This window comes from Paroedura picta, chromosome 1 (genome assembly GCF_049243985.1).
Source record: "Paroedura picta isolate Pp20150507F chromosome 1, Ppicta_v3.0, whole genome shotgun sequence".
Lineage (NCBI taxonomy): Eukaryota > Metazoa > Chordata > Lepidosauria > Squamata > Gekkonidae > Paroedura > Paroedura picta.
The window spans coordinates 82,808,319-82,880,407 of record NC_135369.1 but is presented as its reverse complement, the minus strand read 5'-3'; the positions used below and the strand labels follow the sequence as shown (position 1 = coordinate 82,880,407).

At 43.3% G+C, this 72,089-nt stretch overlaps 1 long non-coding RNA gene across 1 annotated transcript; it reads left to right on the top strand.

Moving 5' to 3' along the window:
* Positions 1-24,013: 24,013 nt before the first annotated feature.
* Positions 24,014-67,858, top strand: LOC143839641 (uncharacterized). Its single transcript, XR_013231813.1, has 3 exons — positions 24,014-24,059; positions 66,622-66,685; positions 67,842-67,858. It is a non-coding gene; the product is annotated as an uncharacterized LOC143839641 (long non-coding RNA).
* The last annotated feature ends 4,231 nt before the right edge of the window (positions 67,859-72,089 follow it).

Sequence of the window (72,089 nt, the reverse complement as noted above, 5' to 3'; positions counted from 1 at the left end):
TATTTTGTATTATTTTGAATAACTTTTCATCACAATTGGATGCTCTATAGGACATAAAAATCAGGCCGCTCCAGTGCCTGGGAGAAGGCTGCCGCTAACTAGCCGTCGCCGCCGGGGCCCACCGCCTTGGCCGCCACTCCCGTGACACGCCATGTGGCCGGCCGCCTCAGGCCCACCCGCAACCAGAGTCCCATGAGGACATGACGCCGCCGGAGACAGGTAGGCCGCTTCCCCCCAATCCAGCGCTTCAGCCTTCTGTCATTCGCTGGGGGCGGGAGCATTAAGGCTTCTGCGGCCCCACGGACCCAGTCCAGGCCTACGCAGAAGCCTTTGGGAGTCGGGCCCGGGTCCTATGGCATCTAGCGCCCATTTTATTTTCAATTAAAATGGGCTTTAAATCTAGTGTGTAAATAAATACAAAATGAATTGTTACAATATGAATATGTACTAGGGGCAAAGCCCGTTGTCTCCAAGAACACAACGGGTGCTAGAGTTGGCAGTGTGAAGAGGAAGGGGAGGAGTTGTCCAGTCTGTAAGGGCATGGGGTTGTCATGTGTGTTGTGTGGGAGGTTGTGGTGGCATGGTGGCAAATGAGGCCATGGGTGCGGAGATATGGGTGTCAAGAACCTGTGGTGTGGAATGTTCGTTGACTGTGGGAGAGGAATTGTGGGAATTGTGGCATAGTGGTTACAGATGAGCTTTCCAGAGCCATGTCATCAGATATGTAAAGAGGAAATCAGACTGGAGACTCTTCTTAGGGGAAGATTACATGGCAACCAATTCCCCCCAGTTCTGCGTCATTTCCCTTCTTGTGTGAATTAGGCCACATTCACCAAAATGCCCCTCTGCCCTAATACACATAGGGTAGTCACAGTACACAGGTGTCCACCCTGTTCCTTCTGTCTCCCATATTTTCACTGTTGGTAAAATGTTATGTGCCCACATGCTTCTTTCATGGTTGCTCCTTAGAAGAACGGATTTTTGTACCCTATTGCTTACTACCCAAAGGAGTCTCAAAGTGGTTGACAAACACCTTTTCCATTTGTCTCTCCACAATAGTCAACCTGTGAGGTATGTAGGGTTGTGAGAGATCTGAGAGAACTGGGAATGGGCCGCAGTGACCTAGCAGGCCTCAGGTGTCTCAAAGCATTTTCCAATCATCTTCCCCTTCTCTCCCCATAGCAGACTCCCCATGAGGGAGGTGGGGTAGCGAGCCTCACAGGGAAGCTGGCAACCCTAAGAGGAAGACTGTCTGTGCACAGCAGTCTTGACCTTAGTAAGGTTTTTAATACTGTTTTTTTATTTGCCAGGCCAAGGTTATTTGGCAGTTACTATTTCAGTTACGATGTGTCTCCAGACATTTACTTGTTCTCTATTTAGTTTCAGGCTGTAAATATTTATTTAGATCTTCCTGCACTTTCCAGACTCACAGGACTGATGCTGGTCTGCCTGTCTGCGCCCCAGAATACAAACAGTTGATGATAAGGGCTGGCCATAACCCATAGGCCAGGAGGGACACTCCTGCACCACTCCCTACCAACTGCAGGCAAAAATGGCTCATTTGAAGGCTGGACTCTGAGACATTGTACTATTTTGAAGTCCCACCTCCAAACCTCCAGGAATATTTCCAACCCAGGGGTAGCCAACCTACAGGTGTGGCCTGGAGAGCTCCTGGAATTACAGCTCACCTGCAGAGTATAAAGATCAGCTCCCCAGGCAGAAAGGGCTACTTTGGACAGGGTTGTGGTAGAGAAGAAACATTTAAGGCTTCCCACACAGGTTGTTGTTGAATTGAAAGACTTGAGGCCTACTGCACAGGGTTGTTGTGCAGATGAAACAGGAGACAAAAGAGCCAGCTTCCTCTGCAGAATAACGCTGTGCAGTGGCCTCAAATCTGCAGAGAAGAAGAAAGACACATGGCTTGGCTGTGTCTAACCTCCAGGCAGAGCAGTATTTTAAGTGAGAAGGGCCTCCCTGTTTTCCCTCCTTTTCTGTGGCCTCCCTGTCAGGCAACTGTTTGGCAGAAGGGAAAAGTCCCCCCCCAAAAGGAAGGCCCTCAGGCTCCCCTGCGTTGCTCTTGGAAAGGCCTCCCTCCCCTCAGTCAGGGCCTGTCAGAGGCTCCTTCGCAGCAGGCCTGAAGTGGGGAGGGGGAGCACTCTGCAGCCTCCTGCCAGCTCTGTCAGGGTTCTGAGGCCATTTGCAGTTGGACTTGACAGTTAGGACAGCCTTGGGGCGAAAAGGGCTGGCGCAGCCTCTGTTCTCATCCCCCTTGGCAGCCCTATTGACCTCCTCTCCCTTTGGTGGTCAGGAGCAGACTGGCAGCTGGACTGGGCTGGGTGAATGGAATTTTGGTCTGTCCTGGTGAGGGGCCAATAGAAGGCACTTTGCGCGCCTCCCCATTGGCTGCTTGGCCCTGGATGGACACTCGGAGGGCCCAATCAGGAGCCGCTTTGCGGCTCCTGATTGGGCCCACTGAGTTTTTATCCTGGACAGGGCCCGCCCTAACTCCTCCCCAGGTGGCCTTACTCTTTTATTTAATAGGACCCTGTCCTATTTAAAGATAGGACCCTGTCCTATTTAAAGATAGTGATATAACACTCTACATACAATCAAATAATCAAAATTACCTCTAGATATCAATTGGCTGCTGTCTCACATTTGTTCTGGAGAATCATGTAAAAGTTGTCACCCAGAATGGGATTCTCAAAAGAGTCACAAGTGCATGCCCAGACAAAGGATGCTGCACTGCAGCAGATGCATCATAGGTGTTTGCAATCAAATCACATTTAAAGGGTCCTTTCATTCTGTAATAAAAATATATACACAAAGCATTTCATTAAAAACAAGATAGATTCCAGTTGGTCCATAGGGTTCTTTGGTATTCATAGAAAATGCTTCCTTTTGCAATAACCTTTGATTTATATCCATTCTTTGGTATAATTTTGGTATCATAAATTCAATACCAAAGAATGAGAAGTCTTCCAGTGAATGTCCAGCAGTGATTCAGTTCTGTTAACAGGTCTTCTCTAATTTCATTTTTTATCCTGCTTAGGTACTCCTTGATTCATATCTTCAGTAGTCTCATAGATATGTTGATGTATAATATTTTGTACAAACTTATTCCATAAACAACATTCTTTGATAAACAGTTTATGAAAGTAGTGATCTCAGTTTTGAAGCCATTATGAGAATGTATGTATTCAGAAATTTTCCACATATGCTTACACACTGTATGATGTATACACTGAAAAATTCTCACAGGTAAATCCTTATTATTTCTCCCCCCCCCCATGCTGGATTGCAGTTAGTTTGCCTATATTGTTACCATGTTTGATTATAAGAAGCATCTCTCAGATGGTGGTAATCTAATCACACCCTGGTTGTTCCTGCGAGATCTGGGTGTAAACTGCACGGAGCTTTTATTCCAACCCCAGATCGATTCAGTCCCTGCCCTCTGTCAGGATCAGTGCCTGTTCTCTGCCATGTTTTTATGTTAACCTGAGTTTCTCCATGTTTGCTTAATTGGTTTATTGCTGCTGGGCCTCTATGTAACCCTGGCCCATTATATTAGCTGTCTGCCTGAAATCGAAATCTGTCTGCTGTGTATTTGTTATCATGATTTGCTGTGAACTATTTGTTTTTTGAACCCTGCCGGCAAGGCCTGCTCTATGTAACAATAATTGTTATCTTGTCAGTGGGCGCCAAGCGGTCCAAAGATCCGCCAGAAGTAACACTCCCTGGCTAATTGCCCAGCCGGGCACCTGGAGCTCTTCCGCCTCCCCCCTGGGAACCTTCAAGTTTTGGGTGGGAGAATTCTCTTGAAAGGGGCTTGCTTTTGTATTGTCAGGCAGATTTGACTTCACTAGTTATAGTGACAGAAGTAAACTTCCAATAAAGCTTTCTTTTTACAGAGGTACGTTGTGAGTTCTTCTAGCACTTGACACCCTCTACACAGAATGAGATTTCCGTTTGGATTTGGGGTGATTTAAAATTTCCTTCTGCAGCAAGAAGGATTGATCCGGAGTGACCCCACCTTTATTGTGTGATATCTTAGAGTGCTTTTAAAACTCAATATTTAAAGGCTGTTTTGAATCTGGGCTCTCCTCCGTGGTAGAGGACCCGTGATTGGCCACATGTGGTCATGTGACAAACTTGCCTTAAAGGAGAAGCCCCTAATTTCTCTCAAATTCAGTCGGTCCTGGATTTTTTCTCCCTTCTCTGCCTTCTTCAGTCATCTCCCCCCCCTCCAAGAAAAGAAAGAAAGAGGCTTGGCTTCCCCCCCCTTCTGAACTACCCTAACCACGTGCAGAAGACTTTCCTGTTTCAATGGGGATGGGGGGGGAGAGGAAGATCCAAGTACAAAGTGATCTGAATTCAACAGGATTGACAATGGAATAAAGAAAGTAAGTGCAGACTCTGCCCTGGTCTCAGTAAGCCCAAATGAGAGCTAATATAGTGTAGAGATTAAGAGTGGAGAACTCTAATCTGGAGAAAACAGTTTACTCCCCTACTTATACACATGAAGCCTGCGGAGTTATCTTCAGTGAGCCACAGTTCTTTAAGAATTCTCTCAGCTGCACCTGCCTCAAAAGGGCAGAGAAATATGGAGTATAAAAAACAACTCTTATTCTTTTTTCCTCAAAGACCAAAACAACACTAGAAAGGTTCTCCCCTTGCCTTTTACTGACAGAAACAAAGGCTTGAGTGCTGGTAACACTTGAGGTTGGACATGGAGGGCATCCATGTCTTAAAGCTACCTTTATGTAAACTGGTTAACTGACTTTTTTTACTTCAGATTTTTCACGTTTGTAGAAAGAGTTGTATTGTCTCTTATAACTCTTTAGATTTAAGTATCCTCAAATTTGGCCACAAATAAAAATTAGATACATTGACAAGTGAGAACCAACAAGGATTTGCAGGAGGCATTTAGTTTCCTCTGTCCCTATTTCCTCTGCTCCATGCCATCTAACTCCCTGCTTTCTGCTCCTCATGAAGACTGTTTACCCACTGGAGGTTTCATGTCAGGCTGCAGACTAGAGTTTTAATCGTGGCAAGTTGCCCCACCTCTTCCTGCACCCACATGGGAGAGCATTTGGCCTGGTGCACCTCATCCACCCCCAATCTGTGCTCCTGCACGGGAGCTGGGTCAGTGAAGTTCCCAATGCATAAACGTTCAAAAAGTGGCAGGGAACAGAAAGCAGGGGGTGAAATGGCTCCAAACCATTTAAACTGAACAGCTGAGCAGCAGGGAACAGAAAACAGGGGTTTAAATAGCTTGTAAACATTTAAACTCCTGCTTTCTTCTCTTCACAAGCCATGACAAACTGGCTTAAAATTCATGGAAGTTCACGGCAGCTTTTTGGGTTGTGATCTGGTTTGTGCCCATCTCTAGCTTTAACTGCTACACCACACTGGTTTTTATAGGTTTGTTGCTGTTGAAAAGTAGCAAGCAGCCAGGCTTAGTTGACTCAGTCAGGCAAGTGGTATCAAGTCTCCCAGAATTACCACTGAAATTCAGATAACAGAGGAAATGCCCACTTTGGAGAGTGGACACTGGCATTATATTCAGCTAACGCCCCTTTCCACCACCAATTGTGCATGTTTGTTTGTTTTTTGAGATTTATATTGTTTCAGCAAACCTGGTGGCCCTTTACAGGTTTGTAGGAAGATCTGTCTTGCCTGTTCACAGCTCTAATCACCAGAGTTACTTAAAAGAAGAAAAGTTGCTTTTTATATGTCACTTTTTCATTGCCAGGAGTCTCAAAGCAGTTTACAATTGCCTTCCCGTTCCTCTCTCCACAACAAACATCCTACGAGGTAGGTGAGGCTGAGAGAGCCCTGATATCACTGCTCAGTCAGAACTGCCATGACAAACCCAAGGTCACTTAGCTGACTGCATGTGGAGGAGAGGGGAATCAAACCTGGATTGTCAGATTAGAAGCCAGTGCTCCTAAACACTACACCAGCTTTCAGTTATCCTAAGACTAGCCAACTTCACTATCTTTAAACACAGCCCCGCAGCGCCATGGCGCCGCGGACTAAATAAAGGAGTAAGGGCCCCTGTCTGGGATGAGGAAGGGTGCCGATAGGCCCCTTCCCCTGGACTGACCAGCGGAGGGCCCAATCGGGAGGCGCGAAGCACCTCCCGATTGTCCCCTCTGCTGGTCAGTCCACCCCCAAGCTGCCAATCAGCAGCTGCGGGCAGCACGGCTGCTGATTGGCTGCTTGCCCGGCCAACAACCAATTGGGAGGCGCAAAGCCGCCCCACCCCCCACCAGAGCTTTCCTTCGCTCCATGGCGGCCATTACTTTGCTGGCCGCCGAGAGCGAAGGTAGGCTCCCTGGCCCCCGCCCCGACAACGGCTCCCCCGACCCCGGGGAGCCCGCTGGCCAGCTCGCTGAGCCACCCAGCGCCTTCCCCGGGGCTTGGGGAGCATTTTAAAACCTGCACGCCGCCTTAAAGGGGAGGGGGGGAGATCGAGGCACACACAGACTCCAAACAGACACTGACAGCCCACAAGGAACGTTGGAAGGAAGGATCCCATGAAGGACAAGGGGGGGGGGGATCGAGGCACACACAGACTCCAAACAGACTCACTGACATCCAACAATGAGCCTGTTCCTGGCCATGCCTTACAGCCCTGCCTGCTAGCACCCGCTGTATTTCTCTTACAGCGGGCTTAAATTCTAGTTAGAATATAAAATAATGGGAATCATTTTTTCAGATAGTGTATTACTTTTCATTCATCAATCCATAATTTCATTTGCCATTTTCTTGTCATAAGGCTTTTCCAAGCCTTTCTACCAAGCTTTTAATCCCACTGCTATGTTGGAAATTGGAAATGAGTAAAAAATGGCACACAATTATTGTTATTTCTCTTTTTTCTGTTGCTGGTATAAAATCCCACATCTTGCCTGTGGCTAAATGAGAGACTGAATATTTTGTAGTATTCTTTCATGATGTTAGTAGCTAATAGTGAAGTCAAAAAGCTGCTTGCAATACTGCAAAATTTAGTGCACTTTTCTGTTCTATAATAGCATGGGATAGCCAAGGTGAAAAATGCATTTTAAAAAATCACATTCTTCTGCTTTCTGTTAAAGTGTCAGTGCATACTTTACTCAACGCTGGACTAATTACTTCCAGGCTTGCCTCTCTTCTTTATTCCATGGAAATGTTCCTTTGTAATATTATAATGTAGTGCTTCTTTCCATGTTAATAAGGGACACAATTTGTTATTTTTGATATGGCAATCAATAATAGTACACAGCATAGAAAGAGAAAGGAGGGTGGATAAACATACACACAATGGCTTGGATCCCACTGATGGAAGGACTTCAGTAAGTGAAATATGCCTTTTAAAATCCCCCATTAGGTTTGCCAGCTTCCAGGTGGGGCCTGGAGATCTCTCAGAATCACAACTAATCTCCAGATTACAGTGATCAGTTCTACTTGACAAGATGGCTGATATGGAGCGTCTATGGCGTGAGATGGCTTGCTGGAAGTGGCAGGATATAAATTCAATAAATAAATAATACCCCACTGAGGTCCATACCCTTGTCAAACCCTACTGTCCCCTGAACTCCACTCCCAAAAACTCCAGGAATTTCTCAACTGAGGTTTGGGAACTCTACAACCCCTATATCTCCAAATAGCTTTCTTCATTAAACAAATCATAGAATCATAGAATCATAGAGTTGGAAGGGGCTATACAGGCCATCTAGTCCAACCCCCTGCTCAACGCAGGATCAGCCCTAAGCATCCTAAAGCATCCAAGAAACGTGTGTATCCAACCTTTGCTTGAAGACTGCCAGTGAGGGGGAGCTCACCACCTCCTTAGGCAGCCTATTCCACTGCTGAACTACTCTGACTGTGAAAATTTTTTTTCCTGATATCTAGCATATATCATTGTACTTGTAGTTTAAACCCATTACTGTATGTCCTTTCCTCTGCAGCCAACGGAAACAGCATCCTGCCCTATCATGTCCCATCTCAACCTCCTTTTCTCCAGGCTGAACATTCCCAAGTCCCTCAACCTATCTTCATAGGGCTTGGTCCCTTGGCCCCAGATCATCTTCATCGCTCTCCTCTGTACCCTTTCAGTTTTATCTATGTCCTTCTTGAACTGGAGGAAATCAAGTCTGTCATCTCCAGACATTGCAAGCTGTGCATTGAACTACCTTTTCTACTCATCCTTTGGAAAACAGAGCTTTTTCTTGGATGCTTTAGGATGCTTTGGGATGATCCTGCGTTGAGCAGGGGGTTGGACTAGATGGCCTGTATGGCCCCTTCCAACTCTATAATTCTGTGATTCTGTGATTCTGTGATTTTCCTGGGATCTTGCAAGCCATATTTAATTCACGAACTTGTTGATCTGTATCTCAGATGATTTCAGTGAGCCTACGTTTCCCAAGAGAGAAGAAAAATGCCAAATGCTTCTGTACCACAATCTCAAAAATCTATGAATACCACTCTTGGAATGGAATTTGATGCATATTCAATATCACTGTCTACTAATACATAACCGGACACAGCCATAGATGCCTCTAGGTGAAAATCCAGTTCTGCTTATGGTGATTCAACTTTTGAAAGTTTAATATAATATGCTTATATATAATCTACCTCTGTCCTTACTTTAAGCATAGGAAACAGGAAGTGTTTGCAGCAATTTCGTGGGAAGATGGATGCCTTTTTTTTGTAAGCTAAAACAGCAGTGATGGAGAATGCCTCAAGATATGGCTGTCTGTTTAAAAATTATTTCTGACATGAAAACCAATAATGTGCTATTGCTCCTAACTTATTCAAGCCCATAATCATCTATTTCATTGCACGCACCTCAAATGAACACACAAATGCTATTATTCTTCCAAGCAGAAATAATATCTTGTTTACATGGTTCAGCTGTTGGACTTACATTTAACTTGCCAAGACTGTTTACCATAAAAAAGAAAGAAAAGAACAGAGAGAAAGATTGAGATTAATCTGCTAGAAACTGGAAAGTAAAAGTGGGCACTGTAAATTAAGGAAATGTTCTCATGCTTACCATAACGTGAAGTATTCACTTTGCTTCAGGGGACAGAATGAGTGTCATTATTCAGTTAATTAGACTAATTATTTACTTTTGTTTGTTGTGGAAAGCTGGCAGAGATAATCAAGGTTTAGTAATAGTGCACTGGGTAGCAGACACCAGTAGTTATGGTACCAAAACATGGAAATATATTTCAATAAACAAATTTATCCAACCTGTTATATTTGGATATATTAATAACACTCATCCACACAAGTTTTGGTCTTGCACAAAATATTAAGTTTTAGTGTATCTATGATCAGCCTTTTGCAGATTAGGTGCTCAAAGCAAGTTCATGTACAAAAGTTTGGGTTTTTTAAATGTCTACTCGTTCTCCTTGTACTCATGATGAGTATAACCAGGTCATGTGTCCAAGGAGTCATACATGCCCATGCAATTTTAAATCAAGATGAGGACCATCACCCAAAACTAGTAGTAAAAGGTATGTATATGAAAGTCAATTCCTTTCCCCTCTCCCAACTATGACTTGCTTATGGCTTTTATGAAGCAGAATTCTATTTTCCTCTCAGGTCCTATATGGGATTTCGTTGTTATCTTTTATTTATGAGCACTCTTTGTCAGTGTATGCAGTGACGTCATTCAGTAGTCAATGTGTTTTCCTATTGGGAAGCAGTAAGTTGTTGAAGCTACTAGAATCTCATGAATTAGATATAGAGAAGGACAAAGGGCTGTACTGAAATCAGGGGACAGAAGAAATAAACATACTCACATCTTGAAAACCCATTTAGCATTTTAATACATCTATTTTTTCCAGTTATTGGGGTCATATGGGTTCTTTCCTGCAACTGAAAGAATTATGTGAAGGAACCAAATGGGTGAATTTTATGCCCCCTTTCCAAGGTTCCAAACGCAACAACTTTATATCCCATTTATTGTCCACAGCCAGCCTGCAGGGAAGCTGATAGCATGCCTTCATATGGGATTATATGGAAGTAAGGAATCAAATGGGTAGCCATGTTGGTCTGAAGTAGCACAATAAAATCAGAGTCCAGTAGTACCTTTAAGACCAACAAAGATTTATTCAAGGCATGAGCTTTCGAGTGCAAGCACTCTTCCTCGGACTAAGAACTCCCTACATGACAGTGGGAATATATAGCAAAAATTAATTTTGTTAAATTAGTAAACTGTGTCATACATCCAAATACAGCCTGTCATGTAGGGAGTTCTTAGTCCGAGGAAGAGTGCTTGCACTCGAAAGCTCACGCCTTGAATAAATCTTTGTTGGTCTTAAAGGTGCTACTGCACTCTGATTTTATTTGGAAGTAAATACCCTTATATTTGGCCTATCACTTATTTAGATAATATTAACATCAATTTGCATGTTTATGCTATACAAGAAGGGCAAGTTTTCTTCTTAATTATTCTACTTGTGAAGGCTGTTTCGCTCATTACCTTTTCTTCAGTCAAGCACCCCTAATGAGCTATGGGGTGATTCATGGCTTTGTTCATAATCAGAAGATCTTTAGAACTGTAGAGTTGTAGTTGCAGAATTAAAGTACATGAAGCAGCCCTCAGCAATCCCCCCAACACTGGAAGATAACAAGCTGAAAATAAATGGAAAAATAAAGACACTCAAGTAATTAAATAGTAAGAATACACAATATAAAAAGAGATGTAATTAACTACAAATTACAAGGCAATATAGTTGCAGTGAGACGTTTAATAAGGATTAACTTGAGTAAAACAAACAGTGAGGATCCTAGTAGTTGCATTTTGCACTAGCTACAATTTCTGGATCAAGGACAAGGGTGCGCCAGCATAGAGTTACAGAAGTCAATCCTGGAGGTGACCATTGCATGGATCATCATGGCCAGATGTTCTGAGGACAGGTAGAATGCTAGTAGCTTTGCCTGGCAAGGGTGTAAAAATTCCAGCTGCACTACTTTGGTGACCTGTAGTAGTAAGGGAAGCGTCCAGGATCACCCCCAAATTTCTGGTGCTGGTGAGATGTGAAATTGCACCCCAGCCAGCTTAAACAATCATACTTCCTGCCCTGCCCTTTTTCTTCCTAGCCACAGGACCTCCATCTTGAAAGGGTTGAGTTTCAGGTGACTCTGCCTGAGCCATCCAGCTATGGCTTCCAAAAAACTGCCAAATGTATATGGGGTGGGGGGAGTCTGAGTGGCCATCCATGAGGAGATAGAGCTGGGTGTCATCAGCATACTGATGACAACCCAGTCTGAAATTCCAGACCAGCTGGACCAGAGGGTGAATAAAGATGTTAAAAAACATGGGGGAGAGGACCGCTCCATGAGGAACTCCACATGGGAGCTGAAAAGGCCGTGACATCTCTTTCCCCACTGCAATCCTCTGTGTTCTGTAGGAAGGAGAGCAGCCAGTGAAGGGCTGTTCCACATACCCCATTCTCAGTGAGATGGTGGGCCAAGAGCTTGTGGTCAACCTCATCAACTGCAGCTGACAGATCTAACATGATGAGAATGATGGCTCAACTGCTTTCTCAACCACCTTGCCTAGAAACGCAAGATGCGAGACTGGACAATAGCTGGTCGGGTCCCACAGATCAAGTAATGGTTTCTTGAGCAATGGACAAACTACTGCCCCCTTCAGCACCTCAGGGAATTCCCCAGTAGACAGGGAGAGATTGATAACATCCCTGAGTAGGCCTCCTTCTGAGTAGCATCCAATTCTAGGCATGCTGAGTAAAGCCAAACAAATAATGGTAAATGACTTCAATTAATTAGTTACTGGAAAGAATGGTTTAGGACCTCCATGCACTGCTTCATAACAATTCTCTGGTTCATAACTGGTATCACCTCTCTTTCTACTCTCTGACATGCGCAGCTGATCTCTGATATGAAATAGCTATTTTATCAACACCAAGGCTTTAGCTAGATGCCAGAATAGATGTCAAAGGTGCTGTTCTACACTGGTCTTTATATTGGTACCTTCTCATCCAGTTAGATGAAATCATTCTGCTGTCCAACAGATCTTCTGAAGTTCACCTAAGAGTTAAGTTTTGGGTTTTCTTAAGCAAGCATATATTCCAAATAATCATATCATATATCTTCCAGTAGCTACTCATCCTGCCCTATTTTGATTCACAAAATAGCTACAGACATAGGCAGAAATTGTGGACTTCAAAGCAATGATGATACATTTAGAAATGTATAATTAGAAACCTATAATTGTAGGCAGAGAGTTTTTTTTTACAGAAAGAGAAATAATATGACACCATGAAAGTATGTGTTGAGGAAAGCACATTCCTTTCTCTGTACAGTAACACTTGTGAAAGTTTGATGAGTTTCAGAATTAGAATATCAAAGTCTAGAAAACAAAGGAGGACTTTATATTATTGCATCAGTTCAAACAGTTCTTCAGGTATCATTTTGTTTGAGATGGAAACCAGAATTCCACAGTTGGGTGTTGTAATTTATTCATGGTTCCTGTAGCTTTAAAGGCTGGTTCCTATATATATCTCAGCACTGCAATAAAATCTGTGTGCACCATCATATTTTAAATTTTGTTTAATGTATTTTCTTTTTTGCTGATACTCAGGAAAGATAACAAAATGTAAAAAATCAGTCAGTTTGCATGGGTGCTGATGAACAATGCAGTAGGCCACAGATCTCCAAACTGGAAAACAATTTAAAAAACAACCAAAAAACAAACCAATCATTCAATTTAAGGCATAGGGTTGCCAACTTCCAGATGAAGCCTGGAAACCTCTCAGGATTACAACTGATCTCCAGACTAGGGAGATCACTTGCTCTGGAGGAAATAGCTGCTTATGGCAATACCCAGATGAGGTCTCTCCTCTGACCCTGGTTGGATGATGGGTTTATTCTGCTTGCGAAGACTTATGGAATCTGAGGGATTCCTGAATGCTCTATGGAAGGGGTAGTCAATCTGTGGTCCTCCCGATGTTCATAGACTACAAATCCCATGAGCCCCTGCCAACAAATGCTGGCAGGGGCTCATGGGAATTGTAGTCCATGAACATTGGGAGGACCACAGGTTGACTACCCCTGCTCTATGGGACCCTATGCCCTCTGGTGACTCATTGGTGGTCTTGGTGGAGGACTGGCAGTCCTACCTAATGGCTGCTATTGATGAGATCACTCCTCAGCACCCTCTCCACCCCCACCCCAAGCAGGCTCCTTGGTACTCCCAGGAGCTTCGTGAGAAGAAGAGGGATGTGAGGCGGCTAGAGTGAGTGTGGTGGAAAACTCATGATGAGGTGACAAGAACATAAAATCATAGAATCATAGATAGAATCATAGAATAATAGAGTTGGAAGTGACCTCATGGGTCATCTAGTCCAACCCCCTGCACTATGCAGGACACTCACATCCCTATCGCTCATCCACTGTAACCTGCCACCCCCTTGAGCCTTCAAAGAATCAACCTTTATTTAGGGTAGTTTGATCTCTTTCCACCCTCAAGGTAAGGCACCTTACCTTAGTAAATTTAGTAGTGAATTGGATTTGAGCTGTGAGGCATTAGTGAGCTTTTTTTGCAAATAAAGTCTTGTTGCTCCAACAGGACCTTCCTGCCATATTTGATACAAAATCTGAACTGGAATCTCTGTGGCTGTCACAGGAGGTGATGTTTGGTGGTTTCAGATGGTTCTTTTTTGAGGAAAGTGGACAAGTTTCTGGGGTCGGTGAGGGCAACCACTTTATTATTATTATTATTATTATTATTATTATTATTATTATTATTATTATTATTATTATTATTATTATTATTATTATTATTATTAAACTTTTATACCGCTGTTCCCTTAGGCTCACGGTGGTTTACAAGATAAAAATTACAATAAAACCCATAGTTAAAACCATTAAGACCAATCCACACTATCAATGTTAGGCAACAGGCGAGCACTAACTAACCTGACTAACCCCTCCAAACCGCTCCACGTTAGCCGAGGGACATCAGGTTGCTAATATGGGAGTGAGGCAATCAAATCATTCAGAGGAACCCAGGGAGCCCAGATCTAATGTCGGGACTGCCCGCCCTGGCCTCAACCATATGCCTGGTGGAAGAGCTCTGTCTTGCAGGCCCTGAGGAAAGCTGTTAACTCCGACAGGGCCCTTAGCTCTTCCGGGAGCTCATTCCACCAGGTTGGGGCTAGGGCTGAAAAAGCCCTGGCCTGGGTCGAGGTCAGGCGAACATCCCAGGGGCCTGGAACCACCAGTAGGTTTGTTTGCACCCGCAGAGCGAAGGGCCCTGCAGGTGGCATAAGCAACCAAGCGGTCCCGTAGGTAGGCAGGAACCTGGATCCCTGTCCATCGTGGATGCTTAAACCAGTCAGCTGACAGATAGGAGGCCCCTTGAGGGATATCATTAACCTCTCTCTGACATTGGGAGAGTTCCCTGAAAGACTGAAGGAGGCAGTGGTTCACCCTCTCATGAAAAAAACATCACTGGATCCATGGGACCTCACCAGCTACCGCCCAGTCTCGCAGCTTGCATTCCTAGGCAAAGTAGTTGAATGGGCCATTGCAGACCAGTTCCTGGCTTTCTTGGAGGAAACTTTAGCCTATGAACCATACCAGTTGGGCTTCCATCCTGTTCACAGGTTGGTTGTGTCAAGTGGCTGTGGTCCTAATGTATATGTTTCCATCATTTCCCCTTCTCCCTCAGTCTGCGCATGGTTCCCACTGTGGGGCTTTGCTGGGGAACTGCTTTTGTATTGTAAATCATGATGGTACTTATTGAAACACTGGTCTGTAAGAACTGTGAAATCTCCAGTTCTCACCTGGAGATCCCTGGGTCTGGACAAAGTCTAATAGTTTCTGTTTCATCTACATGCCTATGTTATTTAGTTTGTTATAGTGAGATAACTCTAGGGAGTTATGGCCCTTCTTGCTTGTTATATCCTAACCTCCCATGTTATCTGTCCTTGGGTCTCACAGAGAGAGTTCTCAGCTGCCTGACTTGTTTTTCCCTTGAAGCTTCCTGCGTTAATTGGATCTCACAAGGGGGTCCTGCATGTATTTTGGCCATGATATGTTATATTGATTTAGTAGGCTTTCTTAGACATCAGTGCTTGTCTTGGTGATACCTAGATGCTTTTGTTTTACAGGGTGATTTCCTGTTGAGCATTTTATGCCTGCCATACTCCCCAAACATTTCTTCACTCCTCCTCCTCCTCCTCCTCCTCCTCCTCCTCCTCTACCACCACCCTCCTATGTCATCTTACCCATTTGGTCCTTTAGTTCCCAGGATTGTCCACTCTCTTGATGTCCAGCTGATTATCTACATATTTACATATTATGGCTTCTTTAGAACTGTGTCTGATTTGGATTCCCAGGGAAGGGGGAGCCCCATGAAGACTCTATAATCTGTACCCCATGCCTAGTGAGTCAGTTCTGACTATGATTTCATGGAGTTACTTTAACTTCTAATAAAGAAATTTTGTTTCAAAACAACTTTGCTTATTCAGAGTCAAAGAACCTCACAACTCCCCTATGGTGTATCACTGGGGGCAATACTCTCCCCCACACTTTTAAAAATCTATATGCACCCTTTGGCCCAGCTGGTCTGGGGCTTCGAGCTGGGTTGTCATCAGTATGCTGATGACACCCAGCTCTGTCTCCTGATGGATAGCCAACTGGACTCCACCCCAGAAACATTTGCTAGTTGTTTGGAAGCAGTGTCTGGATGGCTCAAGCAGAGTCACCTGAAACTCATCCCCTCTAAGACAGAGGTCCTGTGGCTGGGTAGGAAGGGGCAGGATCAGGAAGCACAACCTCTCCTGCCTGGATGGGAAGCAGCTTATGGCTTTATCAGTAATTTATTCCTCCACCAGGAATTTGGAAGTGATCTTCAATGCCTCCTTATCTTTGGGGGCTCAGATCATGAAGGTAGCCCAAACAGCATTTTACCATCCTCTTGATCCATGCAACAGTCACTTCCAGATTAGACTTCTATAATTTGATCTATGCAGGCCTTCCCTTGTCTCTGACTTAGAAATTACAGTTGGTGCAAAATGTAGCTGCTAGGTACCTCACAAGGTAATCTTGAAGGATCCACATCTAGCATATGCTGAGGCAGCTGCAGTGTTTACCAATTGGCTTCTGGATCAGGTTCAAGGGTTTGGTTTTTACTTTTTAGGCCATGTGCATCCTGGGCCCTGCTTATCTGGAGGTCACCTTATGACGCATGTAGGGTTCTTCGCTCTGCGGGTATGAATCTGCTGGTGGTCCCTGGCCCCCAGGAGGCTTGACTGGCCTCGGCCAGGGCCTTTTTGTTCCTGGCCCCGAATTGGTGGAATGAGGTCTTAGAAGAGCTGAAGTCCCAGATGGAGCTGTCATTGGTGCACAGGTCCTGTAATATGGAGTTCTTCCACCAGGCCAAGCCAGGAAGATCAGGTCCTTCCCTATATAGGCCCTGTGGGGCCACCGCCTTTGATATCCAGGCATAGTCTCTCTCCTGAGGATGACAGTGGCTATTGGGGATGGTTTGGGGAGGGGCTGGGTTTTTAGATTGTTTTCCCACCATCTTGGTTATTGTAATTGTTGAGGGGTCATATTGTAGTTTTATTATGTTATGTTGTATTTTATTATCCTACTGTAAACCGCCATGAGCTGGATTGGTTTTGGGAGTAGTGGGGATAAATTGAAATATAAACAAATAAACTCTCCAGGAATTTGCGGCCCGACTTAAGCCGGGGCCGCCATTGTGGCGGCGGGTGGGGCGGGCGGGAAAAATACGCGGGAGGGGGGAGGAGAGTGCGCACGCGCCTCTAGAGGTGGCGTGTTGCGCAGGGATTGGTTGGAGAGGGCCAGCGCAGGCGCAGAGGAGCGCCTTGTGCTGTTCTGGCCGTCTTCAGCGGGGGGAAGCGCCGGATTCCCCACTCTCCCTCCCATGGTTATTCGGTTAGGTGTTTTAGCTATTCTCGCAGTTTGAAAGAATACAGCTGGGCATTTTTGTTGTATTGGTTTGGTCACCGGTGGTTGCATTGTTCAAATTAACATTTGTCACAACTTTGGGTTGGCAGAGGACGGAGCCGGTTTTGGGGGGAGTACGCCCTGCGTGGCCCACTCCCCAGGAAAGGGACCTCCTTAAAGAGGTGGCGGGATGTGAGCGGGTGCCAAGCCCGGCTGGGCTTGGTATGGATCTTCACAGAGCCAAGTGGCCCTGGATGGATGCTGAAGAGGTTTGCGCCTCCTCCGGCGTCCAGGGTGGCACACTTCCCGGATAGTGAGGGGCAATGGCTTAGGGAATCTGCATTCCCGGACAGGAACAGGCAGGAAGGGTAAAGCCATTGCCCAGGTAAAATGAGGCAGTCGGCTGACTGCTCCGGTTCCTAATCCTCTGCCATGCCAACCCTCGCTGGGGTTGAGGTGGAATAAAGTTGTGGCCTTTCATGCCAATACGTGTGAGCGTATTTTTTGGAGCCCGGACCTCCCACCCTGCAAGGCAATTTCCAAAGCCAGAGTTGGCAAGTCATGATTATCTTGTAATGCAGAAAATGGATTACAAATGGAGTAAAAGGAAGGTGATACATGCAATAATCACTGCAATAGAGCCAGTTTGGTGTAGTGGTTAGGAGTGCGGACTTCTAATCTGGCATGCCAGGTGGGTGACCTTGGGCTCGCCACGGCACTGATAAAACTGTTCTGACTGGGCAGTGATATCAGTGCTCTCTCAGCCTCACCCACCTCACAGGGTGTCTGTTGTGGGGAGAGGAATGGGAAGGTAACTGTAAGCCGCTTTGAGCCTCCTTCGTGTAGGGAAAAGCGGCATATAAGAACCAACTCTTCTTCTTCTTCTTCTTCAATAGACTATAATCATTTCCTTCATAAAAGTGACCTCCTGAGACATTCCATTATAATCCCTTCATAAAAATCCCCCCCTCAATATTTCTGTTTTGCCCACTCTGGAAAAGGATAGAAGTGTGGAGGCCTTCCTGACAGATTATTCTACAAGGTGGAAGGCAATACAAATAACGTTCAGGAGCATAGACTTGATAATCTTATCAATGTGCAGGCCTATGTCATAAACTGTCTTGGCTTTGGACAAGTGCTCTTGCAGGTATGTTAGTCCAAGGTCATTTAGGGCTTCATACATGATAACCAAAACCTTGAGCTTAATTTGATATGAAAGCAAAAAGCACACAAAAAACAAACCAAACAAATAACAGCAACTCATGACCATAGTGAAGTGCTTTGAAGTGTGCTTAGCTGCTCTTTGGAGCCCATCAACTATGATTTCATCCTAGGTGTTGCCCCCTTTTACCTGAAATCTATCTTAGGTCATGATAAGGAAGAAAAGTAAATATCATGAGCTCTGAAATGGCATGTTAACTAGCAATTGTTGAAGGCTACTAGACCTGAGATTCTAGATGAAATGTAAACCATTCTGCTGAATTCAAACTAATATAACATTGTTTACAATCAAGTACTGGATATCATGCTAATCTTAGGTCTCAGATATTAATTGACCAGGCAGCTTTCTTCTACACCTTATGTTTTTAAAGAGTTGACCCAAAACAAATTTTAGTTCCCTGAAACCACTCAATAATAATTATTTTATTTTTATAGCCATGAACAGGTATTATGGCACTGATATGCACTGGTCTGGAAACCCCATTGTAGGAACTATTCTATTCTGGTTCCCCAAGGTGTGAGAGCACAAAAGAAATAGCAATTGGTCTTTTATAATTTTACTAGAGGCAAAGCCCATTGCACCCAGAGAAACAATGAGCGCTAGGATACACACCTGCATTGCGGCCTTCCTGGGGGCTGGCTACAGGGCAAAAGCATGAATCATGGGAGGGAGAAAGAAGAAAGGAAGGCAGGCAGGCAGAATGCTGAGGCCAAGCTAGATCCCATGGGGCTGGCGGACAACCTTTACTTCTTCTCCTGCCCCCCTCCAACCCTTGAGGTCCTGCAAGCCTCAAGAAACATTCCTAACCCAGAGGTCACCAACCTCAAGATGTGGCCTGGAAATCTCCTGGAATTGGAGGTCATCTGCAAAATATATTTGCAGCTCCCAAGGGAAAAATGGCTGTTTTGATGGGAGGATTCTGCAAGGTCCTGGAGATGAAAGGACTACTTGAGAAGGGGGAACTCTGTGGCACTGTGCCCCAGAGAGGTTGTGGGATGCCAATATCCAATAGGGACCTGGGGATTTGCTGGAATTGCAGGTCATTTCCTGGTTGCAGAGATCAGTCGCCCTGGAAAAATGGACTATTTGGGGGGCAGTATTTGCTAATAACAATAAACATAAAATTCATAAACTTGTCACAGTTTCTTCCTTCAATGAAAATATTTAATTTATAGCAAAATTTGCTTGAAGAAATGAAAGCCTTTCAGTTCCATATAACATCAAAAATAGGTATGTTTCAAAAAGTATGAAAACACTGATTGGCAAAGAACTTACAGTGGGTTTCTCAATTACTGCCTCTATGTCTGCTCCACTCAACTTTTTTACCATTGAGAAACCTCTGAAACATTATTCAGGCTTCCAGATACCCAAGGAGTAGGATCTCTAGGTCTCATCTGGAGGCTGGCATCCCTGCCACTGTTCAGGGATGCCAGCCTCCAGGTAGGACCTGGAAAATGCCCAGATCGAAAGCTCCTCTCCAGACTGCAGAAATCAGTTCCCCTGGAAGAAAGGGCTGTGTGGGACAAGGATAGAGGCAGTGTGGCACTCTCCTCTACACACACACACACACACACACACACAGAGCGAGAGTGAGAGGAAGACAAAAGTATTCCTTTCTTCTGAAATCACAAACCTTATTAACCACACAATCACCTCTCCATGTAGGCAATAAAAGGTAAAGGTAAAGGTATCCCCTGTGCAAGCACCGAGTCATGTCTGACCCTTGGGGTGACGCCCTCTAGCGTTTTCATGGCAGACTCAATACGGGGTGGTTTGCCAGTGCCTTCCCCAGTCATGACCGTTTACCCCCCAGCAAGCTGGGTACTCATTTTACCGACCTCGGAAGGATGGAAGGCTGAGTCAACCTTGAGCCGGCTGCTGGGATTGAACTCCCAGCCTCATGGGCAAAGCTTTCAGACAGCTGCCTTACCACTCTGCGCCACAAGAGGCTCCATGTAGGCAATACCTGATTGTAAAGGAAAAGAATCCCATAACAGTCAATGAGCAAGTCAAAAAAAACTCAGACCATCAGCTTCTTCTGTCTGTGCTTTAGCTCCAACTCTTTCAGGCAATGGCAATTTGTACAGCTTGGTGTAGCTTACTTTAGGATGCTTTGGGCTGATCCTGCGTTGAGCAGGTGGTTGGACTAGATGGCCTGTATGGCCCCTTCCAACTCTATGATTCTGTGATTCTGTAGTGGTTAAGAGCAGCAGCCTCTAATATGGTGAGCTGAATTTGATTCCCTGCTCCTCCACATGTGCGGGGTGACCTTCGGCTAGTTACAGTTTTGTTAGAAACTGTTCTGTGAGAACAGTTTATCTCATAGCTCTGTCACTCTCACCTACCTCACAGGGCGTCTGTTGTGGGGAGAGGAAGGGAAGACAATTATAAGCCATTCTGAGAGTCCTTTGGGCAGTGAAAAGTAGGGTATAAAACCAACTTCTTCTACTGGGAAGGTGCTATTGGGAAGTTGCTATGGGGAAACAGTGTCTTCCCTCTCCACATGTCCCCTGGTGCTTCTGTTCCCCCTCTACAGTTTCCCCATCTTTCATTACATTTCTCTCAAATTTGCTTTGTTGAGATGGTCTTGGGAAGATTGCAGCAAGACCAAGGTGGGATCCATATGGAAAGGAAAAATCTACATCTTCCCAGCCCCACCCACATCAGCATTATTTCCCTGCTGCAATTGCCTGTGATGATTACCCCCAAAGCATTCCTCCCTTCTCAGATTGCACATTGCAAACCTGTCATGACTTACTCATGAGTAAAAATTTCCAGGGCAGAGGATTTTCCTGTGCACCCTGGGTCCCAGAGGGCCAGCAGGGGGGCATTTATGGGCCTTCTGCAGCCCTTACCTCCAGAAGGCATGCAGAGACTACCCCAGCTTCTCCCCCATGTCCTTCAAGATGAAAGAGACAAGGAAACCAGGGCAACTTACTGGCAGCAGGGCATGCTCTGAGGATGGCTCCTCTTCCACCCAGCAAACATCTGAAACTGGCAGGAAGTTGGAGATAGAGAGATGACCCTTATTCAGCCCTTCCTGCCTGAGGGCTGCCTCCTGATTGGATCTAAACCAGTGGTCCCCAACCTTTTTATCACTGGGAACCGGTCAACGCTTGACAATTTTACTGAGGCCAGGGGGGGGTGGTCTTTTGCTGAGAGACGTTGCTGCCGCCTGAGTCCCTGATCTGCTTGCTTTCCTGTCGGTGCCCCTGACTTCCCGCCGCCCATTGGGGGGTGCTGCCAGCAGCAGCTCTGCAGTGCCATGCCGAGGGGGAACCCCGCCCACGCATCAGAAAGGTTGGGGACCACTGCCTCAAAAGAACTTAAAATCTAAAGATCAAGACCTTCTCAAGATCTCTGACCCCAAAGATGTCAAATTGGCCTCAACAAGGTCTGTGATTTTTCAGCTCTGGCCGTGGCCTTGTGGTTTGCTCTCCCTGGTGATATCAGAGCCCTGCAGGACCCTGGACAGTTCCTCAGGGTCTTCAAGCCATAACTGTTCCGTCAGACCTATGGTCCAGGCCTAAAATTGTATCAAAATCTTGGACTCCTTGTTTGGAATATCAGTCAAATTTACATCAGTACCTTAAGACCCATATCAACCATCTTGCTTTAAGAAGGAGGTGGTTTGGAATTGTTTTAGGGACCTATTATAGATTTTAATCATAGCTTTTTGATTAACAAATATATTGTTACCCACCCTGAGCTCTGGGGAACAGCAGTTCATAAATAATATTTTATTACTAATATTATGTGCACCCCTCCATTACAGCTTCACTACAGACAAAGAGGACAACTTATATCTCACCCTTTTAATACCAGCAGTGTTTCAAGGGCCTCTGGGTGAGCCCTTCTTTCCTGAAGTGAGGGAAACCTTTAGGAGACAGCAGTGCATAACTATACTTGATGGCTTCCTCTGTATATATTTTAAATGATGTTCTTTTCTTTTGGGAATGCAGCAGCAATGATTGACTTATCAACAAGGAAATTGGCATGGGGAAAGCAAGGGAGAAGGAAATTCTGACCCATTCCTGGCCTTCCTGGTTTCTTATGGGTAAATGCTATTTGTATGTTATTCTTGTGAAAATAAAAGTAGCTTGAAAGTAGCATATTCTTGCAAAAAAAGTGTACAATTTTCTTCTTTACAAGGCAATTGTTGCTGGTACAAAAATATTGACTAATATATATGAAAGGAGACATATACAATGAAGAGCCCTCCTAAGTTACCTGTGGATAATACTCTGGTTTTGGTCCAGATACTCATACTGGTATGTATCCAACTGCACAGTTCCAAAGACTTTAGGACAGCAGTCCCCAACCCCCAGTCTGGGGACCGGGACCGGTCCATGGATCAGTTGGTACCGGGCCACGGCTCCTCCTCCTCCTCCTCCCTGGTTGCTGCCTCAGGGGCGGCCCTGCCACTCTGCCGCCTGCTCACCTTTGGTGCTCTCTGGCGGCCTCCATGGCTGGGGCTCTCCCTCGGCATGGCACTGTGCAGGTGCTGCTGGCAGCACCCCCCAGTGGGGGGAGGGAAGTCAGGGGTGCTGGTGGGAAAGCAAGTGGAGCAGGGGCTCAGGTGGCAGGCCTCAGTAAAACTGTCAAGCGTTGACCGGTCTCCGGTGATAAAAAGGTTGGGGACCACTGCTTTAGGAAACACATTTTCTTAAGATGGACAATTCCCCTTTCCATTGTAGTTGATTGAGTACATTCACCAAAATTTCTTGCTAGGGTCAGTGTACCCTCCAAAAGAGCATGATAGAAGTCTACTGAGGCAGGGAGAAATCAATGGAAATTGCTGTTTCCTCTTAAGAAAACTCCCTTATGTTTTGGGAATATAATCTGATACAGGCCACTTAAGGGAGGTTTTTATGCTTTTGCTTTTTTGACATATGATTCTGAGTGGCACAACTCTCATTAATGCAGCTTGTAAGCTATTTCCAAGTACTTCTAGCTCATAAGATTCATTGCCTATCTATGAAATAGATCTTATTTTCAGTTTAAGCTTCCATAAGCAAGTCACCGGAATTAGAAAACTGGCAAGCCCTCATATCCTATTCTATTGGAGCATCTTAAGTGCTCATATTATTTTCGCTAGAGAGAACACTTGAAAACAGAATTGTTAAAGACAAAAGTCAAGGGCTGATAAAAGATAAGAAGAGATTTTGTGCCTCCAATAGAACAGCTTCTAAAGATGAAAGGAACAGAGAGAGCTGCTGTCCCAGTAGTCCTCCAATGTGTCAGATTAAGGAGACCAGCTGTAGCTTGAAAATTTTTATTTCTTTAAGAGATGCTGAGGTGAGTACATTCAAAGTCTCTAACAATAGCAGTGCTGTAACTATGTTATCATCCACTAATACATACATACATATATATGTACATAACTGTATTGCTGCTCTTTTGTATTGGATAATACATTCTAAATGTTTTGCACACTCAGTAAGTATTCTGAGTACATCTATTGGGTCTCCCCTGCAGTGCCATTCTCATCCCTTTTAGGTTGTCTTTTTCCTTTTCTCCACAAGCCATTTCCCACTGCTGCTGTGTGCTTGTGAGGAACCTGAATTGGGGCTAGGGAACCCAGCACTTTAAAAACAGTAAAGCATAGTTTGGCCCTAAATTTTCCTCCCTTTTAGGGCACAAGGGACTGCGTTTCCCTTTTCCCTTTTGCCATGCCTAGAGCTACAATTCAGTCAACTGAAGACGATTTTAAACTAAAAGACAGAGATGGTCCCAAATGTTTCTCAGCTCAAGCTGCATTCAGGATCTGAGCTGTCAGCCAGAAATGGCAGAAAATATAAACCTTTATCTATTTATGTATATTTGAACTTCTCTGACAATGAATTAATACAGACACACCAAAAAGGGAAAAAGGGAAGAAGTATATTGAAATCAGGTAAGTGAAATCAATACTTTCATAGTTAGCTATTGTAAGAAACTAGCAATCCTATTAGATATGCATCACCAGTGTTGTTTTTGTAATGATTTCTTCACTGTGGGAAATAAAACTATGAATACATTCTCATTTCTGTAATGGCGTAAGCAACAAATACCCATTTCCATTTGACTGAAGGTGTCTTTATTAACAGTGAATGTGAGGCAGGTAACTTGGCTACTGGAAGGAGTAAAAATGATACTTCACTAAACAGTTTCTAGAGCTCGAGGTCAGAGTTGTCCTGACCTGCTTCTGCACATTCTGGTAAGCCTAGCACTCCAGCAGCCTACTAGCAGTGAGATGGAGAACAAAAGTCTGAGTCCCTCCTGCTCGCTCTGAGACCTACTGGGATGGCCTCTTAAAGAGGTAGTACGCAACACTCCTCTCCCTCCTTGGTAGAATATTCAGTCATCCAAACAAAACATTTTTGCTGCTGATATCGTCTTCCTTTTTGGCTTGATTCAGTTGCAGTCTCAGCAGAGTAAAAGTAAAAGTAAAAGATCACCACTTCCTTGTGATGAAGGTGGGTGAACCTTATTGGCAGAATTGGGAAGGTTTCCTCCAAATAATTCTGAACCTGATGTTGATGGATTGGTTTCCTTGGAAGATTCCATTGGTGAATTAGGAGTGTGGACCACACATTTGGTCTACATAACATTTCAATAATAATCTATCCATGATCTGCTGTCTACATAGACAGGCCCTGTGACTTATGCTATTTTTGATGGAACCCACTGAGAACCGTTTAACATAGTTCTGAACCCATACTGGTTCCTGAGGAGAGAAGATATACAGATTCCTAGATGTCAAAGTAGAATTCTTCTCCTGTTCTTTTTTTAGACTGTGAATTGTTTGCAATATCAGGGTGGACATGATCTAGGCATGTCCTGTGGTAATGTTTCATAAGCATCTCAGCTGGGCTGGACCCAACTGAAGGGCAGGGTGTGACATGTTTTGCTAACAGGAATCTTGCCAATCTGGTTGCACAGTCCCCAGAAATTATCCTTTTCAGTGCATCTTTTGTAGTCTATATCATTTACCTGGTTTGTTCATGGTGCCACTATTCCTAATAGGAATAGATTCCTATTAGCAAAGTCTTAGAAAACTGCAGAGGTGAAAGCAGCACCATTGTCTGAAACAAGAAGTTGCAAAAAGTTGATGGAGAACTGTGATGGCAGTACTCAAAGTTACAGCAGAGACAACAGCTACTTCAAGCCATTTTGAAAATGAATCCACAATAAGGTTTAGGAAGGTTTTGCCCTGGAAGGTGGTCAACAAAGGAGGAGATGAGACCAAGGGAAAACTAGAGCTTCCCAAGGGAAAACTGAAGCTTTTGGTGGATTGTGGAGGGTAACTGAACATATGTTACATTCACTCATTGCCTTTTCACTATCAGTGCCTAGTCCAATCCATTCTGGCCAGTGTCATACCATACCTGGGTGCAGGAGTGGTTTAAAGATTCATGGGGCCCATAACTCCAGAGCCAGCTTAAGGATTTGTGGGGCCCTAGTTCTTAGTATGAAATAGCATCTGACATCTGACTGCCATGTTTCTCCATAATGCACAACCCTTATGAGCTGACAGTTCATACTGACAGTATAAAAGTGACCTGAATACTTCAGTCAGTTTTTCTGTGAGCCAACCCCTCCATACCCAGTTGAAAGAAAACATGCCATGATGGGAAGCCTGAAAAGGGGGGGGGGAGTTCTGGTATGGATTCCAACTTAAGTACTACATAAGTACTTCCATTGGTGGAGGAATGGTACAGTCAAGTATCTGCAGAGATAGATGGCTTATGGCTTCAATGCAATGTCTTTCCTTGGTCTATAAGTGAGATTATAATCATAATGTGGTACTGGGAACTAACAGCTGGTATTTCTCTTTCTTAACTGTGATGACTGAAAGATCAAACTTCTACAGAAACTTTTTGAGTCAATTCATGAGTTGCTTCTTAGAGAAGGTCATAATCAACACATCATCAAAAGTTAAGCACAACTTCAGAAGAATGAGCTAATAAAGTTTCCATAGAGTGCTGAAAGATTCCTGGTGTCACTGAAATTCCAAATTTCACCCACAAAAAACCCTACAGTGTGTAATAATGGTTTGGATATCTGCAGCCTTGTCATTCACTGCCAGTTGGTCATAGGCTTGAGCATAGTCCACTTTAGCAAGAACCTTTTGTAAGTAAGGACAGTCAACTGGTTTATCGCTGGCATGGGATACGGGTCTATGTCTTATTTATGGTATATTTGTAAGTCCCAGAAATACATACATTGCTGCTTCGTTTGAAGACAGGAACAATAGGGGTGACCCAAGTTGTGTGAGTTGCTGCTCTATAACTCCTTGTGCAATAAGCCAATCAAGTTCTTCATCGATCTTTGGTCTCAGAGCACAAGGAACATCCTGGGCTTTCAAGCAAATAGGTGTTATGGTAGGGCCCATTCGGAAAGTCACTGGTGGATTTTTGTATGCTCCTAATGCCTCAATGAGTACATCTGGGGACTCAGATGTCCATTCTTCCAGTTTTGGTAGACACTGTGTTCTCTCAGCATTTGCACAAAAAAACTAAATTTGTACCATTTTTGATTCAACCCAAACTGATTCAGGCCAAACCAAAATTACACAAATTACCCTTCACTTTTTTTGATCTAGCCAAATCCATTTGGATGAATCCAAAAACCTTTGAGATTTTCCCCACATGCATATGCTCCCCCCCCCCTTCCCAGGCAGTGTATAATGTGGGGGAAGGCAGTTAAATGGCATGCAAAGCCAGGTTAGGGGAGAGCTGGGACAGGATGGACTTTTCCACCCCACCTTTGCTCTCCCCAATCCCTGCTGGCAGCTGGCTCCTGAAGGCTCAGGGAGAGTTGACATGAGAGTAGACATGTTCTTCCCATGCCTTCAGGAGCTGGCTGTCCCCCCCCCTCTCAGGCACTGCCTGAGAAAGCAGAGAGAGGTGTTTAAAGGGTTCAATAAGCAGCAGATGTGACAGCCCTTTAAACGGCTTTCTCAGTGTTCTCATCAGCTGCTCGTCAGGCTCTCCCTCTCTCTACCTTCTCAGGCACTGCCTGAGAAAGTAGGGGAGATGCATGTAAACTGGCTGAATCGTGACCAAATCATGCTTCAGCTGCTGCTGATTTGGCCTGTTTAAATTGCAGGGATGGGCAGTTCAGGTTGGATAGGTCCAAAAAGTACCTGAATCAGCATTGATTTGGGTACGTTTCAGCAAATCTGAACCAAATTGCCCATCTCTATATTCTCCTTGAACACTGATTCCCAAGGGTGTGAGCCAATTTCTTCTTAGCTGGCATTTATGAATCCCTTTTGTAACTAGCAAGGATAATGTCTGACAGGTCCATTGTGAGCATTTATCTGTGTAATAGCAATTGTTTTGAACATTGCCCCTCAACAACTTCTGTTGAATGGTGTACAGTGTTTGTATTTCTTCTTCGGGGATACCCTCCAAGCTATGGGCAGTTTGAAGCCAGGACTCTCCCCCAACTATTTCCCCCCCTGGGATCAGCCTTTGACTGACAAGCTCTTTCTATGTGATACCTCTTTTCTGGGCAAATCAGGCACTCAGCATTCCTGAATCTGCATTCACTTATGTTGCCCTACAAATCTTAAACATATAGATGCATTACTTGATTAACATAATCACAGGGCTGTAGTGAGATTAAAATGTTGTAAACCACTTTGAGTTCCCACTGAGGATATAAGAATAGTAGAAATATCTAAAATAAACAAAAACTATGACACATGAATTCTCCTTACTTAGAAGAGTTTCTTGATGCATTAACACACACACAAGTACGCATACTGAAAGGTGCAAGAAATGCTTTCCTATGATATGACCCTAAAGTGTATTTTTAAAAAACAGCTCATGGCAATCAGGCAGCTTTTTTCTAGCTCAGTGATTATCAGGAATGAAAGAAAGACCTATGCAGTAGACCCCATCATACAGTGCTGGTATTACAAAACATACTGCAAAGCTATAAAATAATTCTGTGAGTACTTGCTTCCCTCGCTGCTACGTATGTGGTTCAATGGAGCCTTTCAGTAGCAATCACAAATAGTAAATACTGTCTGAATTGCTTTCTAGTATCATAGAATCATAGAATAATAGAATAATAGAGTTGGAAGGTACCTCATGGGTCATCTAGTCCAACCCCCTGCACTATACAGGACACTCACATCCCAATCACTGTAATCTGCCACTCCCTTGAACCTTCACAGAATTAGCCTCTCGGTCAGATGGCTATCCATCCTCCATCCAAAGATGGAGAACCCACCACCTCCTGAGAAAGCCTATTCCACTGAGAAACTGCTTCATAAGAAGGTGACATTACTCATAAGAAGGTGACATTACTCTCGCTTCATTTTCACTCCCTGATGTCCACGTAGTGTTGGCTACATGATGGCATCACTGTTAGTATGGACAAGGTCTGCTTTCTCCCAGTCCAATGCAACTTCCGGCACCTTCCCACTCTGGGCACAAGTTCAACTCCCAGGTTTAGGCTGGGGTACCTATTGTGCTTGGGTAGAAGAAAAGGAATTTCAGGATAAGTCTAGACATCTGTGCTCAGCATCTCTCTCATGCAGCTTTCTGCAGCCCTGCACTGCTTTGTGCCAATTATCTGGCAATGGGGGACATGCTGGCAGACCTGAAGTTTGGCAGCTCAGGCTTGGTCTCCACTGGTGGGGGCTGCTGGCAGGCTGGGTATGGGGAGTGTTCTGCCATTGTAACCCACCCTTCTTCCTCATGTCGCTAGCCATCTTTGCCATGTCTACAGGGGAGGCCTTGGTTAACTTGCTGCCTGAAACAATAACAGACTGGTACCAAGGACGTTATCTAATTTGAAGGGTCTTTTGGTAAATATTTTTAGCTCTGTGAAAGCTACCTCTTCCTGTCACAAATATTTGCTCCCCAACAAACTGTTCAGCCATTCTTATAGTAGCCACTGTCTGTGCTCATCCTATCCTGGAAAAGACAAAGATGTAAGTTCTTCCTCAGAAAGGTTTCAAATTAGCTTGTTACAGAAATTAGGAAGAGAAAACCAGAGGCACTAACTTCCACACTGTGAGTGAAAACACAGAGATGACAGATAATTAAGAAGTTAAGACTATTATTCCCTCTAGAATGAGAGTGATTCTTTCAGTTCATAAATCTCTAAATATGGAAGCTAATGAGCTATCTACAACCAGAAGAGTGTTGAAAAACAAAATCCCTGAACACTTATACACAAATCTAAGAAACAGCTCTAAAATCAGCTTGGAGCCAAAAAGGAATCCATAGAAATGGAAGAAAAGCCTCAAATAAAGGGAGTTAATGATATTGTTCTGCAGTTATAAGAGGGAAAAATGAGCCTTGAGTGGCAATAAGATCAATGGCCCTTCCTCAGTTTAGCCAGGATGTCAGGCTCTCCTCCCATTAGTGAGTACAACACAGGTCCTCACCCAGAATAATGGCTTAAAGCCATATTAATACCCCCACCCCACCTCTTTGGGGTTGGCTCTCAAATTTTCCTCTAAAATGTGGCTGAGCTTATTTACTTGAGCCCTCTCTATTTTGTAGCCTTACAAAAAAGAGAGATTATTCCTGTATTAATTTCTCTCTTGTCTTGAAAGGCTTCTTTTAGACTGCAGAGCTGTGAATGGGCCTTTGCTCATCTTTCATGCAGAGACAGAGAGAAATAAAACTTCAGACTGATGTGGTGGCAGCTGGTCTCTGACATTATCTCTTAGACTGAATGTGTAACAAGCTTGTTGTTCCCTATGTTAAAGAGAATTTCCCCAGGATTCTAAAGAACTACTGTGGGGAGGAAAAATCAGGAACACCTGCCAGCTATTAACACCTTCGACCTCAGGATAACCCACATCACACAGTCAGGCTTCAAGAGTGAATAAGAGAAATTGTGAGTCAGAAATGATGGGGCTGTACTGTACTGTACTGTAAAAGCCCACATAGGCCCTCACTCTTTACGCCAATGCCTGGAGTTTACAGTTCTGAAAACCTTCAGATACAGCTGTGTAGGCTGATCTGTATGAGGCTGGTGCATGGATTGTCTTCTTTTGCAATCCAAATCAGCATTTGATCCTTTCCCAAATAATGAATCCGCTGGTTTTTTTCCCCCTCAGTTCAGTGGTCAGGATAAGGTTTGTGCCCAGATTTACTCAGATTATGTCAGAAGAAAATATGCAATAAATGAAATCCCAGAAAGAGACTGGCTTTATTGATGGCAACTTTGTTAGTACAATAAACAGGCCTTTTGAAAGAACCACAATAGGGAAATGAATTTAATAACATAGAAATCTCATAAGTAATTGTCCCCTGTGGTTTTAGCTATGTCTAGTCCAAATCAAGGCTTTTCCCAAATTGCACCCAAAGAGTAAACAAAGGAAGAATTTAATCAAATGCATTGATTACCCAGTTTGAAGCAGACTGTTTATTCTTCTTTGAGAAGTATTTCAGAATGAAGTGTTCAATATCAGAGCAATGCTCAAGAGATTTTGACATTGCCTTGGCCTTAATTACAATGAACATCATTAACAGAAGCCATCCCTTTGCATGATGGAGTATGCAACATTAAGGTTTACAAATAAATAAGCAAATTAATCTCTCCTCTAGCTGGGGTACTTGCCTGGCAAGTCATAATTTTCTTTTAGTAAGGGTTAGAGGTGGTAACCAACCTGGAAAATGGAGGTTTGTGGGGGCGGCAGGTTGGGAGACATCACGAACCTCAAACCCCGAACTTGCATGGATCCTTCCCCTGTGTCCACAAACTTTTGGGTTTGCTTGAGTTTCTTAACTGTTTAGCAGTTTTCTGGGGTGCTATAGATGTGAAATTCACTGTAGAGCCCACTGACTGTGTTGCCTCATTGTGGACATAGTTTCTGGGTCTAGTCCTGTGTCCACCCTTCTCCCATTTAGCCCTGGGAGGTGGTTATCCACCTATCTACCTTCCCATGTCATAGTTTTAGAGAGGAACATGGTTTCCTATGGACTTAATGGACTTGCTTGTACAGACACTTCTTGCTGAGGGGACCAAAAATGGCAACTGGGGGGGCCCAGATGTGGTGTAGCTCCCTGGGTCCTGGGTCAGGTGCTGTGACTACCCACCTGTCTACCTACCAACCTTAACAACTTTTTACCTGCCTACCTACCCAACTATCTAGCTACCTACCTAACCAATTGTATACTTGCCTACCTAACTAATAATCTACCTACCTAACTAACCAACTATCTGCCCATCTACATCACTATCTACCCATCTAGCGAACACCTATGGAGCACAACTACCTACAAACACTGAACCCAGGATCGAGGTAGTATGGTGGCAGTGACACCACATCCAGACCTTGGCAAACATAATAACTTGAGACTGGCCTTGAACTCAAAGTCTGAGAACTTCTAAATGTATCATGCATATCGTATCCTGCCACAATCTAGGTCTGTTTGCATCAGCCTTAGGGATGGTCACAGGCAGGAGGGGTAGCTTGGTGTTGGAGCACTTGGTCCCTTGTGTGAGGCAACCTTCCAAGGATGTTGGGAGACATAGACATATGTAGAATTCCATTGGGTGGGCCTGGAGGAGCTTGTGTTCTGGAGTTCCCATCTCTGCCTGCTTGACAGGGTGCTGTGGGGGAAGTATGTGGTGAGCCACCGACAAGTATCCAAAAGTGACCACGTCTCCAAAATGGCATCGTCCCATGTGGACCTTACTTACAAGAGTGTCCCTGACTACAAGATGCAAAGTGTGATCCCCACACACAGTGCTTCCCATCCTGATATTCTGGACAGCAGACAACATGTTTGCGCCTGTATCTGTGATGATGTAGTCCCAGTTCACCTCCCCAATGCCCAGCCACTCTTTGAAGCTGTCCTCAGTAACCACAGCAATGTTTCGCAAGGCGTGTGCCTTGTCCATCCCCTGAGTGTGCAAGAGGAACATCTTGTATCTAAGAATGAAGGGCACAGATAGTCCTCGAGGATGGGCCCAAGGTTGTGTTTGAGGCAGATGCAGACACAGTGCATTGTGATGTGGAAGGGCAGAATGACTGTAATAAGCTGCTGCTGTTTGGGCAGTGCAAGCGAATGCTCCTCTTTGGAGTCTGGATAAAGATGGGAGTCTGTGATAAGGAGCATCTCTCTGCATCCTCACCTGCCACACCACTCAAATTGGTACTCACAGGACTGATGGGGGGGGAGAATACTTAACTGCAAGGGTTTGGCTGATGGGAGAGAGAGCAGTCACTCGCCAACTCTAAAATCAGACCTGGCAGATAGGTGCATGTTGGCGTGAAATCTATAAATCATTTGGGGATCAGGGAGGTGGGTAAACACAGTAGGACTCCTCTTATGAGTCACAAACTACCACTAGTGGGAAAGCAACAAAGGGATACCTCAAGTGTCATTGAATGTAAAACAAGGAATAGCCCAAAGGCAAAGGAAAACTAAAAAGTGTGATTACTCAGGTAAATGACCCTGGAATGGAAGGGAAAGTGGCAAATGAGATCTTCTTCCAAACACCTCCCAAATTACCCCTTGACACCTATGACTGGATTTACTGTTGGACTATGGAATGGATTTCCTCCTAAGGCAGGACCACAGCCACAGCCCAAGACATAACTTGGCCGGAGGGTGGGGTGGAGAGGATCGCAAAAGGGGATCCCAAACTGATCGCACCCTGACATGGCAAAAGCAGTGATGTATAACTGGTTTCAAAGTGTGTCAACGGGATGTAAACAGGGGAAAGAGGGTGGAGAGGAACAGAAATCATGCTCCAAGAGAAAAGCACAGAAATTGAAAGGTAGTCCCGTGTGTGATCTGGGGGAAAGAAGGGAGGAAAAAAGGTGTGGAAACCAAGATACTGATTTGGCTATATAGTCATAGCCACCCGAGATACCAGGAAGAGATGCTGGGTTTGGAGCCAAAGCCCCCCACTACACATGCACCTAAGTGATGGTGATCTTGAGGTAAAACTGCACCTCACACACAGAATGTTGGGAAATAGAAACAAGGATTTATTGGCGATCTTCCATCCCACTCCCAGGAAGAAAGTTACAAAAGTGAACCGAACAAGGGGATCAAATAAAACACCCCGAAAGAACACCACCTAAAAATAAGCCATGTCTCTTTAATGGGACTCTAAGTGGATTTGAGATTATGCTGTCTGCTGAAATGCTGAAAGCTTACATGCTGATTTGGCTGTGCAGCAAAAATCAGTCTCAAATACAGAGAACAGTTGCAGAGGACCTCCTGCCCTCCAAATATATCTCAAGGAAAAGTCAAAATAAAATTTGTCCCCAAAGCACTTTGTAGAAAAGTAATGTAGAAATCAGGATTTATTTGTGATCTTTCACCCAACTTCCAGAAAGAAAATTAGAAGAGTTAACCCAGAAAATGTTTCCAGGAAAAACCCACCAAGAATACCCCTCCCCCCCCACTCCCAGAATGAACAAAAATAAAAGACAAAAATAAAAGACATCTATCTGCACTCAGTGAGGGGGGTGATTTTTTGAATGAGCAGCCGAAGACCCACAGCCAGAAATGAGCAGCCGAAGACCCACAGGTAATGCTGAAGGTGCTCCTTCTCTTCGAACCCTCCAATTGAGCCATTCTATCCCACAAAATTCCCTCCCTCCAAATAGCTATGTATGTCTCCATCACTCCTTCACTCCAAACCAAAAGAACGCAATAAGCTCTCTTGTGGCCCCAGGGAGTACATATGCCATGCCCATCTTTAGAGAAGGTCTGTTGAATCATTGATTGAGCTACACTAAGATTGACAACTCTGGTTTGGCAAACTCTTGGAGATTTAGGGACAGTGTCTGGGGCAGGTGGAACTTGGAGAGAGGAAGGAGGTAATCAGAGATGTAATTTCCAGGAGTCCGTCTGCTAAACTTGCCATTTCCTCCACAGGAGCTCATCTCATCTGGAGATCAGTGGTAATTCCAGGCCCGACCCAGAGATTGGAAATCTTAATGCAGACAGAGCTGCCATGTTTCTAGCTGTAGTAGATTCTGATGAAGTCACCACATGCTGATTGTGGTTGTTTGGTTGTGTACTTTGGCCCTTGAGTTATTTTGTAGGTGAGGGGCAAAACAGGGAACAGCAGGAAGGTATGCAGAAAAGAGAATCAGGTTACAGAGATTTCATTAAGTTTCTAGACTTCGAAGAGATTATCCTTACTGGATCTCATATACCCTTCTTCATTCTTTTGCTGGTCTTGTAATTGCTGTGCCAAAGTATTTTATTATGTACTCAGCTTCTGTTACCCAATGAGAAATATGTATGATTCTAAATTAAGGAGGGTTCCTTTTGATGAATGTTTGTTACAAAAATGTACTATAGTACAGGGCCACAAATGAAGCGATCTCCAATTTCACCGTTGTTTCTTGTTCTTTTAAATTATTTCATTTCTAGAGCCAATTCTGTCCCTTTTTTAAAGGCTGGCATTTAATCAAAGGGCTTGATATTCATGCAACATTTCAGAGCAGAAAGGATTATAATTAAAAGGCTTAAAACAGCAGACCAATATTCCTTCCCAGGCTAGACACAAAAGGAATGAAGAAAGAACTCTATTTAAAAATGAACAGGATAAAAGAGTACACATCTCCTCGTATCAGCTAAGTAACATTTTGGGATTCTTAGGAGCCTTCTCTCAATGCTGTGTCTTATGCATTCTGCACATGTGCAGAACAACAGCAGCTCTAAGAAGGGAAAGAAACCAGTGCAGTGGGGCTGAGGGTGTCATTGTCACTGGGCTACTCCCCCCCCCATCAGTTGTCCTTCATAGCTGGTGAAGAGTTGGAATAATCAGAAAACTGCCTTGTGTATACTGTGTTCCCACTTTGATTTAGTCTGCATTTTTTCCGTACTGGGAATAAGAACTTTATGGAGAATCAGCTGTGTGAAAGAAGCTTTTTCTACATTTACTGGTGCCTCCATGGGGTATCACATAAAGTTCCAGAAAAGGGTTCCATTTCAATAACTCTGCTATTAGAAACCATAATAAGTTGTACAGACAGAATCATATAGTACTCTAGGAGCAAACACAAAAAGGAAAACATTACATTTTATAGAATTATAATTTAGTTCTTATTGAATATTTATTTTCTTGGAAGTTGTTTCACTAGATAGTATTAAACTTGTGTGTAGTAATGTAAGGACTGCTGAAAGTGAGCAATAGTAAATGTCAGAAAGAGAGACGTCATGGTTTGCCTTTACCAGAGCAAACCTTGCTTCATTCTGAAAGCTTGGCAGGGCTGCCAACTGCTTCTCACAAACAGCTGAGAGAACTTTGTCAAGTAAGAACCATCTGGTGCTTGCTTGTTCTCACAAATGTGTTCAGTTCTCAAGAATTTCTACCATTTTGTCAATTATGCTGAACAGCAGTAGATACAAACCGTTCTACCACATTCTTTATAGACATCAGAAGTTTTGTCATCCCATGCATATGTTAAGCCATCCAGGAACAGAGTTTGGGTACATTATTCTGTGAAAAAAAATATCGTATGCTGGAATTGCAAAAAGTAAGATATTCCATGCTGTTTTGCCATTTATATTCCTTGTATTTGAGTTTAAGCGTTGATTTAAAATTATTTTAACTTGAACAATGTGAATTTAGCTTTGCAGTTATTCATGAGGCTGGGTAGGCCAAGAGATAATGATTTAAGTGTCATTCATGGAACACAGAAGCTGAATATAGAACTACACCTAGGTTCCCACATCCGAGAAAACATCCTAGCCACTGCCCTGCACTGGTTGTAGCACTGACTTCCTGTTATGATTCCACATTTTGAACATATGGAATTCCTGGGTGAATGTGGCAGAGATCCTAAGAGATACAACACCATGAAGAGGAGGTGGTGGTACATAGCAGGGGAATGTTTACATTTCTGTGTATGCACATATACAAAGTTTCCTGTTCAATCAGTTTCCTATTTTTCACATGCAAGCCAAGCAGCATTGCAAGTGTCCAACTTCCATGAGAGCAGTGCATAATCATGAAGTGAACTTAATGGGTAGATGTTGGAACATATCTAATGTAAGTAGCCTCAGTACTATGATGGAAGGAGAGCAGGATGTAAATGAACTTAATACAAGTGAAATTATTTGGTCCATTGTTCAATTTGTGTTGGGAAGTGATATCTCAGAACACAGATTACAGGCTGGATTTTCAAAGGTACCTAGAATTAGCTCAATTCTGTCCCCATTGAAGTTGTCTTCAGTTTACAATTGGTTGTAAAAGAAAGACACTTAGATTTTCCTAAATGGCTAGTAGACTTGATTACTTGGAATGACTGCAGGTTTTAAATAAGGCACATAAGAAGCATCATTCAGTGGTGGTTAAGGGTAGTAGTAGTTCAGCACAATTAGAGCTCCTCCTAGGCCTATAACTATTTTCACTTTAATTAAAAAAAACCCTAAACACTATGGGTTGTACTAGAAAGGAAATTCTTTCTATACACATCTCCATCCAAACAATGTCAATTGCACAGTGACTGTTGCCCTTTTAGCTTTCCCCACTTGGACTGCACCACTACCATTTAATGGCTGCAAATCTATTAAATTGCAAAACAAATGTAAGCACTGTCCTTGCCAAGGAGTAAATTGAGTGTAGATGAGCTTTTTGAGCTCATTTAACAGGTGACCTTGCAGCTGCCTCCCAAACATAAGTCAGTTATGACCTTAGTGTAATTTAAATGGAACAAACACAATCATAGTATTCTTTAGAGTTCCTGCTTTTTGTTCAGATCTAAATGTGGAAGACAAAATATATATCTCAAGCATAGATTTGGGATAAATCAATGACAGAGAAAAATGCTGTATTTTTTAAACAGCACTGCACTGAAAGATCAGGCTATAATAGACTCCATTATATTTTGATCCACGTAGAACTAGATTGGGCTGCCTCAACCAGAGTTTCATGAAAACCTGGGGTTTCCTGATGGCCTGGGGAGGGGTTCCTGAATGGGTGGGACTTAATTATTTTTAGATATTTTTAAAATGTGCTAAATATTTATCAGGTGATATGGCCATATATTGTCATGCTGACCCTCCCAAAAGGGCCAATGATGGGCCTGGAGGGGGTAGGAAGGGGAGGGATCCCAGGTGAGCACATACACAGCTCTACTTCCCAATCATATTCTACATGATTGCATCACTTCTGGGGGTTCTCAAAGCCTGAAGAATGTTTCAGGGGGTTCTCAACAATAAGAAGTTGAGAAAGGCTGCACTAGATATCACCCAAATTGGAGGTCTACTAAGTTTAGAAAGTGTGTCTATGTGGGGGGGGGGCGGATTAGTGAGTGTAATTGGAAACTGTGCAAAAAGGTGGGTAACTATGGGATCTTTACCTATGTATACCAGGATATTCCCTGAAGAAACACTTAAGTAACTGGAAAGTTGTTTTATTAAGAAGAATCAAAAGGCAACTTACAACTGTACACACTAAAGCTCTTGTACTATACACACGAGAAATTAACTAAGGAAAAGGAGGGTTGAATGGGAAACGCTGTTAGGAAGAGAGGAAGTTTAGTTACTGTCACAACCAGCATTTCATGGAAAGAGAGAAGAAGCCTACACACAAGCTGCTGGTGTACACAGAATGTCTAAAGTATACACAGACTAGATGCTCTACTTTTATGGGGAAATTGTATACTCAGGCTAAGTCTGATGTGATATTGCCCTAAAACAATGTACTGTTGACTTTTTTTTTAATATGACAATACAACTAGAAAGCATGTAATGGGTTTTTCTGTAGTGAGGACAATACCCAGAGTGAATGCACGGTGAGTTCCCAGGTGGCAGATGACACCTGTGATTGCTCCACCAGTATAGAACTAAAGATGTTGATGTTTCTTGAATACATCTAGATTGGAAACTGCTTTGGTGGGGCAGATTGTGAGTGATTGTTAGTTGAGTTCTGTGGGTATGAGGGGAAAGTAGCACCTTTCTCAGAGAGCCTATTGTCCCAAAGATAAGTATCCTTGCTTTGAGTGGGGAAAGAATCGGACCCTGTGATCTTACCGATAAAGCACAGGAAAGTCCTGGAGACCTGACATTTAACTGGTGTCTATGTCTGCTACTTGGGAGTAGACCAATCCAATATCTATTCCTGCCAGTCAGTGCCCTATAACATTTTTGGGATATTATGGAAGGGTGTTATATTTATGTTGCCTATGAACTTCTCCTCAAAGTGAGGAAAGGTCCCACTATTAATATAGAGGCTGGGGAAAAAAATTGTTCTGGGAAGGTTTAAAAGACAGCTGTCTGAATTAAAGACAATCACTGTAATCTCATATTTAAAAATAGGGAAGAGAGTTACTGAAAAACTGAGGAAAATATTTTAAGCGATAAAGTCCCCTATGAAGACACCTTCTACTTGTGGAGGAGGGCAGGATGCTGTTCCCATTGGTTGCAGAGGAAAGGACACGCAGTAATGGGTTTAAACTACAAGTACAACAATATAGGATAGATATCAGGAAAAAAACATTTTCACAGCCAGAGAGTAGTCCAGCAGTGGAATAGGCTGCCTAAGGAGGTGGTGAGCTCCCCCTCACTGGCACTCTTCAAGCAAAGGTTGGATACACACTTTTCTTGGATGCTTTAGGATGCTTTGGGCTGATCCTGCGTTGAACAGGGGATTGGACTAGATGGCCTGTATGGCCCCTTCCAATTCTATGATTCTATTATTCTACTTTTAAAGTATTTAATATATGAATTATGTGGTACAGTGTTTGATTCACTCATAATTACAATTACTCCTCAACTGACATATAGTGAAATGAGTCTGCTCTAGAGCCCACAAAATGAATTAAAAAAATCATAAGAGCCTGACTGGATCAGACTAAGGTTCTTCTTTTTCACATTCACCAACTAAATGATCTCAAGAAGCCCACAACTAGGGCAAGGAGGCAATTGTCTACTGTTCTGGAACTCCTCCTGCAATTGCTATTTTGTGTATGACTTCCAGTATTACTGCAGAGGGAGTTCTCTGTCTACTTACCCACACCAGGCATAATTTTACCAGATTATTCTCTGTGTCAGTCAATGAGGCTATGATGTCTAAAGGAGGGAGCATGGACGAAGACTTTCTTGGTTAGATCCCTGTTTGAAACTTTCTTAGTCATCATGCTATTACCACTCCAATGAGGCTAGAAAGGTGTGTTCTGACATTGCCTTTCTGTGGAAACTTTAGTCAATTGTTATGTATGGCTGGTCCCTGCTCGATAGACTGGCATACTGTCCCCCAACAACCAGTTGCACCCCTCAACCATCCAGGCTTATGTTAAAGCCAGACACAGATTGAGTTACTGAACTCCACCCCCCTTCTTTTTACTCTTTGAACCTCCTCTGGCCTTTTGGGCAAACTTTATGACCCAGGGAGGCTCTCCCTCTTCTGTGAGAACTCTGAGAACCTTCCCTTATCACCCCTTTTGTCCTTGGTTTGTTTGTGAGACACTTGAAATTTACTGCCAAGAATTGGTTTGTTTGGGGGATGCTGGAAATTTACTGCCAAGAACAACTGTAAGGGCAGATGTCTCCATGCTCTTTGTGCCTTTTTATATCAATAGTCTCTTCCTGTGTGAACCCATCTTCCTGCCTATAAATACCCCTATGGGGGCAACGTATCCCTGTCTCAGTCAATGCTCCCCTGCACCTACTATGCTGTGTTTTTGCATCATCTAATGGGACCTTTCAATAAAGACTAGCACCACGTGTGTCTGGAGCAGTTCTGATCGAGTGGGATCAGCCATGGTTCATGACATAAAGTCTGTCAAGACCCAGCTGGGCCAGACTACATCTTCTCTCCAGTTTGTTCCAAGCCACAGATTCGACATGACAGCTGCAGTCTGAAACATGTCCCGTCTTCCTCTCCCACCCCACTGTATTGCTGATCAAAAGGTCAGCAGAGTCAAGTTTTCTTAGAGGCTTCCAGCAAGTTCCTTTGTCTCTCACCTTTAACTGACTTTAAGCCAGAGGAAATTGCTTCCCCATCCCAAAAGCTAGACCTATGAAGACATGATGGTTCCCTTTCAGAATCCATTTATGGACCCAGCCAGGCCATTTCTCAACTTCTCACCCTTTGGATATGCCATCATGTGCTCAGCTTGTGCCTTTCATGCCTCCATCATGAGCCAAGCACAACCCCCTCATCTCAAAAAATATTAAAAACTCTGGCTTTGCTAATCCAAAATGTGCATCTGATGTGGGATCCATTCAGGTTACCCTTCACGCTGCTGGCTGGCTATGTCATACCTCTGCCTCTCTGCTCTCCAGGATGGGTTAATATACTTATTGCAACCCTTTCCCCCTCTTTGAATTCCATTCCAATTGACTTTTAATGTGTCTGATAGGTGTTTGTCTATTTCTTTTTATTATTTTCTTGAGTTCGAAAGCAGTGGTCCCCAACCTTTTTATCACTGGGGACCGGTCAATGTTTGACAATTTTACTGATGCCCGGGGGGGGGGTAGTCTTTTGCCAAGGTATGCCACTGCTGCCTAAGCCCCTTGCTTTCCCGCCGGCGCCCCTGACTTCCCACCACCCACTGGGGGGTGCTGCCAGCAGCAGCTGCACAGTGCCACGCTGAGGGGGAACCCCAGCCATGGCAGCCGCCGGAGAGCACCAAAAGTGAGCCAGCAGCAGAGTGGCAGGGCAGCCCCCGAGGCAGCAGCCGGGGAGGAGGACGAGGAAGAGCCGCGGCCCAGTACTGACTGATCCACGGACTGGTACCGGTCCCCGGACCGGGGGTTGGGGACCACTGTTCTAAAGGATCCAATTACCTCATAAATGATGGCAAATCATCTTTTTGCTATGTTACCAACCTCTCACAAAGCAATTCCCCACTGCACACAAATGTTTTGGTAACACAATACATTGTTGATGTGAAATACCATCATGGTTCCATGGGCCAGATAATGACAGTATGTTATTTTACTGTGGACTGAATGTTTTTAAATTGATTAAGCCAGAACTGCAAAATTATGTTCTAATCACAGACTGGATAATTTGTGGTAAGGATTACTTTTTCCTGGTGCACTGATTTAAGACTGGATGCCTAAAGTCAAAATTTTTGTTGTAGTGCTTCTTTATATTTTAGGAGATTAGGATGTATAACTATTACTTGTTAATTTTTTTTTTTTTGGGGGGGGCGGAATTCTGTATACATTTTCTGAGTCTTCATTCTCCTGTCAGAAATAGCCCATGCATGAATATTTGTCTGGACAGCACAGGCAATTATATTCCTATTTCTCTTTTGTTCTGAATTTTAGTGGGACTGAAAACAAAAACCTATCTCAGTTTTCCTCCTGACTATCCATATTTTTATTTGTTTGCTGGTCATCAACCTCTCCCTGCCTTTCCAAATACTAGGCATTTTGTGGGATAAAATTATAAAATGAACTGAGAGCAGCAGCTGAATAAGTTATCCACTGTTTGCACTGTCTGAAAAGAAATCAAGTGATTCAGCCTTCCATATGTTGCATAAATGATGATGATAAATAATAATGCAGCAAGACAGATGTAACTCAGATGTTGCATAAATGGTACTAGTGATGATAAATAATGCAACAAGATGGGCTGAGTTCAGATGAATAGTTTATGTGGTATGAGCCCCCAGTCTGAACTGCCAAGAAGATTCCTATTGCCCCTTTACACTTCACACAGAAGTACGAGAACAAATACAACATAAAATCTCAAATGTAGAATAAAACATATTATTACAAAAGTAGAATAACACAATATATTCATTTACTTATACAAGTAAAATCAATTCATTATACACATATAAAAATACATTAGAATACTCAAACAAGAAAAAAGGAAATGAAAGTTTAGATGGTTAAGGAAGGATATGTTCAAAGTTTGTGGCTCAGTTCAGATATCAACTGACCTATGATTTCATGAAATGACCGATATAATATGAGATATTGTGGTAACTATGATTCCTTGGGCTCTGACTTGAATGTAGGGTTTGAAAGTGGTTATTTAAACCACAGTTAGTTTTAATTATGTTATTATATGATAGATGAATGCAGACAACTTGGATTGATCCTCAGTGCCAAAAACGTTGGTTTGGCCAGAGCAGCTCAAAATTGAAAATAATATTGTTTTATCTGCCTGTCTACTTCATTAATTTCCCCACCATTTTTCTCATTAGGGAAAAATGTAATTAGCTCACATAGTTCCCTCACCTCTATTTTAATATCATAATAGTGCTGTGAGGTAGGTTTACACTGAGAGTGTGTCACCCAGTGGCCTTCCAGAGCAGAATGGGGATTCAAACCTGGGACAAACCAGATCCTAGTCTGTCACTCTCCATCATACTGGATCCAAGTCTTAATAACCTCTTACAAATAACATACCATTTGTAGAGGTAAATCAGGATGGAATGAGTCTCTTAATAACTGAACCCTATTTTCACAAATGCTGTATGTGTGTGGTACCATCCATTATCCATTAATGGATAATGTCCTCATGGTAGCTTTGATCAGGTCTTGCAAACTAAGGAGTATGGTTTCCTTTATAGATAATCTATCTCATGTTGTGTCTTCAATTTCTCCAGCTGCCTTCAACTTTTCCTAGTATTATTGTATTTTCCACTGACAACATCATTTTAGTTACTTTAGCTCAAAGCGGCTGCATGTGGGGGAGTGCAGAATCGAACCCAGCATGCCAGATTAGAAGTCCGCACTCCTAACCATTACACCAAACTCTAATAGCAGCCTATGGTATCTGTAAAATCCCCTCCAACACCAAATTTCAAATGAATCACCTTTCTTCCTGTCAGCTATCTTCATTGCCCAGATTTCAAACTCATACTTAGTATTAGAGAGCCAGCTTGGTGTAGTGGTTAGGAATGAGGAGTTCTAAACTGGCAAGCCGGGTTTGATTCCATGCTCTCCCACATGCACCCAGTTGGGTGACCTTGGGCTCACCACAGCACTGATAAAGCTGTTCTGACCAAGCAGTACTATCAGGACTCTCTCAGCCTCACCCACCTCACAGGGTGTCTGTTGTGGGGAGAAGAAAGGGAAAGCGAATGTTAGCCCCTTTCTATTCTGGTAGAGAAAAGCAGCATATAAGAATCACCTCTTCTTCTTCTTCTTATAGGGAATACTATAGCATGAATTAACTTGATCTTGGTCCTCAGCGACACATCCTTACACTTAATCTCTTCTAGTTCCTGGATGGCTGCCCTCCCCAAGTCTCAATTTCATTCTAATTTCTTGGGTGCAGCTTCTCTTTTTGTTGCTAATGGAGCCAAGGAATAGAATATCCTTCAACTAAAGTTGTGTAATTCCCCAGTAGTCTTCTTGATGTTCAGATGTAATCCTGCTTTGGTCCTTTCTGTTTTTACCCTCATTAATAGTTATTGCACATCTTTACTATTTTCTGCACTAATGTGGTGACATCTGAATATCTTAAACTGTTAATGTTTATTCCCCCAATTTCCATTCTGTCTTCATCTAAATCTCCTCCTGTTTTCCATATGTGGGATCTCCTGGCCCCAACCAGGTGCTAGCAACTCTACTAAAGTGAATATACGTCTCATAGACCATTTATGCACTGGGAAATTCACTGCCCCAGTTCCCGTGCAGGAGCACAAATTGGGGGTGGATGAGGTACACCAGGCCAAATGCTCTCCCATGTGGGTGCAGGAAGAGGTGGGGCAACCAACCACAACTAAAACTCCAGCCTGCAGCCCAGCATGAAACCTCCAGTGCATAAACGGTCATAGTCACATCTTTTAGAGCTCCACAGCATGGCCAGGGAGCCAGAAAGCCAACAGGGTGAGGAGCAAGCTTAGCTGGGCTCTCACCTCCAGCAAGCATGGGAGTGATCTCTGCAGCATCATGGTCCTCCAGAGCGAGTAAACAGGCAGGAAGGCTTGCATCCCTCTGTAATCTCAGGGATGGCTCTCAGGGAAGGGCCATGTACCCTATGGGGGGGGGTAAGAGGGGGAGTCCAAAAGTGCTGTTGTCACATACTGCTCTCCAAAATGTGGCCGGTTCCACTGCTGGTGGCTCTAACACAAGATGACTTGCAGCTTGTGTTGGTACCCATCCCCTGCACTTGAGTATCAGCATTGGGGCAGCCTCCTGAGTCCAAGGACCTTCCTCCAAAGCTGTCTGCAGTCTCCAACCCTCTGTTCCCACTCTGTCACTTAGTTCTCAGCACTGCTTTTGCTCCCCATCTGGTCTTTCCAGCCCTCAAGGGGAAAACATAATCCTTTGCCCCCAGGCAGGAAGCTGAGGAACCATGCCCGAATGTCCAAGGCACAGAAAAAACTCCAAGGCCGGTGGAGCACTAGACATCACCACCATCTTGTTATTAATTGAAGGGAAAATAGGGGAGGGAAGTATTCCCTCAGAGAGTAAGCTGCCTTTATAGCAGGGTTTTCTTTGTTATAATATAGAAGCTCAGTGTCCCACCTTGTCACTATTAGATTTTTTTTTTTGCCTTTTTTCATCCCTGAAAACTTCTTTCTTTTGGTTCTTTCTTTACAAAAAAACAAAAACCTTCGTCAGAATGACACTGAGGTGTTTTTACCACTAGAACTATTTAAGGAAGTAAAGGAAGTAAGGAATCAGTTTTCTTTCTACAAATCAGTTATTTCACAGCTCTCATTCTTAATTGCATGTTTTTTAGATGTTCTTAGGCTTTTCTTTCAGATATTAAAGTTTTCTGAAGTGGAAAGTTTTCTTTACTGTGTTTATTCCCCAAATACATTTATTTTTCGTGTTCTTTTAATCTGTAGAGTTCCCCTGAACTCCCTCTGGTATACCAGAAATTAGGCATACTTAGTTTGTACCACCACCTTTCCCCCTTTTTGGATGAACCAGTCTCCCACAGCCTTCTGAGATAGCTGAAGTTCTTTTTCACATACCCCCCTGATTTCTGTGGCCCTGGTTCTGTCTGCCTAGTGAGGATTTTTAACTCTCCATTCATTGGTGCTGTTTTAGCACTTGAGAGGCTTTTCTTTCTAATAGATTATCTATTTGTTATAGATAACAGCAAAAGTGCGTTTAGTCAAGGCTATGGTATTCCCAGTTGCAATGTATGGCTGCGAAAGTTGGACCATAAGGAAGGCCGAGCGTCAAAGAATTGAGGCTTTTGAATTCTGGTGCTGGAGAAGACTCTTGCGAGTCCCTTGGACTGCAAGGTGAACAAACCGGTCAGTCCTAGAGGAGATCAGCCCTGCCTGCTCCTTAGAAGGCCAGATCCTAAAGATGAAACTCAAATAATTTGGCCACCTCATGAGAAGGAAGGACTCCTTGGAGAAGAGCCTAATGCTGGGAGCAATCGAGGGCAAAAGAAGAAGGGGACGACAGAGAATGAGGTGGCTGGATGGAGTTACTGAAGCAGTAGGTGCAAACTTAAATGGACTCTGGAGAATGGTAGAGGACAGGAAGGCCTGGAGGATCATTGTCCATGGGGTCGCGATGGGTTAGACACAACTTCGCACCTAACAACAACAACAATTTGTTATTTTGACATAGATGGAATGTTGTTTATAAATAAATTGATTTTTTTGAAAAAATAGATACTTATTTTCTAAGTGCTGTCTGTTACACTGCATTCTGTACTCTTTATAATAACTTCTTGTGATAAAAATAATAATTTTGGTCTTTTTCTTACTGATTTTGTATCTTAAAAGTATTCCAATTACCTCAATATGTTCAATTATATAGTGTAGTGATTTTTGGACATCAAAGAGCCATACTAGTAAGCCATGGGGGGATAGTGAATCCTTCCCTTCTCAAGATTTACTTGAATCTCTAGTACTCTTCTCCATATTCTGATGCCTCAGGGAGCTCATTGCTTCCCTCTGTCTCCTTTCCTCTCTAATCCACACTGCATTTGCCAGTTGTGACATGTTTAAATTATGCAAGCCCAAAGACTGATCTAATTTTAACACACCCTTTGAAACAGCAACACACAATAAACCAGTCCAAATGGCCATTCCAAGCACTGGATCGGAATATTGTACCAATTCTATTTAGTAAGGAGGTTATCCTGTGCTGCGATTAGTGGGTGAGTTGTCACTGCCTCCAGGATTTATGCCTAAGGGTGGTGGTGTTGGTTTCCTGATTAAATACATATGACAATGCCTGTTCTGGATCACCAGGCTGCTCCTGATTAACCAGATTGCTGTGCCATTTCATCCTCCTCTAATGGATGGGTGCAAATCCCATGCCACAACATACGGAGAACTGGGAAATGACATTAGGTGACTTTAATGTAAGCAACATTGGTGTAATATATGTGAGGGGGTTGAACATTTTGAAAACAGCTCCTGTATTGCATTTATATGTACAAAATAAGCAACACATCTGTCATGTTGGGGGAAATCACCCAATGTTGGGGGAAATCATCCAAAGTGTTGAACAAAGTGGCATTTTGAAGTATTTAAACCAAGAATATTTATTTTCAGGTTAGTCCTACTAATGATATCGTCTTATGGATATACACATGGTCAACTTATTCTATCATTCTCCATGTATGTAATTCCAAAAGCATTCCTATAGAAGCCGTTTACATGTTCCTCAAAAAACAACTGATATTCTAACTTGAAGAAAAGCTCTTGATTTAGGTGTCAGGAAGGGGAGAGAAGACATTCCCTAATGTGAGCTTGTTTATCTTGCCAGTACACAGCTGTCTGCCAGCTCAGTACAAATGTATAGCAAAAGCTTCTCTATTTCTCAAGGACTTCAGTTCCTTTGGGAAAATTCACTCTGTCATTTAGGTCCTGTTTGGGGAGAAAATAATCAAAGTTTTCTGTTATTCTTCTATTTTCTGGTAAGTGAACTGAAATGTTTTGTTTTCTTATTTTCCTAAGGTAGGGCAGATCTTTATATCATCAGACCTATAGCCTACAACTCTATGGAATTCTCCGCATAAATTGATTAGATTATTATAAATTCCCATAAAATGTCTGAAAACTTTCAGCTATAAATTTCTGTGAGTCTAACAAATAAATTTTAATGGAAATATTTTAAATCCTTCAGTCCCTTGTTGTGTTTGTTGATGACAGCTATTCACTTGTGTCTGTAAATCAGTCTAATTTCTCACATTGGGAGGCATTCATTAAATGCTTGATTTTGACTTTATTTATTTATTCAGATTTATATACCACCCCCCCTGAAGGCTAAATAAATAAATAAATAAATGTTTATATAGCCTGTTGTGGCGCAGGGTGGTAAGGCAGCCGATATGCTGCCTGAAGCTCTGACCATGAGGCTGGGAGTTTGATCCAAGCTGGATGGGGACGGAAGCAAGTCTTTAATGTTTGCATTGCAAAAGAAAGAGGAGAAAGCTAATTTATCTTCCTTCTGTCTCAAAGCTGGGTAAGGACAGAGGTATTGATTCTTACATCCTCATTTCAAAATGGAAAAAGAGGAAGATCTAGCTTCTCTGTTTTTCTCCAAAGCCTATGTCAACAGCTTGAAGTGGGAAGAAAACAAGAGGAAACAGTTGGGCTTCTGATGAGACATCTCTCCCCCTTAGCACATCTGATGGCAGCAAAGTTTCCAGGATGAAAGATCAGCACAAACTCTTGATCCCACCCCACCTTTTCTGGATCTGGAGTAGAACTTCCCCAGCAGGAGATCAGAAAATCTGCAGCTAGGAGGCAGCTTCTGATAGCCACACATAGGCTGTTCCTAAAGCTACCCACTAATAGGAGGGAAAAGTGGAACAGTCTGCTAATTAATTGATTGCCTGAGCATCACTGCTGAATGGGAAGTAAATTGAATTGGCATGTGTTTAAGCATAATTAATGAGATGATCTGTATGATCAGCTCTGTACAGTTACCAATTTCTGGTGGGTTGGGTTGGGACAAACCTACGAAAGGGCAAGGTAAAATATGAAAAAAGCCAAGATTAAGTGAGGACAGCTCAAAAATAAAGCAGAGAAGATACATACCACATATATTTTTAAAATATTACAACAGAGTGCCCATAAAAAAAAATAAAAACAGTTATAATTACTAAAATAGTTGGGCATTTCATGCATTTCTTCTAATGGTGATGTTAGTCAATTCATTAGCTATAGTGGTTTGCCCATGGGTGCCATAGGGTCTGCTGATATCTTTCCTTGCATCTGCCAAATATTTTTGAAAGTGGGCAAAGCAGTAACTGCTAACACAGTATGAGGATGTTAACTGTGTGAGTGGAAGAAAGATATGACAGCCATTTTGTGGCTGGCTGTGCCTGCTGCAGCAGTCATTTTGTGGCTGAGCCCACCATGTTATGTCTGGATTCCAATAGCAGACTCAAAAAGGTGAGGAAGCCCTAAACAATAATATTAAGATCCAATTCCTAAGAGGTTTCTTTGTCCATGTGAGACAGCTACAATGGTTCAGCCTGTGTAGCACCATTCTTTATCATAGAAAGGGTGGGATTTTTTACCCATGGATGATAAGGAAATTTGCTGTTTGTCAACTGGTGTTATTGGCTCATTGCCAAACAAGAGATCTGCACTTGCTTCTTCTGCCAATATCCAATAGATGGTGATAGTGAATCACCAACAGCTATTTTTATTATGGTGCAATGTGAAATGTACAAAATCTTACTGCAGTTATCCAGTATAGCCTATTAATATATATTTGGGGGGGGGAGGGTTAAATCTATGTGCAAGTCCACATGAGAAATGTAGATTGGGAAAGACATTTATAAAGTAATGTATCAAGCTATATGGGCACATGGTGCTCTATTTAATTCAGAAATAAAAAATTGCACCATGGAAGATTCTTAGAATCATAGAATCATAGAGTTGTAAGGGGCCTCATGGGTCATCTAGTCGAACCCCTTGTACTGTGCAGGACACTCACAACTCTATCGCTCATCCACTGTAACCTGCCACCCCCTTGAGCCTTCACAGAATCAGCCACTCCATCAGATGGCTATCCAGCCTTCGTTAAAAAATTTCCAAAGATGGAGAACCCACCACCTCCCTAGAAGAGAGGGTCCTGCAGGCATGCTGCAAGTTTGGTGCCTCTACCTCCCCCTTGAAAACCCAGAAAAGATGAAAAGGAGAAAATCCCCATCAATTTTAATGTCTCGGTTTCAATGGCACCAAATCAATTCAGATTTGGCCAAAGTGATTCATGTCTTGATTTGGTTGACAAAATCCTTGAACTAACCCTGGTTCCCTATAGCAAAACAAACTAACTAACTAACAAACAAACAAAAATGGTTCCAAAATAATGGCAGCTTCTGCTGGAATCTTGTCATCATGATAAAGTTTTGTGGTCCTGGGAAGTTGATAGATGTGTTGGGATACATTGGCTGTAGTTATGGATTTCATGCATTCTGCAGGGAGTTGGGCTAGATGACCCTGGAGGTCCCTTCCAACTCTAGGATTCCATAATTCACCCAGAAGCCTGACTTTGACTCTTCCTTTATAAACCTTTATGAGAAAAAAAATATTCATCATAGTTTGAAAAAGTTTCAGTATAGGAAAACAGACTATTTCACTTGAGCCTGTGTATATCTTTCTTATGTACGTATCCTTCACAAGAGCTACAGAAGCAGAGATCCCTCTGTTTCAGCTAATCACAATGGCCCAGAGGAATTTTCTCTCAGAGTTTTGTGCGCAAAAGGATAGTGGAGCTGTCAAGAAATTAAATGCTGCCACAGGAAGAAATATCTCTCACAACTTGAAATCCCAAGGCATCTCTTAACCACAGGCAACCTCTCTCTGCCTTGAGAACTGAAACGAGCTGTCAAAAAAATTGTCAATGGAAAGGAAAGAGGAAGAGGTGAAAAACAGGGGTAAAGGTGAACATTTTGCTATTAGAAGGCTACTAAATTTTAATTTCAAATATGATTTATATGGAATCAAGTGTAAGTGCATTCAAAATTAATCCTTGATCATAAGTTGCAGTGTACCTAATTAAAGAGTGGCTTTTTATGTGAGGAGAGTAGATAGGGAGCAAAAAGGCAGGAAAAATGAAGTCAGGTAGGAGCTTTATATTGATATATGAGAACTCTGTGTTGAATGAATTTGTATTGTCTCACACTGGAGACATGTTCAGATGTCATTTCCATACAAAAGAATGCATGAGGGACTGATCAAGGGCACAGGCAGTGGTCCAGACCCTAATGCATTCAACTGTATTGTTTACAAGGAGACTATCAGGGTACAACAAACATAGGCTCCTGCACAAGGGATATACAAATATGTATTCCTTTATTGTTTGCTTTGATTTTGTGTATGATAAGTATTTTTTGTTTTTGTGCATTAAATACATTTTAACCTCTCCTTTCTGCTTGTCCATTTTATCTTCAAAATACCCTGTGAGGTAGGCTACACTGAGAGAGTCTGACTGGCCCACTGAGGTCAGAAGCAAAAGATCTCAAACCCAAACCCGTTTTCTCAGAACTAAGCCCTAGCGGTTGCAACAGAACTTGTTTTAAAGTGAGGATTACACCCAAAGCTTAAAATAAATGCTTATTTGGGAGCAAGAAGAGCTGAGCAGTGTCTGTGGTGTTGTGCACATAACTGGGAACACTGACGGCACTGGATGTATCCTGAGACTCCTGCAGTGATGGTGCCTATGCCTCAGACAATAGGATGTTCTGCGGTCCCAGGCTTCTGTATTTGGGCAGGAGATAGAAAATGTCTATCTGGTCAAGGTTCTTGTGGTGTGTCCATACAGATCTGTTCCTCTCTCTCTCTCTCTCTCTCTCTCTCTCTCTCTCTCTCTCTGTAATGCCTTCCTAATTCTGTTTCGCTCTTTTTTACATTCTTAAGTGGTGTCTGAGTATAGTCATTTGTTTAAGTCAGAGGTATTCAAACTGCAGCCCTTCAGATGTCCATAGACTACAATTCCCATGAGCCCCTGCCAACAAATGCTAGCAAGTGCTCATGTGAATTGTAGTCCATGGACATCTGGAGGGCCGCAGTTTGACTACCCCTGTTTTAAGTGGTATTTGAGAGTTTTCTTTTGGTTTTCTGAAGGTAGTGTGATTTGTCCATATTAACAATTGCTTCTCCTCTGTCTGCTTCTTTAATGATGATTAGTTGGGGGAGGGATGGGATTTTTAGCCGTCATGTTAGTAGATTGATGTTTGAATGGAAATTTTAATGGGGTTAGTTGTTGTGACCTGCCTCGAACCTTTCGGGAGAGGCGGGAAATAAATCTAACAACAACAACAACAACAATAATAATGATGATGATGCTTGGATTATTATTTGGATTATTATTATTTATTTCAGCATGAGTGAGGGGTGTGTTGTGAGAATTTTTATTTTATCACATCAGCTTGGCCTTGGTGGCAAAAACATTTTATGTATATTTATTATTTTTGTTACTTCTATTCCGCCCTGTCTCAGCTGACTCAGAGCAGATCACATGTTTGAATTTGCATAAACATTTTAAAATACCATCTGAGAATAATTAAACTTCCAAACTAAATTACTCTAATATCACCCATAAAATTGTCTTGGGATTTGGGTGGGCATGACGTCGCATCTCCATGGGAGTCATTTGGCAGATGCAGATACAGACAGAGCGGTCTATGAGATCAGGCCACAGCTGTAGGCCTGGAGGAACAGCTCTGCCTTGCAAGTGATTGGAGTGTTCTGAATAATTGTGCTGGGCACGAACTAGCAGAGGCAACAGAAGCCATAGAGTATTCCCTGCTTGCAACCTTTACTCTCATCTTATAAGCATTCATAAGCATTTTAGAAGCTGCATCATGAGTTTTCTACCAAACCTGCTCGAGCCATCTCAGCTCGTTTCCCCCCAGGTTTGGGGTATACCACATGGCTAGCATGGGATGGGAGCTGAGAGAGCATCGAAGAACAGGCTTGTCAATGGCTTTGGAGCAATGGCTGTTGCAGTTCTCTACCAGCTCATCTACTGAGTTGGTGGAGGGCAATAGATCCCACAGAGCATTCCAAAATCCTATTGTATCCATATGTCTCTGTGGGCAAGCATAACTCTGCTCTCTGTCTATGCAAAGAGGCAGTGGGATATTGGCCTGTGCCTTCAGGGCTAAGTGGCCCACCCATGGCCAACGGGCTCACATGTATCCCTGCCCCAATAATCAAATCCAGGGTGTAGTCAGCTTCGTATGTGAGACCAATAATAGATTGGGAGATTCTGCCACTGACTAGACTTCTTCCCAAGGACTCTCCCTCCTTCTCAGAGAGTTTCCATTCTCACCAAGATGCCTGGAGGATTAGCCATTGCCAAACCAGCTATTCCTGAGATTCAACAGCTGGCAAAAAAGGTGAAGCCACAATTAGAAGCAAAGGAAAATAAGGGCTACACTGTTTTTACTGTCCTAGAATACAGAATAAAGGTGGTTGCTGGAATGAATTATTAAGACTGAGGTGGGTCATAGTGAGTATGTACACATGTGTGTATTTCAGTCACTTCCATGCAAAAATGGGGTCATCTCCTTGACCAGTCACCAGACTGGCAAAACAGTGAGCGATTCAGTGAGCTATTTTGGCTAGGAATCCCCTCCATTGCATAACACTGGGGCTTAGTGATTGAATGTAACACTTTTTATATCTCATGCTGCTTGCTTAAGAATAAAAACAACAAATGATGATGATGATGATTTTATTATTTGTTATAGTTTTTGAGTGCTGCTTTTGGTCCAGCTGGCTCGTGGCAGTTTACAACCATTTAATATATAATACAATAACCACACAAAACCCCTAAACCCCCAAACTCCAACCATTCTCCACACCAACTCAATAGATCCCTTCAGCCCAGTGTTTCAGAGGGGTGCTCAGAAGAGGGACTCAATAGATCTTCCTCATCCTGACCTCAACCAAATGCCTGGCAAAAGAGCTCCATGTTGAAGTCTCTGTGGAACTGTGACAGCTCCAACAGGGCTCTTCTGGGAGCTTATTCCACCAGGTAGGGACCAGGACCATAGAGGCCTAAGCCCTGGTTGAGGCCAGGCACATTTTCTGTGGGCTGGGGATCACCAACCTATTCAGATTTGCCCAGCGAAAAGCTCTGTGTGGGGCATAGGGATAATATGGTCCCTCAGATATGCTAGGCCCAGATTGCAAATGGCTTTAAAAGTCAAAAACAGAACTTTGATCTGGAACACAACTGGCAACCAGTACAGCTGCAGCACTGGCTGGATGTCGGCTTTCCAAGATGTTCTTGTGAACATCACAGCTGCATTTTATCCCAGATGCAGTTACCAGGCCTGCATACAAGGCCTGCATACAGCGAGTTACAGAAGTTTAATCTAAAGGTGACAATCACATGGATCACCGTGACTAGGAGTTCTGGGGCTAGTTAAGTAAGGAGACCAGATATGATGATTCTGGTGGGACCGCCCCGCCTTTCCACAATTTGTGCCGGGTCCCGTTGCGTTTTTAAAATGTCCCGACTCCATCACGCGCCCGGCACGCAGGGAAGCTCGGTGCAGCTCTCCCGTGGGGCTGCCGCCGCCCAGCCACTTTTGCTTCTGACCCCGGAGAAATGAAACTAAAAGTGGCTGCGCTGCTGCCATGGGGGTGCCGCTGCTGTCGCACCATCACCCATCCCCTTTCCCTCCTCTGTCCCCAGCACCCAGGCCAGGCACGTGGAGCCCTCGCGGAGCTTCAGCCGCTGCGCCAGCTCACTCACGGCCAGGTAGCTGCCTACGATGAACACCGTCCCCAGCACTAAAACTCCAATCCAGCACACCAGCTGTTGACATCATGGGAGGTCACATAGGGCCAAATCCTGTCCTTTCTCTGCAAGCTGCAATCTTCCAACCACCACCGGGTGATGAGATAGGAGAAATGCCACTGATTCAACCAACAGTCTCAGAGATTAAAAAAAAATTCTCACCAAACTCTGATAAAATAATGTTGCTAAGACTGTATCAGAATCAAAAGTGCCATCTCCTAATTTTTTAGCTCCCTTGTAATAAAAAAGACGTGACAAAAATGTATACTAGCCCCCCTTGAACCTGCTATGCAAATAGATAGAAAAACTAGCAACTAGAAAACACTGTCATATAATATTATATAACTTGATCTCATTGTTATTTTGCCTAGGGACAACATAATTATTTCATCATAATGTGAAATGTAAGAAAGATCTAATTGTAATAATAGTAAAATCTTTACCAGCAAATAGTACACCAATTTATATTCAATAAGTCTGCTGTTCTTTGTTAATTGAATATTCACAGAACCAAAAAAAAAAGTTACAATGTTCAGCTATATTCAATAAATTAACACAATTGTTGTGTCGTTACTGTAAAGCCCCAGATATACTCGGCATAGCAAGTAATTACATTCTTCATAGCCTACTGCTCACTTCATATAGCATATAGTCCCAGTCTTTTCAGATTGTAATGGTAAATTAGAAGAGAGCTTCTGAAGCTATTAATTAATAATAAATGCTGATGTTAATGTCTTCCTGTTTAAGCTATTTTTAATCTAACACAACTAGGCCAACAAAATCTTGCTGGAGTGTATCAAACATAAGGAAGCATCTAAAACCCCTGGAATTCTCATTCGTTTTAAACTGGCTTTTTTCAAAGTATTTGTCTAAAGTAAGAAGTGATTGTTAACAAGAGCAGGGCTGGAGAGGACTTGTGGAAGAGAGAAGTGAAAATTCTATTCCACCACTATTTGCACAGCATTAGTATTGGTAGCACTCTAGCCTCCACTCCAGTGTTTCTGGGGATGGATGTATATTGTTAGATAGATTTTATTCTTCATTTAGAATTTCTTCTTGACCATAAATTGAAGACTCACCACTTCTTGCTTTGTGTGCTACCTACTTGGTAGTTACAGTTACCAACTTATTCATGTTGTGACGTGTTTTTTTTACAACAATCACATTTATCAGTGAAGGATTTCATTTGACATCGTCAGCACTATCATACTACCTATTCTGAGGCACTTTCTATTGACTTGCAGGATGGCATTTTGGGCTCAAGGAAGAAACACACACATTTCTGTTGGCTTGAACAAGGCCACAGCTTTATTAATACTCCACAGGAGTGTTGGCAGAGCATGGGAGAGGGAGCCTGACTTGCAGTCAAAAGACCACAAGAACCTGGACCCCAGCAGTGGCCCAGAGCCCATCTGTATCCCTGCTGGGAACACAGGTCTCCTTGCTGCTGGGATCCTGTCCAAGGGAAGAACCAGTGGTGCCCCGGGGCCCACCTGGTTACACCGCCAGGAAAGCAGGTCTCCTTGCTGCTGGATTCCCACCATAGGGAAGTGTCCACCTGGGGTCCCAAGAGGAAGTGTCCACTTCCCTTGGCCCCGCCCCAAGGCACCCGGCACTGTAAGCCCTGGGGTGCTAAGGAGAGGCACCCACCTCTTTCTTGGTCCCACCCTGGGCTACCTGGCACTGCAAGCCCCAACCTCCCCATCTGGGTCAGCCCTGCTCTCAGACCTGCCATCTCGTATGGAGGTCCTCAACCTGGGGAGTCCGATGCATAGACTTAACTCCCCCCCCACAGGCTCCATGCCATGCCAAAACTGCCAGCTGTGACCAAATGCAATATAAATACATCATCCAGTGGCTATAAAGACATATGTTTAACAGCCAACAAAACAGGGTAAGTGGGAGGGAATTAGAGTCCTTCTCTGTGAACCACTACACCATGCTGGTTTGCAAGAGAGATGTGCTGCTTCAAGAAAAGGAAGAAGGAGAAAAGCAGCTCTACTTCTTACCTTACTTCCTCCCCTTCTGGGCAGAGCCCCCTACAGGTATTTCAAAGACGCCTTTGCTGATAGAGGCCATTGGGGAGGCTAGAGGTACCAGCAGGAGCATGTGGTGCATGAGCCAGGCTTCAGCAGGTGCAATGATGAGGGAATACCTATCTGAGCTATATGGATTACATGCTACTGTTTTGTTGAGCTAGTGATTCATAAAAGAGAAGGCCTGACTGGACCTCTCTCTGAGTCTTGTGTCTCAAAGGTGACTCTTATGAACTCTAAGAATGAAGAGAGAGTAGTTCTTGGCAATTCAACCCTCCTGCCCTCTCTCTACCCATATGTATTGTTTCACTGTATCTGACACATGAAAGTTTATACCTTGAATAATAATAAGAAGAAGAGTTGGTTCTTATATGCCGCTTTTCCCTACCCGAAGGAGGCTCAAAGCGGCTTACAGTCACCTTCCCATTCCTCTCCCCGCAACAGACACCCCTGTGGGGTGGGTGAGGCTGAGAGAGTCCTGATATCACCGCTCGGTCAGATCAGTTTTAGCAGTGCCGTGACGAGCCCAAGGTCACCCAGGTGGTTGCTTGTGGGGGAGCGCAGAATCGAACCCAGCATGCCAGATTAGAAGTCCACACTCATAACCACTACACCAAATTGGCTCTCTTTGTTGGTGGACCCTAACTTTGTTGGTGGACTCCACATTCGTTCTGCTGCTTCAGACTCACATGGCTAAAATTCTGAATCTAAAAAAGTTCATCATAACATGCAAAATTTTGACCTTGCACCCCAACGATATGCTGGCCCTCTCACTGGACCTTGGGGGAAGGGGGAGGGGGGAGGGGGGAGGGCCCTCCCACTGAGGGGCAATCAGAGGCCTGGCATGTTGTCAGAAGCATGGATGCAAGGGCTCTGATACATCCTCTAGCTGTCCATCCCTTCCATGCCAGCCACACCACCTTCCTGGCTGCTGAGGAAGCCTGCCTATACACTCTGATGCCACTGCGTTACTCTTCCTGGCTTCTGATCATGGTGGGGAATGCCCTCTTCTTGTGCTTCCCTGCCACCCCCCCCCCTCTCCCTGTCCTCTTGGCTGCCAGGGAATATTCTTTCTTGTGTGATCCATGGGGACTGGATGCTGGGGACACCCAGCCATTCTTGCTCCTCATGTCCCTTCCTGACCTTCTGGCTGCCAGGCTAGGACAGTGGAGGCCACCTGAATGGCATCTGCAGCAGCTGTGTCACACTTCTGAGTTACTCAGGTATGGCAGGGAATCTCCTCCACCCACACTCCACAGTTGCCACCCCCTTGGAATCCTGGCTGCTAAGAGAAGGTGACCCCTGGACCCCAGCCTGTTTTTAAAATAGGCCTTTCTACTAGTCTTTAACCACTCCTGAGGAGCGGATAAAATAAAGGAGTAAGGTTTAAAGGGGAGGAGATAGGGCGGGCTCTGTCCGGGATAAAAACTCGGGGGGGGGGCAATCCAGAGCCGCAAAGTGGCTCCCCAATGGCTGCTTGGCCTGGCCTTGCCTGGGCTGGCCAGGGAGTCACTGCTCAGAGGAAGAAGCCTTTCCCAGCGGTAAGTCCTCCGGCCAGCTTCCCCTCGCCCAGGGAGCCTTCTGCCGGGCTCTGGGGCAGGGTCGCATGGACCTGGGCCTGGCAGAAGGCCGCAAAGCCCGCCACCCCCGTCCGGAGCTTTCTGCTGGGCCCTTGGCCCCGGCAGTAGGCCGCAAAGCCTGCCGCCACCATCCCGGGCCTTCTGCCGGGCCCTGGGGCAGGTTCGCCTGCCCCTGGGCCTGGCAGTAGGCCACAAAGTCCCCTTTCAGGCCACCTACCTGACTCTGTTCCTGACTTCCTCCCAGCATTCCCTTTATCCTTCCCTTCCTCCCAGCATTCTCTTTGTCCTTCTCTTTCTTCCTTCCTCTCTGCCTCTCCCTTCCTTCCTATCTGCCTCTTTCTCACTACCTGTTTCTTTCCCTCTTCTTCTGTCTCTATCTTCCTCCCTTTCTGTCTTTCTCTCTGACTGTCCTTCTCCCTTCGCCCCATCCCTCCACCCACCCACCATTCTAGAGCCCACAGCGGGCTTAATATCTAGTATATAATAAATAGTCAAATCAGGTTGACTTTCTTCTAAAGTTAGGTGACTATTATAGCTATTATATCAAACCTCATGTTATCTGGTTCTTACTTATCTGAAATGTATGTATGTGTGTAGCAATGGGCCCATTTCTATCTATGGTTATATCCATCACTTCATAGCTTAAATGATTAGACTCACATTTTGTAGACATGTAGCCAAGTTTCAGAGCCTCTTGTGGTGCAGAGTGGTAACGCAGCAGACATGCTCTGCCCATGAGGCTGGGAGTTTGATCCCAGCAGCCGGCTCAAGGTTGACTCAGCCTTCCATCCTTCTGAGGTCGGTAAAATGAGTACCCAGCTTGCTGGGGGGAAATGGTAATGACTGGGGAAGGCACTGGCAAACCACCCTGTATTGAGTCTGCCAAGAAAACGCTGGAGGGCGTCACCCCAAGGGTCAGACATGACTCGGTGCTTGCAAAGGGGATACCTTTACCTTTTTAGCCAAGTTTCATGGTCATATTGGTCTGATTCTAAAGATCATACTTCCTCTATGGTTTCTCCTTGGAACAAACTGTAGGCATCTTTTTTCTTCATCATCCTAATTAAATTCTATTGGAATCAGGCCATTATAGCTGATGCATATTTGGCAACCATATTCATAAACATTCTGTAACATACCCTTAGAATGCTTCTAAGACTCAAATGAATCAATGAAAATAGGAGAGATAAAAATGTGTATTCCCACTGCCTGGTTTTGTTTGCCTTTCTGCAGGAGCAAAGAGACAATCCAAGTCTCCCCTTGAGATCTGTAATAGTGGTTTTTTTAAACTATTATTTTTAAAACTATTCATAGGGTTTTAAAAAGCAAAGTATTTCATTTTTCTAATGAGGTTTGCAGTGGCAGGCAAATATGAAGCAACTGTTTATTATAATGGTAGCAGTCCAAATAAGACCATGACCAACCCAATTCCCTTATGCCTTTCAGTCTCAGCTAGAGAGTCAGCTATACTGAAATTATAATATTAGATAGCACAAGGGCAGGGTATTATGAAAAAAAAATTAAGAACCTTTGTTCTATATAGAGCTATTACTCTTAAAGTTGTACTGTGGCTATGCTCTAAAGCAGTGGTCCCCAACCTTTTTCAGGCTGGGGACCGGCGGCAACAGAGAGGGCGATTGCACATGTTGCGCATGTGTGGCCGTGCACACACGCATGCTCCGTGCGTGGCCGAAAATGCACGTGCCCGGCACTTCCGCGCACGTGCATTTTCGGCCGTGCATGTGCATTTTGCGTGCACGGCCCTGCTTCCCTCTCCCCCCCTCCCACAGTAAGAAGCTTGCCGGGCCACAAACTTGCAGCCTGGGAAGTTTCTTACTGCGGGGAGGCGGGGAGAGGGAGCCGCAGCCCGGTACCAGGGCTTTTGTGGCCCAGCACCAGGGCGCGGCCCAGTGGTTGGCGACCACTGCTCTAAAGAACAAATCCCTATTTGGTTCAATGGAACACAGTGAATTATTGAACAATCATACTCTCATTTCTTGAAGGTGTAACACAGCCTTTCACAACTTTTTTACCATTGAGAACCCCCTGAAACATTACTCAGGCTTTGAGAAACCCCAGAAGTGGCGCAATCATGCAGAATATTGTTGGGAAATACAGTTATGTACATGCCCACATGATGCCCCCCTTCCCCTACTCCAGACCCATCACTGGCCATTGCGGGGGAGGGGGGGGATTGACAGGACCACATATGGTCATATCACCTGATAAATGTTTAACAAATTAAAATATATTAAAATTAATTAACTCCCACTAATTTGGGAAACCCAGAGCCATCAAGAAACCCCAGGGTTTCATGAAACCCTGGTTGAGAAAGACTGGTGTAATTGCTTAAGAAGGCAATGTTAATCATGTACTTAGGACTGCTGCTGATTTCATAGTTGCATGGCTGAAGAGTTTCGAGCAAAATTAATGCAAAAATTTTACATAGGTCATTTTACTAAATGAAAATAAACTTGTGCTAACAAAGAATGGGTTACTAATTGGAAAAATTAATATGCAGTAAATATTTTCTTTATTTGTAAAACCTCATCTAATTTTGGTTTGCACTTAGTGGAAAAACAGACTTCTTATTTGCTTTAATCCTGGTATAATTTCTGCTATTGTGCTCTGCATAATAGCCTTCAGAACAGAGATGTGATGTGCTATTTTCCACAGCTCTGATATTTAACTTGCAATAATTTTCCATTCTTGGTACTTTTTGAAAGCAGGAACCCAAGGCTATTAAGTACAATGTGATTCTCTCATTTAAATGTAATGGATATTATATCTAATTTTATAGAATAATTTCCTGCTGCATAATTCACCGCAATACCCTTTCTAATGTGAACTCTATTAAGCAACAGTCACCTAGCGATTCCCTTCTTACTTTAATTTCTTGTTTCTGCAATTTATTATTAACATGAGTGTTTTGAATAGTTACATACAAAGAGGTTTTGTCCTGTCCAGGAAAATTCATTCACTTCTGTTTCATGTGAGAATGGTCTGAAACAGAGGGAAGAAGCCCAAAGAGCCCTAAAGAATCATTCCGAGGTTTTTGTTTTTTTTTAACATATTTTAAACCTGTTAGAATTAAATTTCAGTTCATGATCTAATATGCTCTTTCTAATCTTGGAAATTTATACAAGGCATTTAAGAAATTCTAAAATGTTCTCTCCTTAATGGGGGTACATTAGTTCTTCAGAACTGCATGTTTTCAAAAGATGCTTAGTTTGATCATTTTAAAGACATTTTTGCATGGACTTCTTTTATTATTCAGTGCAATTGCTTGCTACATGCATCTGCTTTCCTGCATAAGAGGAGTCCTAATCTAGTAGGAATAGTACTTCCAGGTGTTTATCATTATAGAACTAATTTCATTTGTGAGGTTTTTGATTCCCTCCTGCATCTAGAAAACAAACGTGTTCTCACACTAGCCCCTTTTTCATTATGACTTGAAGAGATTCCAAAAAGAAAAACTTAGATTGAAGAGTTATGTATTTATTTTAAAATGCTTACCTCCTGAGTTCTGTTAACAACCTCCAAAGTACTTTATACCAATTCTTTTCCTTATGAGAGGAATGGTCACCCCAGTCTTTCTATTCATAAAGAAGTCTACTGGTGGGAGGTAGGACTAAACCGGGTATTGTGGGGTTACACTACATGAAAGAGCAGTTTCACAGGTTAGAGGCACTGCTGGGGCCTGGTCTCCGGTTAGATAAACAAATGGTGGCACTGGAGAAACAGCTTTTGCTTTCCATAGCTAAGCAAAGATGTTGCTATTGTTGTGCATGCCCTGGCAATATCTAGATTAAATTACAGCTGTGTCCTCGATGCAGGACCACCATTGTGCGTGGAAACAACAATTGGTACAAAATGCTGTGGCAAGAAAGTTAAATGGACCATATCACTGCAGTCTTGGTTCATGTACACTGGTTTCCAATTTGCTTCTGGCCTGAATTCAAGGTGCTGGTATTAAAATGTCCCCCACTGGTTTTTGTTATGGTTCCTAAGATTTATGCCCATTAAATTTTTGTCAAAGGGACTGGCCTTTTTATCCAGTGTAGAGGGTGGAAGGGCATTGCTGATTACTTGTGATGGCATAAACCACATTAGAGGATGAACAGGAGTATGAACCTGAGATGGTATGGCTGATGCTGGGTCCAATTATAGTGTTGCTAGGCTCTATAATAGAGCAAATCTGGCATCTTAGTTCATTGCAGACATTGTAATCAGAGTCTATGTTACTGTTAAGTAGTTTGACATTATGGAGAAGATGTTTTAGGTTAGCAGGCTGTCTGTAAGCAAGAAAAGGTTAGCCCCACAAGTGCCTGCACTAGAGGTGTCACTATCTAGCATAGGTTGTGGGTCATTAATAACAAAATGACCTGGCTTGAGTTTTGAGCTGTAGGTGACCACCAATTGTGGTCTGTTGTCATTTGCATTGGGTTTGTCTTGTGGTAAGCTGTCCTCAGTATTGTCTTGATTCTCAATAGTTGCTGCTGGATTGTGGGTAGCAATCTGCAAAGTTGAGTTGAGTAAAAAATATTTAACTTGAATTAGATATTTCAGGAGTCACGTGGGAAATGCCTGTTAAAGGGCACAATTTGTACTTGGGACTGTGGAGTGGGAGGTATGGGTTCCTGCCCCCCCCACCCGTTGCCATTTTCCTGAATGGAGCCGCATTTGCAGTACAATGACTGTCTTCAGCACATACACTTAAACTCCAAGGGAAAAAATAAAGTCCTAGATGCTGGGGCATTATTGTAGTCTGTTGTTTTCGAGAAGGCGATTTAGCCTGCCTAGACACTGGTATATGCTATGGTTCCCTTTTCTCTGGAACCAGATTGTATATGTGTGATGCCTTTTTGTCAATTCTAGACAATTCCATGATACCTCCTTTTCTTTCTGTGCCTTGGTTCTGCCTCTACTCCTGGTTGTGCTGGATGCATCTGCAAATCTCTCATGTGCAGGCAAGCCAGGATTACATACCTAGTTTAATTCTTTCACTCAAATGCAGCCATATCAAGCAGGCTACATAACAGGCATAGCATTACTTGCATTAGATTTCTTTCCTTTCTACTGCTGTAAAATGCATCTTAATTTGAATGAGCTTCAATAAAAGCAAGTGTATTTTTCAGTCGCAATATAATGGCTTGAAGAGAGTTTACAAAATGGCTTTTCCTATAGAACTTTACTTTACTAACCAATACATACACCCAAACCATTTCCACATGGGGGGGGCAAATTTTGCATTGTCTCCTGTCTGCAATTGTGATTTTTCCCCCTCCATACTATAAAGTCTCCCCCCCCCCTTTTTTTTGCTACCACATTGTGACTCTTCCCCTCCTCACTAGCATGGAGAAAATGCAGAAGAGAGAGCAACACACTCTTTACTCACCCCTCCTTGGCCTGTCAATTCTGGAGACAACCAATCCCCTCTCAGAGAAGGTTTGTGTGTTTCCTGAGCATGAAAATTAATTTTAAAAAAAATCCAAACTAAGGCATTGCAATGCATACGCACTGACACAAAAGACAGTTTAAAAATATCCAAATGCCTGGCTCTTAGGAGAAAGTACTGCGAGTTGTGGGTGGCAGGCTTGGCCCCAGTGCCTGGCAACATCTGCATCATGCTGGTGCTGTATGAGCCCCCCCCCCACAGGTGCTAAGGCAGAAGGGGGGTGAGGAGGATGAGGTGGGGGCCATTTGCGGTGGTGGCAGCTGCTGGAGCCATTGAGAAGGTGATAGGGGCAGCAACAGCAGCAGAGGTGGTGGTGGCTTGGATCGTGAGGCACCCTGTCAGGCAAGAAGGGTTGTGAGGAGGGTGAGGCAGGGGACAATTTGCAGCGGTGGTAGCTGCTGGGGCCATTGGGAAGGAAGCAGGGGCAGTGGTGGTGGCTTGAGCAGCGAGGCACCCTGGCCAGTGAGAAGGGGGCTGAGGAGGACAAGGTGGGGCACAATTAGAAATGGAAATGGAGAGGGGAGGGCAGGTGCAAGGGCAGGACAATGCTCAAGAGACTATAGTGCATTCCCCCCTCAGTATGTTCCTATCCCCTTTTGCTCAGTGCTTGCTCACCGCTGGGGCACATGATAGAATGTGGTAAACCCACTTTCCTGGATTTACTGCATCACACTTTAAAACTGGCAGAATCTTGACCTGTCAACTGGGTAGCCTCAGCATGTTGGCGACATCATGAGGAGGGTGCTCTAAAAGTTGCCAACATTCGGATGCTGTCTAGGAAAATACTCCTCATGCAGAAATGGCCCCAATCTCCATCTGTTTTTCACTCTTGAGGTGTGGTGAACCATAGGCATATTTTCCTACAAGTTGTGGGGAAATGTGTCCCTATGCATAGAGCAATTTCTGCACTATATAAACCTCTCTCATCTCTCTTCATAGTCAAAACCAATGAGTCTTGGCCATTTAGAAATACTACATATTGAAAAATAGAGGACAAACAAAGGAAGGAGTGTTGGGAACAGAATCTGGTTCTCATGTTGCAGTTGCCATGGCCACATCTATTCCTCACAGCAAAAACATAGTGCGAATAGAGGGAATAAAATGAGAAGACAGAGGTCATTAACAAGAAAGATACCCTTTTCTTTCTATTTAATTGAATTATTTCTATATGGTTTAAGATAGCTCTCTTGAGCAAGACTATTTAAAATGAAATGCATTCTTTTGTACTGTGTTGGAAAAAACTTTAAACATAGTTGGCTCCTTTTTTTTATGCAGTGTTGGTATTAGGGTTCCCCGGTCTCTTCCAACAATTGCTTGGTAGGATTGGGGAGAGGGATAATTCCAAAGTGATGCAACACATTAGGATTCAATGGAAACTATGAGTTTCTAATCAATCCCAGGAAGTCATGCTGATAGTATGACAGTGTCCACCATGTTCTCTCCCCCCCACCCGCAGTCTCTCATTTGGTGCCAGTTGCTGGCTGGCAACCTCAGATGTTATAAGGTCTGAAGCAGTGGCACATTGGCCATTAAGGCCACAGGGAAATGTCCTGATGGGCCAATGATCTGGAAATTGCCCTCCGCCCACCAATGTCAGTACAGTACAGTAGGTTTATTCGGTCGATTGACCCACATAAATAATGCATCAATAGAAACTGCAATCAATTATAAAAGTGAATTGATATGTGTAGTGAAAAAATACAAAAAGTATAGCTACATAAAAATATTAAGATAAAACAATATTAAAAAAATGTATTGTTGGAAACAAATAATATGTTATTGTACGTAGGGGGAAGGGTTATAACATGTAAAGAAGAAGGGGGAAGAAACCTCAAGGAGGTTAACTGCAGGGGCAAGGAATCAATACGTCTTCTAGAACAGTCCATTAACCCAAGTGATAAGATGGCCTATCCATTACCTATCCATTACTATTGTTTGGACATTCTTTTCGATCTAATTCTAGTAGAGATGTAAAGGAATTTTGCTACCATGTTAGAAATAAGTGGGTCTTTATCCATTAGCAAAAATTTAACTAGAGTGTCACTATTATGGGATGATAAGGATGAATGTCTAGTGTAGTGGGATAGTAAAGTTAGGATTAGATATTTTCGGAAGCTTTCATAAAAAGGACAATATAGTAAGATATGTGAAATTGTCTAAGGCTGGACATTATCACAGGGGCATACACTTAGATCCAGCAGACGATTGAGAAACCTGCCCTTGAGGGCGGCTGAGGGGAATGAGTTAAAACGTGCTCTTGAGAAGGCCCAACCTTATTTTACTATCGAGATATTTGTGAGATATGGAGCTGGAGTATTTCCTGACGATCCTTTCAGAGTGCTATAGATTCAAGGAAGAATTGAGAATTCCTCCTGAGAATTTTTATCAAAAAGACGTTGCCATACGACGGCTTTGGCTGTTTTAAGGCCATATTCTATTTGATGGTTTGGATCGAGGCCCAGAGTTTGGATTTTTTTCAATGATTTTACCATTCCATGGGAATTGTGAGGAGACTGCTAAAAAATTCAGGATTAGTTCCTTAGGATGGAGGTAAATTTTTAACCAGTAATTTATGGTTGTCAGCCAGGCACGGGTTTCTACCTTCAGAAGGCCAGATTCTTGGCATACCACGAATGTCTGATTTGGAGGGTGGACTCCATAGTATTGTGCACCACTGAGGTCCCTCTCTGTCCCAAATCCCATCCACTCCTGGCTCCAAACCCCAAATCTCCAGGGATTTCCCAAACCAGAACTAGCAACCCTAGGACCAAATCATAGAAATGTAGATAATAAGATATAATTCTATAGGTACAATGCAATGCTTCAAGCTATTTGCTTTGAAGCTGGGTTAGATGCCTGAAAATCTGCTCTGGTTTTGTCATACTAGTCCACCATGTCTTGATTACTGTTTCAATTATAACAATTGTAAAATTTCAGCTTTCCCATAAGGACTAGTGTGGTGTAGTGATTAGAGCAGGGATTTACTTCACTTATCAAGGCAGTCCTACCCTTCTTCAGGATTTAAATGCCACACTAGTAATTCTAGTAGCTGCAGTTTGCAGTTAATATTGAAACCCCAGAGCCTGATGACCCCCCCCCCCCAGAAATGCTAAGTTCACTCTCTGTCCTTATTAGACAAATGTTGGCTGCCTTGTAAAAGGGACACCAATAAAAGTAGAGACTGCAGTGATCAAAGAAACCAGAATAAAACAAAACGTTTTCCCCATTATGGGCTGTTCAGATAAGGAATTTCTTTCATCCTCATATTATTATTAATTTTGACAATTATGAAACACCTCATTTTTATAATTATTTTAATTAATAACTAAACACACATATCTAGTCACTAAAACGGATAGAATTTTTCTAGGCTTGATATTGTAAGCAAAGGGACCGTGGTGATAACTTAGAATAAGAAGTGCGTTTTTCTTCTCTTACTTTCCTTGGTTTAGGTGTTCAGATTGGCAAAATAAATTGTCCTAAATTAACACCTATGCCTAATAATAAAGTGCTATCAAATTAACATGTTTTTTTTTAAATTAAAGTTTAATTGACTTCAGGTAAATGAAATAAAATCCTGAAGCGGTGGCAGTTGACACTGACATTTGTCACAGTATTAAGGGCTGGATTTGGAAGCATGCATATTTCTAATTATCACAAGGTAAACAGGCAAGGGCTATCACTCCAGATGCAGAAAAAGAGACATTTGTGTTTTCTGCTATCCATCATTTCTGTGCTTTATGAACTGGTGCTATAATGAACTCTCTGTAACCTCAATTAACAGGTTATCTTCAAGCAATTGAAAATACACATCCCATTGTGAATCACAGAGCTATTGAAGTGCACAGGTAACAGTCTTAATCATTTTGAGAGCTGAAGCACTATCAGTATGGCCAAATAAATGTTCAGCAGAATGTATCACACTCTCTTTGGGAATTACCATGTTTAAATAAAGGAAATGTACACAGTTATTTACAGTTATTCTCTGTCAAATTTCTTTCTAGATTTTAAAGGTAAAGGTAAAGGTATCCCCTGTGCAAGCACCGAGTCATGTCTGACCCTTGGGGTGACGCCCTCCAGCGTTTTCATGGCAGACTCAATACGGGGTGGTTTTCCAATGCCTTCCCCAGTCATTACCGTTTACCCCCCAGCAAGCTGGGTACTCATTTTACCGACCTCAGAAGGATGGAAGGCTGAGTCAACCTTGAGCTGGCTGCTAGGATCGAACTCCCTGACTCATGGACAGAGCTTCAAACTGCAGGTCTGCTGCCTTACCACTCTGCGCCAAAAGAGGCTCTAGATTTTAGGAAGCTGAATTACTTGTGCCTGGGCCAATGCACATGATGTTGCCACCAGGCCAATGCCCTCCCGGGCCTGGCATGGATCAGGCCCCAGAAACACCGCACTAAGGGAATGTGGATTCTTCTGTATTCCATTTTGGCACTGTGGTGGTCAACAGGGCCTGTCTCACATCAGGCCCATCAGGGCAGGAAGAGCATGCAGCTCTGCAGCAATGCACTGGCGGCAACCTGAAGTGGCATTGCTGGTGCGGAATCAACCTATCTCTATCTTTTGGGTTGTTTGCTACTCCTCCCAATTTGGTGTCATCCACGAATGTAATGATGAGTCCCTCTACCCTCTTATCCAAATCATTGATAAAAATGTTGTAAAGTAAGGGACCCAGTATTGAGCCCTGTAAAATTCATTCTATATTAGCCATATCTTCTGGAAGGGTGGCTTTTGAGGGAATCTGTGGAGCCACCATATTTGATTTGCATTCTGTCTACATGCTATCTAGGCTTCCTATCTATTCCTTATTTCCATGAACCATTCCTTATTCATTTATTACAGAAATGCATGTGGGAAAGCGGAAATATTCCATAAAGGCAAAAAGCAATTTGTTTAATACATTACTACAGCACTCTATTCAAATGAAGCAGTGATAATATACTAATACATATAATACATCGCTTTCTTGCATTCTTATTTTGAAATCTCTTTTAGGAGCTGTCCTACTGCTGTCAATTGCTAGAATTGTAAGAACCACCACCTGATCTCATAGAAGATGGAAGCACAATTGTGACAACCCCTTGGAATTTAGCCCCATGTACGAGGATTAGACATGTACATATACTTTGAGCTGCAGGATATGTTGAATGGCTTTCCAGCTAGACTCTGTTTGCTCTTTGGGTTGGACGATCCATGACCTAAAATTATTTATTATTATTTATGAATTGGAGTTGTATACTGCTGCTCCCAGCAAACTGGCTCGTGGAGGTTCTTGACACGTCACTCCACGGACCTGTTTAAAAGTTTACGGCTTTGCAAGATGAATATTGAATGAGTACTCAAAAGGTTACAGATTGTTTTTCTGTCAGGCTTGTGCTCTGCAGAGGTAACAGCATATCAATTCATAAATTGATGCAGATAGCAAGAACAACCCATTTCTCTTCCTGTCCCACTGTCCAAGTTCTGTATTCTTTAAATCAGGGATGGCCAAACTGTGGGTTTCCAGATGTCCATGGACTGCAATTACCATGGCTCATAGGAATTGTAGTCCATGGATATCTGGAGAGTCAGTTTGGCTACTTCTGCTGTATATCTACATAGTAAGAAAATGTTAGTTTTGAATAAGGACAATGAAAAGGTTTATATGATGTGTTCTATGCTAATATGATAATTCTATGGATTACTTTCTTTGACCTAATCATTGCTGCTTTCTATGAATTAAAGATAACAGTAGACATTTTAAGGCATGTTTCATATTATGATTGAATACCCATTGCAATAATCTTCTCCTAATGATGAAAAAAATGATGTATTTGTTCTTTTTCTATCTAACAAAATTCCCTTAGCATTTTTAATTGCCCAATTTGGGGGAAACAACTGTAGTATTCTAATGAAATTTGTGGGTGAGACTGCTAATCGCTTATTTAGAGGCAGACTGCTGCATTTATTCCTCCCTTTATTATTATTGCCAGATCATCCCCTGTGATTTGTCGAGATAAATCTGATTTTATATTTGAGGGTATTCTTGTCGAAATTATTCCAGTCTCAGTCTTTTAAAAAATTCTGTCTTTTAGCAGGGAAACTGGAACTTTATCATTGGAGTAGATTTGATGAGTATGCCGACAGTGAAGCAAACCTCATTGCAAACACCATGTTAAAAACCCACAGTACATTCTTATTTACCATTCTTGCTGTTTTATGAGCTGTACTGGTCTCTACAGACGGGGGATCAAATTGTAATTTCTACAAAGCAGTGATTGTACATAATTTGCGCTGATGTGTAGAGTCATTACAGTGTTGACTGTCGACATAGTACAAAGTGTCTCTAAGCCAGAGGTAGAACAATACCATTAAGGATTTTTTGTTGGGCCTTTTTCTCCTGTACAGAAATTCAGATACTGACATTAGGTCCCACTAATCCCAACCCCCCCCCCACCCTCCACAGCATCACTGTTTGGAAGCCATAACTTGCACCTCTCCCTTCCACTGATTGTTTGCTAGCTATACCCTATGCAGGGTAACCAAAGAAGTATCAAAGGGAGCAACCAAGTTGAGGAAGGGCTACTGTTCTGGGGCTTTTTCATCTAGGAAAAAAGATGTCATCACAAGAAGTATAAAATTATGCCTGGGATGAAGAAAATGGATAAAACTTTTTGTCCCTCTTCCATAATGCTAAAAGTGAAGCTGATGGACAATAGATTCAAAACACACTACAGGAAATATTTCCATATTGCTTTACTGAAAAAGCAATTTCTTTATTGAATGAGCCGGCTTTGCTGAGAGTTGTTGTTGTTATGTGCAAACTCGTGTCCGACCCATCGCGAACCCATGGACAATGATCCTCCAGGCCTTCCTGTCCTCGACCATTCCCCGGAGTCCATTTAAGTTTGCACCTACTGCTTCAGTGACTCCATCCAGCCACCTCATTCTCTGTCGTCCCCTTCTTCTTTTGCCCTTGATCGCTCCCAGCATTAGGCTCTTCTCCAGGGATTCCTTCCTTCTCATGAGGTGGCCAAAGTATTTGAGGTTCATCTTCAGGATCTGGCCTTCTAAAGAGCAGTCAGGGTTGATCTCCTCTAGGACTGACCGGTTTGTTCGCCTTGCAGTCCAAGGGACTCGCAAAAGTCTTCTCCAGCACCAGAGTTCAAAAGCCTCAATTCTTTGACGCTCGGCCTTCCTTATGGTCCAACTTTCGCAGCCATACATTGCAACTGGGAAGACCATAGCCTTGACTAAACGCACTTTTGTTGGCAGGGTGATGTCTCTGCCTTTTAGGATGCTGTCTAGATTTGCCATAGCTTTCCTCCCCAGGAGCAAGCGTCTTTTAATTTCTTTGCTGCAGTCCCCATCTGCAGTGATCTTGGAGCCCAGGAAAATAAAATCTGTCACTATCTCCATTTCTTCCCCATCTATTTGCCAGGAATTGAGAGGGCCGGATGCCATGATCTTTGTTTTCTTGATGTTGAGTTTCAAGCCAACTTTTGCACTCTCCTCCTTCACCCGCATCAACAGGCTCTTTAGTTCCTCTTCATTTTCTGCCATTAGAGTGGTATCATCTGCATATCTGAGGTTGTTGATATTTCTCCCTGCAATCTTGATCCCAATTTGTGACTCCTCTAATTCCGCATTTCTCATGATGTGCTCTGCATACAAGTTAAATAGGCAAGGCGACAGTATACAGCCTTGCCGAACTCCTTTCTCAATTTTGAACCAGTCAGTGATTCCATGTTCAGTTCTCACTGTTGCTTCTTGACCTGCATATAAATTTCTCAAGAGACAAATAAGATGCTCTGGTATTCCCATCTCTTTAAGAACTTGCCACAATTTGTTGTGCTCTACACAATCAATGAGCCTCTTGTGGCGCAGAGTGGTAAGGCAGCGATATGCTGTCTGAAGCTGTCTGCCCATAAGGTTGGGAGTTCAATCCCAGCAGCCGGCTCAAGGTTGACTCAGCCTTCCATCCTTCCGAGGTCGGTAAAATGAGTACCCAGCTTGCTGGGGGGTAAACGGTAATGACTGGGGAAGGCACTGGCAAACCACCCCGTATTGAGTCTGCCATGAAAACGCTAGAGGGCGTCACCCCAAGGGTCAGACATGACTCGGTGCTTGCACAGGGGATACCTTTACCTTTACCTTTACACAATCAAAGGCTTTAGCATAGTCAATGAAGCAGAAGTAGACGTTCTTCTGGTACTCCCTAGCTTTCTCCATGATCCTGCGTATGTTGGCAATTTGATCTCTAGTTCCTCTGCCTCTTCGAAATCCTGCCTGTACTTCTGGAAGTTCTCGGTCCACATATTGCTGGAGCCCAGCTTGTAGGATTTTGAGCATAACTTTGCTAGCATGAGAAATTAGTGCAACGGTGTGGTAGTTTGAACATTCTTTGGCATTGCCCTTCTTTGGGATTGGAATGTAAACTGACCTTTTCCAATCCTGTGGCCATTGTTGAGTTTTCCAAATTTGCTGGCATATTGAGTGTAGCACTTTTACTGCATCGTCCTTTAAGATTTTGAATAGTTCAACTGGAATGCTGTCACCACCACTAGCTTTATTGTTGCTCAGACTTCCTAAGGCTCATTTGACTTCACATTCCAGGATGTCTGGCTCCAGGTCAGTAACTACCCCACTGTGGTCATCAGGGATGTTAAGCTCGCTCTTGTATAGTTGTTCTGTATAATTTTGCCACCTTTGTTTAATCTCTTCTGCTTCTGTGAAGTCCCTACCATTTTGGTCCCTTATCATACCCAACTTTGCATGAAACGTTCTCTTCATATCCCCAATTTTCTTGAAAAGATCTCTGGTCCTCCCCATTCTATTGTTTTCTTCTATTTGTTTGCACTGTTCATTTAAGAAGGCATTCTTATCTCTTCTAGCTTTTCTCTGGAATTCTGCATTCAATTGGGTGTATCTTTCTCTTTCTCCCTTGCCTTTCACTTCCCTTCTCTCCTTAGCTATTTGTAAAGCTTCCTCAGACAGCCATTTTGATTTCTTGCATTTCTTTTTCTTTGGGATGGTTTTAGTTGCTACCTCTTGTACAATGTTGCGAACCTCCGTCCATAGTTCTTCAGGCACTCTGTCTATCAGATCTAATTCCTTAAATCTATTTGTCACCTCTACTGTGTATTCGTCGGGGATATGATTTAGTTCATACCTGAGTGGCCTAGTGCTTTTCCCTACTTTCTTCAATTTAAGCCTAAATTTTGCAACAAGAAGCTCATGATCTGAACCACAATCAGCTCCTGG